General features: G+C 39.2%; 1 protein-coding gene and 3 long non-coding RNA genes across 9 annotated transcripts; 3 read left to right on the top strand and 1 right to left on the bottom strand.

Annotated features, from left to right (window-relative positions):
* Positions 1-13,697: 13,697 nt before the first annotated feature.
* On the top strand, positions 13,698-19,400 carry LOC109548515 (uncharacterized). Its single transcript, XR_012327238.1, has 3 exons — positions 13,698-14,217; positions 14,346-14,517; positions 16,359-19,400. It is a non-coding gene; the product is annotated as an uncharacterized lncRNA (long non-coding RNA).
* Positions 19,401-21,518: 2,118 nt separating this feature from the next.
* Positions 21,519-45,809, top strand: LOC109548514 (uncharacterized). Of its 5 annotated transcripts, none has more exons than XR_002174599.3 (4): positions 21,519-21,820; positions 22,208-27,028; positions 28,294-28,559; positions 38,011-45,809. It is a non-coding gene; the product is annotated as an uncharacterized lncRNA (long non-coding RNA). The 5 variants fall into 5 exon arrangements; XR_012327237.1 differs by having other exon boundaries at positions 36,624-45,809; XR_012327236.1 differs by lacking the exon at positions 38,011-45,809 and having other exon boundaries at positions 22,208-25,228; positions 26,702-27,028; positions 28,294-31,375.
* Positions 45,810-47,592: 1,783 nt separating this feature from the next.
* LOC141276903 (uncharacterized) lies at positions 47,593-54,372 on the top strand. Of its 2 annotated transcripts, none has more exons than XR_012327235.1 (2): positions 47,593-47,801; positions 53,707-54,372. It is a non-coding gene; the product is annotated as an uncharacterized lncRNA (long non-coding RNA). The 2 variants fall into 2 exon arrangements; XR_012327234.1 differs by lacking the exon at positions 47,593-47,801 and adding an exon at positions 48,984-49,684.
* FABP5 (fatty acid binding protein 5) lies at positions 52,906-57,510 on the bottom strand. Its single transcript, XM_033843262.2, has 4 exons — positions 57,352-57,510; positions 54,804-54,976; positions 54,320-54,421; positions 52,906-53,154 (listed from the first exon to the last, which is right to left on the bottom strand). The coding sequence occupies exons 1-4, from the start codon at positions 57,428-57,430 to the stop codon at positions 53,101-53,103; spliced, it is 408 nt and encodes a 135-aa protein (XP_033699153.1). The 5' UTR covers positions 57,431-57,510; the 3' UTR covers positions 52,906-53,100.
* Positions 57,511-72,089: the final 14,579 nt, after the last annotated feature.

Raw genomic sequence — 72,089 nt, 5'->3', positions numbered from 1 at the left:
CGTATACTTTAAACTTTTTTTCTTTTCAAATTAGACTTGTGGAAAAGATATTATATTCATATAATTCCAAAACCAAAAGAGTAAAAAAGAACAAAACAGGAAAAGAATTGCTTCCACAGCTGCCTCAATTCGTGTTCTTATCTCCTAGGAATGTGTACGAGTAACTATTTCCACATAGCCCTGTGTTGTCAAGTTTCTGGATATTTGCCCTTCTAAAAGAGGTGAAAAACAATAATCATGGCTGCTCTGGTTACCTATTGGCTGTATTTCAAAAACCATGCTAAGTCAGCCCTTAATGGTTTAAAACAAGATAATCATTTAATTTAATCACAAATCTTCAATTTCAGCAGAACATAGTGAGGACAGCTCATCTCTGCTCCATGCAGTGTTAGCTAGGACTGCTCAACTGAAGCTGGAGGCAAGCTGGTACTGGCTGTTGGTTCCTGTCCACATGGGCATCTCTACTGGAGGCTTGTGCTTCCTCACAGTATGGTGATTGGGTTCTAAGAGAAAGAGACAGTACGTCCAGTGTCTAGAAGCTCTGGCCCAGAAACTGGCACTGAAACACCTCTGCTGTATTCTGTTTGTCAGAACATTACAGACCCCAGATATAAGGGAAAGTGACACCACCTGATGGGAGGAATGCCAAATAATTCTGGGGCCATGTTTTGAGACCACAAGTATGTTAATGTTTGAATTAGTATTTCTTTATTATGAGTGCAGATGAACAGCTTTTTATAAATCTAGAGTTTGTTTATATTGCCTTTGCTTTACTGTCTATTCATATCCTTTTATTATTTTTTCCCTATTTGTTTAGTAGACATTTTCTTATTTATTTCAAAGACAGTTTTATATAAGGAAGGTGAGTCTTTCCTTTGTGATATGAGTCACAGATAATTTTCCCACTTTTTCACTTGTCTTTTTAATTTGCTTATAATATTTTTACCACATGAGTTAGTTTTTTTAATATAGTTGAATTTTACAGTCTTTTGTTTTATAGCTTATAGATTTGAGTCTATAATTTAAAAAACTTCCTCCTTTATAGGAGTTTACTTGTATTTTTATATTATATTTTTATTGTTTTATTTTTTACATTTAAAACATTGATTCATTCAGAGTTATTTATCAGGATATATGCATGAGGTATGTTCATTTTTCAAAATGAACTTGAGAATCACCTCTACTAGATATTATCCCTCGATCTAAAAACAAAAAAGAACAGGGCTTCCCTGGTGGCGCAGTGGTTGAGAGTCTGCCTGCCGATGCAGGGGACACGGGTTCGTGCCCTGGTCCGGGAAGATCCCACATGTCGCGGAGCAGCTGGGCCCGTGAGCCATGGCCGCTGAGCCTGCGCGTCCGGAGCCTGTGCTCCGCAACGGGAGAGGCCACAACAGTGAGAGGCCCGCGTACCACAAAAAAAACCCCAACAAACAAACAAACAAAGAACAATAACCAAATCAACGGTAAACAGCTGGCATTTTTATTGGGATCATGTTAAATTAACAAATTGACTTAGAGAGAATTGACGTTTATACAATGAATGTGCCTATCAAAGAACATGGTACATTTTCTCATTTCTTCAAGTATTATTTTGTGCCTTCAGAAGTGTTCAAAACTGTTTTCTCGTATAGGTTTTTCATATTAGTTTTAAATGTTTCCTTATTTATTATATTTATTGATACTACAAATGGAATTTGTTCTTCTATGTCCTATTGCCATATGCATAAAGCCCATTGATTTACCATTATTAAATTTGTACATCATTATATTAATAAATTTCTTTATTGTTTGAAGTAATTTTAGTTTAATTATCTTGCAGTTTTTAAGAATGAAATAATATTTTCAGTTACGATCATTTTAACTTTTCCTGTTAACTTCTGAAACTCTAATATCTTTTTCTTTTCCTAAATGCATTTGTTAATATCTTAGTCCAATTTAAATTGACATGTGACAGTAGACATTGTTTAATGTTTTCTGGATATCAACAGAATATTTCTCAATTGTTCCCATAAAACATGCTGGCTCAGTGTTTTGTTTTTGTTTTAGCATTGCTGATGATGGTCATATACATTTTCTTCTTGGTTCTATAATATGACGATACAGGTCATAATATTAACTTAACTTACATTTCTAGAATAAAGTCACTTGGTAATGATCTACTATTTTTTAAGGAACTACTGAGGTTTTCTTTTATTGAAGAATAGTTGATTTACAATATTACATTAGTTTCAAGTATACAACATAGTGATTCAATATTTATATAGATTACACTCTAAAGTTATCAGAAAATAATGGGTATATTTCCCTGTGCTGCCCAATTTTTCCTTGTTGCTTATTTATTTTATGCATAATACTTTGTATATCTTAATAATATACCCCAATCTTGACCCTCCTCCCTTCCCTCTCCCCACTGGTAACCACTGGTTTGTTCTCTACATCTGTAAGTCTGTTTCTGTTTTGTTATATACATTCATTTGTTTTATTTTTAAGATTCCACATATAAGTGATAACAGATTATTTGTCTTTCTTTGCCTGTCTTGTTTCACTAAGCATTCTACCCTCTAGATCCATCCATGTTGTTGCAAATGGCATTATTTCATTCATTTTTATGGCTGAGTAATATTTCATTGTATATATAAAGAGAGCATATCTTTATTCATCTGCTAATGGACACTTAGGTTGCTTCCACATCTTGGTTATTGTACATAATGCTGCTAAGAACATTGGAGTCCATGTATATTTTAGAATTACTGGTTTCATTTTCTTCAGCTATATCCCCAGAAGTGAAATTGCTGGTAGTTCTATTTTTAGTGTTTTGTGGAACCACCTTACTGTTTTCCATAGTGGCTGCACTAATTTACATTCCCACCAACAGTGTACAAGTGTTCCCTTTTCTCCACATCCTTGCCAACATTTGTTATTTGTAGACATTCACACATTCTGGCAGGTGTGAAGTGATATCTCATTGTGGTTTTGATTTGCAGTTCTCTGATCATTAGTGATATTGAGCATTTTTTCATGTGCTTGTTGGTCATCAGTACATCTTCTTTGGAAAAATTTCTATTCAGGTCTTCTGTCCGTTTTTAAATTGAGTTGTTTGGTTTTTTTGGTATTGAGTTATATGAGCTGTTTATATATTTTGGATATTAATCTCTTATTGGTCATATCGTTTGCAAATATTTTCTCCCATTCAGTATGTTGTCTTTACATTTTGTCAATGGTTTCCTTTGCTTTTCAAAGCTTTTAAGTTTAATGAGGTCCCAACCAAAAAAAGTATTGCCATGATTTATGTCAAAGACTGTTCTGCCTCTGTTCTCTTCTAAGAGTTTTATGGTTTCCAGTCCTACATTTAGATCTTTAATACATTTTGAGTTTATTTTTGTATATGATGTGAGAAAATATTCTAATCTCATTATTTTACATGTAGCTGTCCAGTTTTCCCAGCACCACTTATTGAAGAGACTATCTTTTCTCCATTGTATATTCTTGTCACTTTTGCCACATATTAATTAAACATAAGTGTGTGGCTGTATTTCTGAGTTCTCCATTCTGTTGCATTAATCTATGTGTCTGTTTCTGTTCCAGTATTATGCTGTTTTAATTTTTGTAGCTTTGTGGTATAGTCTGAAGTCAGGGAGCATGATACCTCCAGCTTTGTTCTTTCTTCTCAAGATTGCCTCGGCAATTTGGGGTCTTTTATGGTTGCATATAAATTTTAGGGTTATTTGTTCTAGTTCTGTGAAAAATGTCATATTTAATAGGGGTTGCAAACAATCTGTAGATCCTTTGGGCAGAATTTTAACAATACTAATTCTTCCAATCCAAGAACAAAGGATATCTTAGTTTGCATCACAGGGGATCTCTCATTGAGACACACGAGCTCAATAGTTGCAGAGCACAGGCTTAGTTCCTCCGCGGCATGTGGGATCTTAGTTCCCCAACCAGGGACCGAACCTGCACCCTCTGCATTGGAGGGTGGATTCTTTACCATTGGACCACCAGTGGAGTCCCTATCTTTCAATTTTTAAATCACCTTCAGTTTCCTTCATCAGTGCTTTATGATTTTCAGAATATTGATTTTTCACCTCCTTGGGTAAAATTTTTGCTAGGTATTTTATTCTATTTGATGTGATTTTAAACAGGATTGTTTTCTTGCTTTCTCTTTCTGATATTTTATTGTTAGTGTAAAGAAATGCAACAGATTTCTATGTATTAATCTTATATCACAAAACTTGGCTGAATTCATTTATTAGTCCTAATAGTTTTGGGTGGAGATTTTAGGGTTTTCTATGTATTGTATTATATCATACAATATACTTCCTTCCAATTTTACTTCTTCCTTTTCCATTTGGATGCCTTTTATTTATTTTTCTTGTCTGATTGCTGTGCCTAGGCTTCACCTCTGCTCAATGGCCATCACACCATATCCAGGGTGAGAGTGGGTCCCGAGTTGCTGGAGTAGAAGCCCTGACTGTTGGGTTTGAGCTGGCTCTGTTCCCTTTAAGTGTGTGCTCTCCCCTCTCCCAGAACTGGCATCTTCAACCCAGAGGGGAGTAGTGCTGGAGCAAGAGGGGCTGGTGCAAGTGCTCAGCATGGATCTGGGCATGGACAGTGGCTGCCCTGGTCACATTCAGTGACCTGGATGGCTTCTGATGTGCTGCTGCCTGTTTAAGCACTAGTAGTGACTGTTCCCCGCCCTGCTCAGATGCTACTCCAGGTCTGAGTTGCCTTTATCCCTCACAGCTGAGCTCTCCCCTCAGCCACTGCCACTCTTGTCCTGGTCATATTGTAGAGCTGTGTCATGAAACAGGCGGGGCCAGAGAAGATGCTTAGCTCAGGCAGGCGCATTCTCCAGAGAGGCTGCGGGAAACCTGCAGTTTCAATCTGCCCCCCTACCCTGTTAAAGGAATAAGCAAGCATGTGCGTGCTTCTCATGAGTGGGGTACAGGCTTCCCTCAGCCCGTCTGTTAGTCACTGCCCCTCTAACAAAGCAAGGGGACTTGTCTTACCTGTGTCTGAGCCCAGGGCGGTGGTGCCCAGTATGTGGCTTGAACTGCTCACTTCCCAGGGAGAATCTCCACCCAAGCAATGTTCCTCTTCTTCTGAGTCCCCTCCCAGGGGCACAGTTCACAACCTGATTCCTTCTCCTCCCTTTCTACCCGATTCCATGTGTTCCTTTGTTATAGCCCTGGTTGTACAGGAATCTTTCTTCCAGTCTCTGGTTAGTTTTTGTTCCACGGGTAGATGTATGATTGATACATTCATGGGAGGAGGTGAGTTCTACATCTTTCTACTCGGCCATCTTGGTCTCCTCTCAGGAACTACTTAGTTTTATTTGCTAATATTTTATTTTGGATTTTGAACTTTATTAATAAATGAGATTGGTTTATAGATTTCCTTGTTTGTGATCTTTGTCATTCCTCTGGTATAAATGTTTTACTTGCTTTATTAAATGCACTTAGAGACTTTCCCCCTTCTCTATGATCTGAAACAATTTAAATAACATTGGAATTATATGTTCTCTAAAGATTTTATAGAATTCTCCCAGGAAAACGTTTGAAGAAACAAAAGCAACTTTTGGACTACTTTATTTATTTTTTGGAAATCTATCTGCCTAGATTTTTTTTTTCTAATCTTTTGGTTAAGTTTTGGTAAGTTATATTTTTCAAAATATTCTTTATGTTATTCAGGTTTTCAAAGTTATTTGCATAGAATTAAACAAACAAACAAATGAAAACCCCCAAACCTCATGATTTTTTAAATTTCCCCCTTTTCTGTGCATCTACCTTACCATTGTGGTCTGAAAGTTTTATAAGCTCATTTCCATGAACTGAAAGATTAAATTATTTTTATTTCCAGTTTTTGAAAGAAAAAATTCCAGTAAAATGTTAAGCTTCTGGACTTTATTTAATTCTTGCCACAAGAATCTATCTATCTATCTGCATGATAGATTTATTCAGATGACAATTCTATCCTCTTATGAATATTAAAGTCTACTTTAACTGGATTTAAATGAAATTCTTTCCTAGAAGGACATCTTGGTGATGATGTACTGAGTATTTTAACCGTTCAAAAATGGTCACAAGCTCTTTACAATCCCTCCAGAGAGTGCATAAGAAGACATAACTCATTCTATAAACAATACTTTGACAGTATGAAAATGGCCCTTATGCATTGAAGAATTAGTTCAATTAATACCAGTCTTCAATTAAGTACGAAATTTTACTTTAAAATCCAGCTAGTGTTCGCTTTTGATTGTTTATTCCATAACAGTTGCTGTCTTTTAAATGAATTCAGCAAGCTGCCAGCCTGTTCCTCACGTTGATTTTTTCAAGCATTTGATATGTTGCCAGAGCATGTTCTGCCATTACAAAATCATTCAGTAACAGGTTTTCAACAACCAGTTTCTAAGAAGGGAGAAAGAAGGGAAGGGAGAAAAAGAAAGACGGAGAGAGAGAATGACAAACCAAGGACAAATCCTATGAAATCCCTTCTGTTCCCATTTTTTTATTGTTTCTTGCCTTATTTTGCCATCCCAGTAACATTTGTTAAGAATGTGATAATACATTAAAGGCTACTATATCTTAATATCACCTCAATAACAACTTTTCATAAATTCTTCAATTTTAACTTATGACTCTTAAGGAAGGATAGATGTCCACAGCAGCAAAATTGACAGAGATGCCCTTTAAAAGAACCAGGAACTACATCTTCAGTGCACTGGTCACGTCAGCTCTTTTCTGAGCACAATTATCAGGGATACAAAGCAATGACAGGAATTGTTACTGACTTTCTCAGTGAACTTTTCAGGCTGAAGGTCATTCTATGGAAGATGCAGAAATGATGGAAAGTTGGCAATTATTTTAGCTTCACGGTTAGATTATCTGTGGTCTTGTTTAAATTGATCATAGTTATTGTTTTCTTCATTAGGCAATCAAAGCAAGAAAGAAAATGTTCCTTAACCAATAGAAGCAGATAAAATATTTTCCAAACCTTCTTTTGGAAGAATATACTGAAAAGAAGAAGCTAATTTACAAATAAATGGGACTAAATACAACTTGTAATTGTTAGCTGATAGATGCCCTGGCTTCGGCCCTGATGGGCAGGTTGGTGGGTTTCTTCATTAGATTTCACCAAGAAAAACTTATATCTTGCCTACTGTGAAGAGATGAGAGTGTAGGAAATAAATGATGAAAAAAAAAACAATTTTCTTTTTTTTTCTTTTAAATGTTAGTAGTTAGATAATTACACTTAAATATTGACTGGCTCTTTTACATGCACAAAAAGGACAGTATCATACTTAAATGTCAATCTCATCCTCTGAACTATATCTTTTTATGAATAATTCTTTCCCCTCATTTTTAGAAGTTTAGGAATTTGCTCCCAAATTTATATTACTAAGGGTTTTACATTAATTAATGATTTATATTATTTTTAATCATTTGTATTCCTGTGAGAATCTGACAAAATCTTGTCAGATTTTACAGGTGACTATTATTCAATAATGAAAAAAATAGAAATGATATCCTCAAGAGGTTTATAATTAATTTCAGTTGTGTTTTCAGCTCAGTTCCCTACATCTCAGTAACCTCATCGACAAAATAAAAAGATTTGGATGAATAATTTTGAGGGATAATTCTGTTCCTAAAATATCCTTCTTATATTTCTATAGTTTAAATAGACTGTTTTTTTCTTCTTTAACTTGGTAACCCACTTTAATTGGCACCCGAAGCAAGATTTTCTTTCAATGTTTATGATGTTTCACTATCAACTTTTTCTGTAATTATATTCCCACATTTTATTTTACTTTTTTAAATTGTGATATAATTGACATATAAGTTTATATCAGTTGCAGGTATACAACATAATGATTTGATGTATGTGTTTATTGAAAAATGATCACCACAATAGGGTTAGCTAACATCCATTGGCACACAGTTATAATTTTGTTTTCCTGTGATAAAAACTTTTAAGATCTACTCTCTTAGCAACTTTCAAATACAAAATGCCTATTATTACCTGTAGTCCCAGATTTTAAAGGACACTATCTATTCCCATCTCTTTGGCCATAGAGGATAGTTCCTTTTGATGATCCGTAAGTTGGCAAACCACTGATGAATTTTGATCATTTATGCAAAGTGTGTCTCTCTCTCCATTGAGGTAAAGTTCATTTACTCACATCTGACATTTGTCACAGAAGAGACATCCGTGCTTCAGAAGGTCCAGAGAGCATCCAAAGTGTTCATAGTGATGTGGAGATGGCTGTCACGCAAACAGACAACGACGTTTAGGAATCAGTCTGGAAAGATGATTTGCTGAGTAGCTAAATTTGATAATTTGTTAAAAATTAAAAAACGAAAGTCAATAATCACAGGAAGAGGGCACAAGAGATAAGTATAACCATTCAGTGATAATAGTGTGATACTGAGAGGAAACATTTTCACTGTTACTCCATGAAGTGCACCCTTATCTAGTTTTCATTTCCATGGCTGGAGCTCCCAGGGATCAAGCCAGTTACAGTAGAAGTCGAAGCCAACACTGAAACTCAAAAAAGTAAACGTAGGGACACTAAAAGGAAGAATTACAATACCCAACCTAGACTAGTACTTTACTTGCAAAATGTGGCAAGTATTGTAGTCTGTCCCCCTGTATGTGTTGTCCCTGTCTTTCATGGTAATTGAAACAAATTACCAAAATGGAAACCTACATTTTCTTTCTGTTGGGCTAATGGTTTTGGGCATTAAAACTGGGTTTCCCAGCCTTCCTTGCCGTTTGGTGTGGTCATGTGATTATGTTCTTAGATGAGATGGGAGTGGAAGTTGGCTCTGGCAGCTTCTCTAATCCTCCTTATGAATAAGCTCGGGCACACCTGCCGCTGCTTGTCTCTTCCTCCTTCCTACTGCCTGGGACACAGCTGTGATGGCTGTACCATGAAGATACAGGCACACACGATGGAAGTAGCCTGGTGAGCGGGCAAAGGCTGGGTCACCGTGGATTAGTGCTGCCATATCAACCCTGCATTGTACACCTCTGGACTTTACATGAAAGGTATAAAATTTTATCTTGTTTAAGCCATTGGTATTCTGGGACTCTACAACATGTAGTGAAACCCAATCTCAACAAATATGTATGGCAAGTCAAAATATAATGAAATTTTGGGAATTCCCTGGCTGTTCAGTGGTTAGGATTCCACGCTTTCACTGCACAGGGCACAGGTTCGATCCCTGGTTGGGGAGCTAAGATCCCACAAGCCACACGGCGCAGCCAGAAAGAGAAAGAGAAAAGAAAAAAGTATACATACGATGAAATTTTGTAAAAGATTTATGGGTGTGACAGATCAAACATGGGCTCTGAAAGTATGAGAAAGAGTTCTAGTATGTTCCTTATGTGCAGGTTGAGAGCCAGAATCTCAGGTGTCATCCCATAAACCATCCCTGTGGTCTTAATTGGGGCCTAATCCTATTCTGGTTGATCATAGATCTGATTTACAGTATTAATTCCTATTAACTTCTGGGGGTTTTATGCAGAACATCCTAATAGCTAAGACTAATGCCCCAAAATATTTGTAGGTCATTCTAATCAAGTCTTCTCCATACTTAGCTGAGAACATGTCTCTTTTCCAGGTGATCCTATATGTATAAAACATCTGTGAAAGACTGCTTCTCCTGGGTATGGGGGTAAAAATTTGACTCATGTGTTTGATTGATTAAACCATTTTAACTCAGCGTTGCACTGACTGAATGAATGTTAGCAGTAGATGTTCTACTGTAGTCTCAGGGATAAATATTCAGAAGGTAATGGAATTTTCCACCACTTCTGTATCAGTTAGGATCTATCCAGCTCTTACTGTTGCCATTGTTCTGCATTTCCTAAATGTATCAGAGACCTCTATCATTTATATTGATTTCCTTTGTTCACCTGAGGAATTTTGACAGAAACAAAAATAGTCTACAAACATTTAAAAACTCTCTTCCTCGAAATCCCCTATTGTTATCTCTCAGGTTGGCAGAAAAAGGAAAGCTTCCTTGAATATTTCAGGATATCCTTTCTTCTCCTAGTTTCTTGTTCTTGCACATGGAAGGCAGTTTCCTAGCTTAGTGTTTGTTATGTGTACAAATCCCACTTTGTTCACTGACATCAGTGAATCAAAACAGTTTTTTATTTCTTCTTTTAAGTAACACCATCTCCCATCTCGCCTTGCAGTCACTAACTGTAGTATTTTCTTTTTCATTTTAATCTCACACACTAATGACATTGTCCATTTCTACTTTCAGTAATTTACTTGCCTTACTTGGCACTAATTTATTATCTTGCTTCACTCTGTACCATTGTCGGTGGGAATGTAAAATGGGGCAGCCACTGGGGAAAACAATGTGGTAGTTAGTTCCTCAGGAATTTAAATATAGAGTACAATATGACCCAACAATTCTACTGCTTAGTATTACCCAAGAGAAATGAAAACATATGTCCACATAAACTTGTATATGAACATTTATAACAGCATTATTCATGATCGCCAAAAAATGGAAACAAGTGAAATTTCCATCAACTGATGAATGGATAAACAAATGGGGTATATTCACACACTGGAATATTATTCAGCCATAGGAAGGAATGAAGTCCTGATACAGGCTATAGCCTGTATCATAGACGAAAACAGAAAACATCATGTTAAGTAAAAGAAGCCAGAAGCAAAAAGTCATATATTGTGATTCTATATTTATGAAATTTTCAGAAAAGGCAAATCAATAGACACAGTAAGTGGATTAGTGGTTGCCAGGGGCTTGGGAAGGGAGGAGAAAGGGGACTAATGGGAAGAGGGTTTCTTTTGAGGATTGTGATAATTTTCTGTTATACAACTTTGTGAGGGTTGTACAATATTTAATATATGAATTGTACAATATTTAATATATGAATATATAAAAAAAACACTGATTTGTAAATTTTAAAAAATAAACTAAAAAATCGTATATAAAAACTTGTCATCTCACTAACTAGAAACATTCATTCTGAAAAGGGTATGAGATGAGGCATTAGAAGGGAAAAATAATCTGACAGATATTGTATCATGTCATCTCGAGCAGAAGGAGAAGGAGAAAGTGGAGGGCTGTGGTGGTATGATGAATTGGGAGATTGGGATTGATATATATACACAATATGTATAAAATAGATAGCTAATAAGGACCTGCTATATAACTAAATAAATAAGAAGGAAAAGGAAATCTTCCCAGGTCCCTTTCCCTTCATTCTCTAGCTCTGTTCTTCCTGAAGCTGCAGCAGGAGAGGGGAAGCAGCATTGAGGCAAGAGTGACAGAGCACATAGCAATCACCAGTTACACCCAGACCCGTCACTGGGGTAGAAAAATTCAGGATAATCACTCCAGGCTGGTCAGTGACAGTTACAGAAAGTGACAGGAAAGGGAAGAGGGGTTATTTTCTGGCTGGTATTAATAAAGAACTAAGACTCATACAACATTTCAGCCCATAAACATCTCATCCCAATCTACCCAAACAAAAGCTTGCTAGATGCCAGTCAAAAGCATCCCATATGCATCCCTCTTGGTCTGTGGACCTTGACAGCTGGATCCCTTGAACCAGATTTGAGCACATGCCCTTCAGTTCTACGCTTTGAGGTTACAAGACAAGAGACCTCACTTTCCTCCCAGCCATGCAGGGTTGACTGACATCATTCCAGAGAATAATCAGTTCCAGGCTGCTCTTAGGAGCCACAGCCCATCCCTTTGTATCTATCAGACCTAACGGCCTTAGAGGGGAAGAATGGAGAACTGTGCTGAGGCGCTGGGACCAGCAGGCAGCTGACTATGCTGAATGTGGAGCTTCAGCCATGACCTGGAGAGGCCAGTCTCTAACCCCCTGCAAGCTAGATGCCCAGACCTGACCTATCAGCTGTGTCACCTCTACTGCCGCTCCCACACCCTCAGCAATTAATGGGCTGGAAACCTTCCCAGTCCACCTGCAGTTTGCCCCAGATGCTACAATCTGTGGAACTGCTGGACTCTTTCTACTTAGACAGTGAAACAGGAGCAACCTCTTTCTTCATCTCAATCTTTATAGATCTAGGGCAGAGATGGATCATTTCCATCTTGCATTTCACAGCTTGGGAACTATATTAGGCAACCTGGCCACTGAGACAAGAAGTTTTGATTCTTCCTCCCCAGGTCAATTTATATTATTAACTTCTTTGAACCCCAAATCCCTTCTCTGTAAAATTATAATAATAATACCTTATTTGAAAAGTTGTTTGTATTCAGTGAAGACAATTACGGCAGAGTACCAAGCCCAGGCGCTGGTTCACTGTCTATTGACGATAAATGTTGCCATTATTATTGATGTTCTTGTTTGTATTTTTAACTACAGAGTCCTGGATAGGGAGGCAGGCCAATTCACTAAAAATCAATTCTTGAACTAATTACTTTGCAGAATGACAAAAATTTACAAACTGTAGTTTTAAGTAGTTTTAATAAAAATATTTTTTATTACATGTAATCAAATATATTCTTCTGCATATTGGCTAAATTGAGCTTGATTAGCTACCTGATAAAATAATCCTAATAGAATGCTAAAATGGTGGCAAATAATAAATTTACTGGATGTACCAATATGAACCACTTTTTCCATCCAAATTTTGGCATTCAGCATGTGACTTTTGATTTTTTCAGATATTTTGTCATGAAATGATTCTTTCCAAAATGTAAGCACACTTAGAATCATTTTACCAATTCCCCGAATGGCATGTCAGCCTTAAATTACATTTTTAGCAAGTGATTTTTAGTTTAATTTACATTGTAAAACACAGAAAATTAAATTTTAATTAAAATTCATTTAGAATTAGAATTAAATTGAATTTTCATTAAATGAAATTTAAAATGGAAGAGCATCAGAAATAAATCAGAATTAGCCAAGAGTCCTATCAGAGATAAAATGCTGATATTTTGGTTTCTATCAAGAATTTCAGAAACAGAAAGATAAGTAACAGTTTGCAGAAAGTTTCAACTTAAAAACAGAAAACTGCTCAAATCAACAGAAAGGTAGTAAGGATATTTTGCAGGGAACACTTTAATGGATTGGGCAATTTGTTCCTCAAATTAATTTGATATTTAGTCATGATCTATGTAAAGTTGTAAGGAAAGCTAAGGAATCTTAGCTTTAAAAATTAAAGCTAAGTTAAAGTTAAAAATCCAAAAAGACATTAAATTTAGATGCTAGAGTGTTAACAAACTGAAAGTGATGTTTAAAATTTTGAAACAAAAATCGATACAAACTGAAAAGTTTCTACTTGAATTGGTAAATATTAACTGTGATCAGAAAAATGTATTTAATCATCATGACTATATTTGGACATTTTTCTAAAAGTTGTTAAGCCATTTCTTTAAAGCTATTAATTCTCAGCATATTCATCTTGGACCTCTGTAAGGGAAGGAAAATAAGCGATTTTAAATGCTCTAGATTCTGCTTCCTTCTGCATGACTTGGAGAGAGAGGTGCTGCAGCCTCATCCCAGGTGAGCATTGCGGGGGAGTCCTGGTAAAGGAACAAGACTGTCCGGACCCAGCTGGACCATAGGAAGTTCTACCCACTCCTCCCCAGCCACCCGAATAGAATACCTCTTTTTGTCCCATGTCCCTGCCACATCATCTCTAGGGTCTGACTCAGGAATTCCACCTCTACTTGCAGGAAGTAGAAGCCCAACTGAAGGAAGGAACCACGGGGCTGAGCATTGTTGAGCCATCACTGCCGGGGTCCCCAGTGGGAAATGAAGAAAGAATTAAGTTACCAAATGATTAAACTGACAAAGAACCAAACTTATGGATTTAAAATAAAATAAAATGAAACACAAAATGGTTTTACCAGCTTGAAAAGCAATAGCTTAACAACTTTTAGGAAAATGTCCAAATATAGTTACTAGTGATTAAACATTCATCTCTGAACATGGTGCAGTATCCTTCCTGGCCAAAATCTGTGTGGCAAGAGGCCTGGCCCACAGGGTTTACTCACATGAATGAAAGGCAGAAGCTGAAACACACAAATCAGAATCACAGAATCCCGTCCAATGGAGCATATGGAGGAGGTGTGGACAGAAGAAGCCGAGGATGTAAGCAGGTGAAAGGCAATGACTGGAAGTCAAGATGAGATGCTAAACAAGACCAGAGAAACAGGATGAAATTGGAGCTTGCCTGCCTGAATTCCAGGGACTGAGGTGATGAGCTAATACCACTGTGGTTTGGGTTTGTTGCTGGGGATTTGGTTGGTTTAAAGACAGGAGAGTAGAATTCACAGGCTCCTTTCTGTGGCCCAGCAGTGAGATTTTACCCTTCATTCATTCAGGCATCTTCCAGGCAGCCCTCCTCGGATTTCACTTGTCCTTGATTGAGCGCCCCTGGTACTTACCGAGAGGAGGAACGGCAGAAGCATGCGCTTCAGATCTGGAATCAGAACGGCCTGGGACTCTCCAAAGCCACTGTCTGTGAGACTGCAAAATTTACCTAACTTCCCGATGGTAGGCATCTGCAATACAGAGATAATGATACCAACTTCATAGAGTTGCTGAGAATACATGAGATCAAATATGCAAAGCGCCAAGAACAGTGCTTGATGAATAGTAGGTGCTTAATAATAGTGGTAGTAACCCCCTTGCCTATAAAAATCCCCCCCGAGATGACTTTCCTTCTTACTCTTGATGTATCTGGCCTCATCACACTTCTTTCAAGAAACCTATCTCTTCAAAGTAAGAAGTGAAACCCTGGGGTTGAGTTACACACGGTTGTACGTGATTGAATGCTTGTGGTTTGCTGCTTATCTGAGGCATTTGTCCTTCCAGACTTCCCCACCACCTTTCTTACTGGCACACAGATAAGATTAAACTTGTTATATTCAGTAGAAAAAAAAATCCCTTACTTATTATAACTTCGTAAAAACTGGGTCATGGGTATTTTTCATAGTTGCTCCCATTTTACTGACATTTTATGATGTATAATAACTAACAATAGCAAACGCTTATAGTGGCAGCATGTTAAAAAAAAAAAAAAAAAAAAGCTGCCACGTGCCCAGGCAGCCAATTCTGCTAAGGCAATTGCGTTTCTGAAACATACAGTGCCAACGATCAGATCTTTTGGTGAAACCATTATGAATTTAGTAGCTAGTCTCATAGGAGTTTCTAAAGAATTACTCTCTGAAAATTTTCTGGAATTATTTCCCCTGTGTCTTTTCAGCCTTTTAATTAACACTGAGTTATGATCTCTAACCTAGAAATAGGGGACTCCTTGAGAAAGCTCATTGGTCCTTACTGCATCTTTATAGTATTTCCCAGGGTGGTATCAGTATCCCAGTCCCTGACCTGCCCAAGGCAAGTTGTGTTGAGTAATGTGTCGCAAAGGCTGTGGTCATGAGACTTCTCTGTAAGGGTTTATATACACTGTGCAAGAGACTTTCCAATATTTAGCACTTCCATGGAGTGAGTCTAGAAGCTATTAAAATTACTGGGGATATCAACTGAAAAAAAATGCATAATCTAAAAGTTGAGAATTATGTTTTATTCGGTGGATTTTCTGAGGACTTAAGCCCAGAAGACAGCCTCTCAGAGGGCTCTAAGGGACTGTTCCAAAGAGGGAAGGGAGGAGCCAGGATATACAGGAGTTTTTACAACAAAAACCAGGTAGTTGGAACATCAGATGATTACTGTTAATTAAAGAAAAACCAGACATCTCAAGTTAATGAATTTAGAGCTTTTCTACGTACAGGAAGATGCAAGAGTCTGGGCTCATTGAAATCATTCCTTTGGCACCTCAACTATCTAGGGCCAGTATCTGGCTCTTTCCCATCCTGAATGCCCTCAGGGTGCACTGTTGAGGCAGTGGTTGACGACTTGGTGGCTGGCAGCCTGTTTGTCTCCACCCTGAGTTTCTTCAGAGCTCGCCGTTGGAGCGGTTATAGTGGCTGATGGCTTGCTGGCTGCAACATCCTTTGTTTCCTGATATGGCAAGTGACATTTTTCATCCACAGGAACATCTGCTTAGAGAATGAAGGAATCAGAATTCTTAGTCTTTCAGAATACTGAGAACATAGAAATGGTTGTGTTTGAGATGCCATGAGTAAACTGTTAAGGGAGAAGCATTTTCCTGGGACAGAATGAAAAAGAAAAGTCAAGAGAGATAGATAGACACAGAGACACAGAGAAAGAGAGAGAGACAGGCAGACAGACAGACACAGAGAGAAACAGAGAGAGCTTTCCCACCAGTGAGTAAGAAGTTAGAGGAGGGCTAGGAAGCAGGGCAGAGAGGACGGCAGCACGGGACCAATGTTTTCCCATTCTTACTTCATTGTCCTGTTTCTCTGTCGCAGCACTTCTTCGTGTTATTTGCTGCGTCATCTTCTGTGGAGTAACGTGGTTCTTCAACCTGAACACGAACTCATGAAGAGAGAAAGGAGCAGTGGAAGAGCCGCTCTCCCAACTGCTCAAAGCACTCCTTTTCCAGAGTAAAGGGAGCGTCATTTTCCAAATATTCATTTTTTGAGATTATTTCTATTTAACTGGTTTCCAGAACAGATTTGAAATAGTTGGTTATCGTGTGATGGTCTAAATACCATTCTCCCAAGGGAAAATGCAGGTACATTCAGGTTAACTTTGCTTATACAGTAAAGGCAATCATTCCAATAGTTCAAGTTCAGAGATATGAGATGATAGTAACTGGAGTCTTTTTTCCTTTCCTCTTTTCTTTCTTTCTTTTTTTTTTTTTTTGAATCCAGATGTAGAGTTAATAATCTATTGCATAATTCAACAGCACATATTGAATATTAATTATATTCTACAGGTATTTAACACTTCTTATCTAATAACCCCGAAATGCTTGCTTTTAGCTATCACAACATATATTTTCTGTTAGCCTACTAGATTACAGAGGCATTTCCAATTCAAAGGTGTAAAGATGACAACTCATAAGAAACAATGTTAGGTCCCACTCTATCTCTTTGTTGTTACGAGGAAACTTCCTGCTTCAGACTGGCAGAAAGTCACCAAGAGGGCCAGGAGTAGAGGAAGAAACCGTGGTTTCAGTTTCTGAACGAACTCTTATCCGTAATGCCCTCCCCAATCAGTGAAGCTCTGGGGTCCCCCATCCCTCTGCATATACAAATTCTTTGGCACACTTCCTGAGAAACAAACCGATCGCTAAGGAAGATTTAGACCCTGACACCCACAGAAAGCAGGGGCTGTTTTATCACATGCCGCACAGGACTAAGGGTATCTCCTGCCGTCATATCTGCATACCTTGAAATTGAATTTTAAAAGGTCAGAATCTAGGTATATAAACATTTAAAAATATTATCCCCTAACTTATTTGTTTAGCTTCTAACACGTGTTAATCTCCTTCTGTTTTATCTGTAGTTGTGGGAGGTCTATGCCCAGAGCCTACAGAGAGCCTTTGTCAGGGCGGCTCTGCACTGTCAGCAGAGGGGGCGGGGCTCTGCCTGGGCCCTGGCTGGGCTGGCAGCGCTGGGGTGCAGTCAGCACTGGCTCTTTTCCCGATCAGGCCACTTCTCAGCCTTGCTATTGGCCCAGAGACCAACTTTCTGCTGCCATGGGACAAGCCCGTGTCCTGCTGGCTGGTGGATACCTGATGTCGTTTCCATTTGCCATCCAATTCAGTCATCATCACACTACTTTTACAATCTGGACACCTCAGCACATTCCTGGAAAAAATGAATAAATGTAAAAGATCATAAAGGATTTATTTGTATAGCTCTCAAGCCCATCAAAAAAAAAAAAAAAAAGAAAGAAAGAAAGAAAAGAAAAAAAAACCTGCTAAAAGCCATAGTATTTGTACTCAGTCAGGGAGAACGAGAGTTAAAGAGCAAATCACTTCCCTTTAGGAGTATTTGCTGTGTTCCAAGATAATTAAGAAAGCAGCCAGACCTCTTGGAAGCTGATGCTTTCTGAAATAGAGAATTTCCAAATGCAAAGTGTTCCTGATGGCAAGATTAATTTCTTCTTGTGCCCCTGTGCATTCTTGATGTGGCATATATCCTGGGAAAGGCATAGGGCAAACTCAGAAGCTGAAGCTTGCCAAAGGATACGTCAGTATATCCTGCCTTACCCTTTCCCATTCTCTCCAGACTTCAGAAAGAAAAGAATGCAGCTTTTTTTTCATCCATTACCGGCCTTACAGAAGAATACTAGTTTATTTGGGACAATCATGTTGTCCCCCCTTTAAATCCATAGACGTCTAATCCAGTGCAGACGCAGGGTAGAGACAAATTCATCTCTCAGTGCTGAATGTCTTTCTGAAATAACCCAGAGGAGTGCTAACCTGGGCCCAAAGAAAAAAATAATCTGTTATATAATAAAGTGATTATATCTAAAGAGTGTTATTCCAATATAATATTTGTACGCTACCTCAAATCCTATTTGCTCTGACTGTGGAGGGGATTCAGGACGGAGAGAAACAGGATCCTGGCCCTAGTAAGGTGCATACTGCTAAAGGACTGATTCCAAAGAGCCCAGACTTGCATCTTCCCATATAAGAAAAGTGCTAAATTCATGAACTTGCAATGTCTGTTTTTTCTTTAATTAACAGTCATCTTTTGATGTTCCAACTATCTGGTTTCTGTTGCAAACATTCCTCTATATGCTGGCTCTTCCTTTACCCCTTCAGAGCAGTCCCTCAGAGCTATCAGAGAGGCTGTCCTCTGGGCATAAGACCTCAGAAAGTCTGCTGAATAAAACATAGTTCTCAACTTTTGGGTTGTCCTTTTTTATTCAGCCGACATGACTCTCTAGACAGCTGTCAGCTGGTCAGCTTCAGGCACTGGGCCCAGACCTCTGGATCCCCCTCTAAGAGGTCAATTCCTGCCATCTTATCTGAGTTTCTGGGTGTGGCGGGAGGAGAAGAGCGGCCGTGCAGTCCTGTGTCCACCGAAACCTTCACAGGTGATGACCTGATACACCCCTTCCTCCTTTCCTGTCCCCCACCTTCTCCCCTCTTCCTCCTTCTCTAACCCTTCCCCTCCCTGGCAGCTTCCCTAAAAGATATTACTCAGCCATATAAAGAAACGAAATTGAGCTATTTGTAATGAGGTGGATGGACCTAGAGTCTGTCATACAGAGTGAAGTAAGTCAGAAAGAGAAAGACAAATACCGTATGCTAACACATATATATGGAATTTAAGAAAAAAAATTGTCATGAAGAACCTAGGGGTAAGACGGGAATAAAGACACAGACCTACTAGAGAATGGACTTGAGGATATGGGGAGGGGGAAGGGTAAGCTGTGACAAAGCGAGAGAGTGGCATGGACATATATACACTACCAAACATAAGGTAGATAGCTAGTGGGAAGCAGCCGCATAGCACAGGGAGATCAGCTCGGTGCTTTGTGACCACCTGGAGGGGTGGGATAGGGAGGGTGGGAGGGAGGGAGACACAAGAAGGAAGAGATATGGGAACATATGTATATGTATAACTGATTCACTTTGTTATAAAGCAGAAACTAACACACCATTGTAAAGCAATTATACTCCAATAAAGATGTTAAAAAAAAAAAGATATGCAGAACAGTTGACTGCAATGTTGCTGTTACTACCCCGCAAGTATTTTAGATGAGTTCTAGTTATGAATAAAAAAGGTAATGGCTGGTGCTGAAAGGCAAATTGGGGGATAATTGTAATTTTAGTCAGCAGTACTGTGTGGTGGTGACATCTGGACTTTACAATCAGCCTGAGTCTAAATTCTCCCCTCACTATTACTCGACTTTCATGGAAACTTCCACAGCCTCAGCTTCCTCATGTGCAAAATGAGAATAATTCAAGAATTAAATGAGATAACATATGTAAAGATCTCATTATGTTTCTGGCACATAATATCTGTTTAATAAATGTTAGCTATTATTGTTAATTCCAAACCTATAACACCTTCTTACCAGTGATGTCATATTTAGAGGCCAAAAAATTATTAACAGCAGCAAAATCCCCAACAAGTTTTGGAAAATTGAGATTGAAATGGAAGAAATAAAACCTCTAAATGCAATAAATGTGTTATGGAGTATATGACAAAGCCAATACTTTTCTATGAAAGGATTTTTATACTTTGTAGTAAACTTGAAACTAGGAACTTAGTAGAATTAGTAAAGGTCAGACCTCTGGACAAAATATCTGCTTCCCTGGGCATTGTCTTGAGTCTAGTAAAATTACTGACCTTCTCCCAAACCGAGCTGTTCCTGTATATGAAACAGTGTTGGACATGGTTTTTGGTCTCCAGAAAAAGATACTACAAACTACAAAGTATTACTCTTGATTAATAACAAGCATCCCCTCTGTTGAATTGTGTCCCCCTAAAAGATATGTTTAAACCCTAACCCCCAGTACCTCAGAATGTGACCTTGTTTGGAAATAATGTCTTTACAAAGATAGATTAAAATAAGGTAATTAGGGTGGGCCTTAATCCGATAAAACTTGTATACTTATATAAAGAGGAAATTTGGATAAAGAGACAGGCACACAGAGAGAATGCCACTTGAACGTGAAGGCAGAGATCCAGGTGATGCGTCTACAAGCCAAGGAAAGCCAGAGATTGCCAGTAAACCGGCAGAAGCTGGGACAGAAAGAAGCAAGTAACAGATTCGCCCTCTGAGCCCTCAGAAGGAACCAACTCTGCCAAAAACCTTGATCTTGACTTTCTAGCCTCCAGAACTGTGAGAAAAGAAATTTCAGCTGCTTAAACCACTTAGTTCGTAGTACTTTGTCATAGCAGCCCTAGAACACTAATACGTAAATACAATGATCACAATCAGGACTATATTAAAATTCCACAGATCATATTGAAAATTATATTGAAGAATCACAGCTCCCCAGGCCTAACAAACAAATACATACCCTTAAAATTCCTCTTGTTTTCCTAAACTATTGCAGCTGCTACACTGGCAGCAGCCTCAACCTTTCTTGTTGCCACTGCATTATTGATTGCTATTTCATATTCTCTCAGGCACCCATTAGCTCTTCTGTTGTGATTGTTTTCTGTTTGTTTTTCACCCCGTTATGTCTTTAAAATGATTGGCATGCAGCCTTATTTTGTATTTCAATATTTAAGACTGAGAGTCAACTCAGTCTGGAAAGCAAATGGGGGGCTCAGCTTAAAGCAACACACTTAACTCCAAGCACCCATGAGGGCTGTAAAATCTCCCAGAAGCACTGGGTTCATTGTGTCTGTGGAGTTAGGTTAATTATAACCTAGTGTTCTACCTACACCATCCCTCAGACTTCCTTTCACCTTGATCATGATTTTAGCTTCTAACATGACTCATCTATCTGGTCTTTTCTCCAGTAAGAAGATGAGTATTACAGAAGACTTTTGCCATTCTTCGGCTCTCCAGCATCCAACAACTCACTCCAATCAACAACCTAATACAGGAGTCCCCAACCCCCAGGCTACAGACTGTTACCAGGTGAGCCAGCAAAGCTTCATCTGTATTTACAGCCGCTCCCCATCGCTCTCATTACTGCCTGAGCTCCACCTCCTGTCAGATCAGTGGCGGCATTAGATTCTCATAGGAGCTTGAATCCTGCTGTGAACTGCGCATACGAGGGATATATGTTGCGTGCTCCTTATGAGAATCTAATGCATGATGATCTGAAGTGGAGCTGAGGCAGTGATGCTAGCACTGGGGAGCGGCTGCAAATACAGATTATCATTAGCGGAGAGGTTTGACTGCACAGAGACCATGATAAATCAACTGCTTGCAGACTCATATCAAAACCCAATCTGTGGGTGTCAAGTGAAAACAAGCTCAGGGCTCCCACTGATTCTGCATTATGGTGAGTTGTATAATTATTTCATTATATATTACAATGCAATAATAATAAAGTGCATAATAAATGTAATGCGCTTGAATCATCCCCAAACCATCAACCGTCCCCCCTTACCCTGGTCTGTGGAAAAACTATCTTCCATGAAACCAGTCCCTGGTGCCAAAAAGGTTGGGGATTGCTGCCCTAATATCTCATTAGGGGAAGTCCCCAAAAAATACCCCTTTTGGGAAATTCCCCAACTATGACTGCCTCCACCCAGGAATGAAGGGACTCAAATCCTTCCTGGCCCCTTTGTGTAGTCAAGGAGTGGGCATAAAACCAAAACTCAGTCCATCAGGCCTCCTTCCTGGAACTTTGAATTCTGAGCAAGGAACAAATCCTTTTGGCTTTCAGAGTCATCCCAACTGCAACACAAAGACCAGATGGTTTCTGCATTATAGTTCCTGCTGCCAAGCCTGAGGAGCTGCCTGGAACTGCCAGTTTTCCAAGACGGGTGCTCCAGACTCTTGTTAATACTTGTGCACCTGATATGCTTCTGATATATGTATTCTGGCTTTCTTTTTCCACTTCTTTTTCTTTTTCCTTCCCTTCCTCCCTCCCTTCCTTCCTTCCTCTCTGTCTCTCCCTTCCTTCCTTCCAACCTTCCTTCCTTCCTTTCTCTCTCTCTCTCTCTCTCTCTTTCTTTTCAACCACATTTGGTCTCAGTGGCTTACAACCAAGACTCTTGACAGATTCAAGGCCTAATGAACAGAAACTACCAGACTATGGTGCAGCTTCATCTCATATAAGTGGTAAGATATGAGGAAAATCTTATACCCAGTCTGAGCCTGTTTGCTCATGTGGAATGTGAGTCTGATATCTGCCTTCCTAAACTCTGAGCTTATCGTGCAATCCAAAAAAGCTCTTTGTCACTGTTAAGCAATGGAATAATGATAATGATGATGATGATGATAATGATACTAAAGATACTTTATTAGAGTTTCATAAGGTAAATATGCAGGAAAAAGAAATACATAGTTGTGAGGTGGAAGGTGGAATACTTAAAGCACTTTAAAAAATTACATAATAAATTTCTTTCTGAGTGTTAGAATAAAACATTTGAAATTCACACTACATTTCAATGAACCAAAAAAGAGAGTCATTCCTTAAAGAATGCATTTAATACTATGTAAATAATGCTGCTCTTCATTTATTTTTCTTATAAATATGGATTTCTTTGTTTCAGATTTTCTTAAGGGGAATTCTATCTGAATGTGTTACAGCTAAATTCATGAGTCCACCCATATCAGATTGCATTTCATATCCCCAAATGCAATGCCTGTTAGATCTTTTGTTTATACCTTAACTGTTGGCTATCTTTTTTCAATAAACATTTTTATTGAATTATACATTCAGAAGGGTATACAAATCATAAAGGTACAGTTTATTGAACTATCACAAAGGGCACACACCCATGTAAGTGACAGCTAGGTCAAAACCTGAATACTCCTAGAACCTGAGAAAATACCCTCATGCCCCTCCGAGGCCATACTTTAGCTGCCTGAATTGCCCTTAATTTTAACACCAGAGAACAATTTTTCCTGTTTCTGGATTTTATTTAAGTGGAATTATAAACTATGTATCATTTTGTATAAGGCTTCTATAGATCAACAATATATTTATGAGATTCATTCAGGTTTTGAGAGTAGCAGTGGTTTTCCTTCATTACTGTGTGTTATTCTATTGTATAAATCTACCACAATTGGTTTATTCATTCAACTCTTTGAAATGTTTCCAGTTACAAATGATATTGTTTTCAACATTCTATTTTATCTTTTGGTGTACATATGTATTTCTTTTCAATATTTACCTGGGGATGTAATTGCTGGGTCATAGAATATGAAGATGTTTAACTCTTATAGATAAAAAATAGTCTTCCCAAAGAGGTTCTGCAGTGTTCTGCATCCTTGTCAACACTTGGCATTATCAGTTATTTTAAATTCTAGTTATTCTAGTGGGGTTTAGTGTTATCTCCTTGTAGTTTTAATTTTCATTCCCTTGATTCTAAGCACACAACAAAGAAAAACTACATTATCTTTTATTATTTACACTGAGGGATATGCAGGGAGACAAACTGTACCCAAAGTGAGCTCAAAACTTTACAGCCTTGCCCTCGAAACAAATACATGTACCTGAATCTGCATGTGTGTAGGAGAGCAAGTGTATAACTGAGGAGTTCTTCAAATAGGCTTCCATGCAGAATTAAATGTTTATGAAAAGATAAATAAGTAATAAACACAAGCTAATGTGAAACTTACATATATTATTAAAATTCAACTTAAGCACAACAATTATTTAGAATCTAGACCAACAAAAGATTTTTTTTCAGGGGGTGGGTTATTTTATCATAAGGTTTGTTAAAATTGCTGGTCCCTGATGATATTCAAAAGCACACCACCTAGATGATTTTATTATCATTTTTAAACTCTCTACAGACAACTCATCCCTTTATTGCCTGCACTCAGAGTGGACCACTCTCACTGCCCCATCCTTGGTTGCCACTAAGGGATTTTATGCCTTTATATGTTGAATCATCCTTGCATTCCAGGAATAATTCCCAACTGATCATGGAGTATACTCTTTAAATTTTTTTTCTGATGTCCTAAATGATTTCGGCCCCATCCCAATTTACATCACCTACTTTGAATGGGTTTCTGTGCCTTAAAACTCAAAGAGCCTGGTGCATAGTGGATGCTAAACAAAACATTACCTTTGGACCTAAATTTATGGGTTTCTATGTTGACTTGGAGTGGAAACTCTTTCTTGGAGGCTAGTGGGAGTCAAAACATCATACTAATATTAGCATCTTTTCTTCTAGGGAGTTAGAGAATCAAAAATAACTAAAAAATAAAAGAGCACTTTTGTGGGAAGTTAAGGAAGGGACTTGACCCTTGGCATCATTAGCTCACTGGAGCTTGCACTCATCTCTTTATTGTCAGTGAGTTTACTGGTTGGCAAATGGACATGGTAAGGACAGCACCAACTTTCAACTAGATACAGACAGGAAGAATCAGAAGTAGGAATATAGTTTATTGACATGTCATTATTTCTTTAGATACCATGATCATTTAGAGACATGGTTTATGACATCTGTTTACAGTTTACAAAGGCATTAAGAACCAAGTGACAGTGCAGTAAGATTGCATGAGACAATACTCCTGTTTTCCCCCTGACTTTATTTCTGTGTTGTATCAGTTATATGACAGTTATTTAACCTCTTTACTGTGACATACAATGGTAGGGTGTGCTATGCTGTATTAACATAATTATGCTCCTTTATTGACTATAAAAAAAGAATTTTTCAGAAGTCCTGGGCACTGTAAACAGCAGCTTCTTCAAGCTAATGCACAGGAGTGTCAGCACAGAACTGCAGAGGTTAGTTAATGGAGGCTGAAATTCTGCACTATTAATAAAGCATGGTATTTAAGAATTGAAGTGAATTATCTATGAGGTTTAGGCATGGAGCTCTAGGAAATAAATATTTTATATAATTACAACGTAAGATTAACTGTCTAAATATTATTCACTGCCTTACAATTTTTAGCACTTTATCCCTCAATAATTAATATTATTTACTAAATATCTATTACTATCATTAAGAGGTAAAAGACTATATGTAATAATAAGTATTATGAAATCATTATTTATACATATCAAACATGGGGCTGAGGAGGACCTGGGAAGGGAAATCTGGGCAGGGGCCAAGGGCCGCCTGGAATTTATAACTTTATTATTATATTTAAAATAGTAACTATTCAAATTTCCTGTACACTATTCATTGCATGATAATATATAACATTTATTGCTATATAATGACTAGTATTTCATTTATTAGTATTTTGTATTAGTAGTACTAGCAATTAGTAACCATTTACTAAATAATAAATATATAGAAAATGATTTTAATTATATGCGAAGCCTCTCCCATCTCTCCCCCCACTTCACCCCAGGCTACGATTCCTAGAAGAACTGGGCAGTAATTATCACATTTTCGTGCTTCTCTGAATGATCTACAATTTGTGACACTTGAGCCATGTCTGGAAGGATGAATGGGGTTAGTTAGGAAAGGGGAGATCGAAGGTCTTTCCAGGGAAGGGTCAGCAGGTACAAAGACATAGAGACGTCTGGCTAGTTGGAATGGCTGGGGGCTGGCTGTCACCCTTCACAGTCTCACATCCCTAGTGCAATTTCCAAGTGTCCTCTCTCTTCAGCAAGATAGTCAAACTTCTTTAACAGAGGCTGACTTCTAAAAGAGCAAAAGTGAGATTTGCCAGGTCTCTCAAGGGCTAGACCAGAATTTGCAGTCATTTTTGCCACATTCTGCTGGTCAGTGCAAGTGACAAGGTCAGCATAGGTCCAAGGGGAAGAGAATTAGCCCTTACTTGTTGATGAGAGGACAGACATATGTCTGTAACCATGAGAAGAACTGGATACTATTATATGACACAGGATTGTTCCTTGAAATTTGGAAATGAGAACATCCCAGATTAGCCACACCCCTTCTACTTTTAAATTTCACTATGTTTTGGACTACCTTACTCAAAAATTGCATTTCTTTTATTACATGAAGGAGAAAAAAGAAGGAAAAGAAAAAAGAAATCCTTGTACAGGAAATCCGCTTTTGAAGTTCCCCAAACTAATTAAGAACACACTCAAGTCTCATTTATTTTATATTATCCATAAAATAATCAAAAGTTAACAGGCATTTACCTATGCCTGTTAGAGCATTAATTTCACTAGTAAAATCATCTAAAGTATCAAATTCTAGACATCTGTTTAAACTAATAATCTTGAAGAAACTTTGTCTAAAGCAGAGTTGTGGCTCACTAGATGAAATATTTTTATTAGATTTGAAATTAGATGGAGTTCATTTGTAGAAAACAGACACCACTTCAGGCACTTAAGAAGAAAGGGATTTCATACAGTGAATTTGGTGCATACAAACTAACTGGAAATGTTGGAGGTACAAAACCCAGGATGCTGTAGATCAACACCACAGAACACGCCCAGCAAAGGACTGCTAATTGTCATCACCAGGAAGCTGGCAAGTCAGGAAGCTGCAGTCTCAAGTGGACCATCATCTTAGTCATCATATAAGGAAAGAGTATTTCCTACAATTGTTGATCGGGATGAGAGGATGGAAAGCCACCACTTAAATGTTGACCTCTGGACCATGTACGCATAATGATTTATATAAGGGCAAAAACAAATCAAAAATAAGAAAAAAACTTTAATTCTTTGTACTGAAATAAAATGAAGCATTTCTCCCTCTCCCTTTTCTTAGAACATTCACTTTAGAAAACTTATAATTCCTGTTTCTTTGAAATATTTGTAATCCTTTTTAAAAACTAAATATGCCTCTTGCCAATTTTATAACCCAGGAATGTTTCCTCAACCTAGAAACCAACTCTGAAATGTTAGCATCAAGGAAGAGAACGCCCCTATCTCTCAGTTTTTATGGGAGGGTAGAAGCTGGCTCCTGCCTCTAAGTTGCAAACCTACCTCCTGTCATAATGATATAAGAAATTTATTTTTCCTTTGGGTAAAGGCAATGAGCACAGGTGGTTACCCTAATTACCAAGTGAATTTAGGACCAACCATGTGTGATAAATTGTGCTGTCCTGTGCTGTTTATGTTGAGAAGCCGGATGGAATGGGTTGTGTCTGCTCAGCTGCACAAAAGGGTGAGATTCCTTTCTCTCCTTGCAGTCTCCTACCAGGTTACCTGTAATTCACATCACATTCTGGTTCAGGCTTGTTCAATAACAACATTTTTTTCTTTTCTATTTTTGTGGGGAGGATTTCTCGGTTAGCAGGGGACCTTGTTTTTATATTTCCCCAACACTGCATGCCACGGCCTCTGTGCCTCTGTTCCTGTTTATTTTTTTTCACTTATTCAAGTCTTGCATGAGTGTATTTGATAGGCAAAACCTAAATCATACCCAGAACCCTAATCTTGGGTGAGCCTGGGAAGTGTCGTTTTTAGCTTTCCAGTCCCTACAATGTATGTTTCATCAAAAGAGTGAATTTCTAAATTTCTAGACAAGTAGTGAATAAGGCATCATAAAAATCATGTAGTCTAGATGAGTTTAATTCTCTGCTTTAAATCCTGGAGGAACTCTAGTATTTGAATTTTTCTAACCACGAGCTGCAACTAATACACACCTCAGCACATGCCAGGTGTCAGTGAGAATTAATGATCAGTTCTGAGCATCTTCCCGGCCAACAGGCCTGAGCTAATCATTCTACTTTTCAGCTATCATGACAACTGTGCAAGTTGGCTATAATTACCTGGATTTTGCTCATTAGGAGACTGAGGTTCAAACAGTTTACATGTCCTGTCCCAAACTATACAACTAGAAGGGGAAAATTCAGCGTTTAAATTTAGGTGGTTTGATCCATTCCCCTACTTGTCTCATGATTTTCCCTTTTTACTTTCAGGTTCCTAGATCAACCCAGTGGGGTTTCTCCTGCCATATCACACACAGTCTCAATGCTACTACTAGAGTTAAGAAAATGCTTTCAAGATAAAGAAGTAGAGGTTTTTCTAGATGTGGCTTAACTCCGGAACGTGGTTTGCAGTACCACCAGCTGCCCCTGCCCTTCTGGCCAGCCTGTGCCCAACGGCTTCTGTGGATGGACAGCTAGAGGGGGAGGCAAAGCAGCTTCCCAGCGGGGCTCTGCCTTTCACCACAGGACCGTACTGGGTAGGTTACTTGACTTTTCTAAGCCTCGACTTCCAAATCTGTAAAACAGATAAAAACTCAGGCTGCCTCACGGGTTTGTGAGGACTGAATGAGAAAACAGATGCAAAGCACCTGCCCCATAGAAATCACCGAATGAAGGTCAGATTTCAAATGATGATGAAACTTAACACTTCACGAAGCAATGCATTCTCATTTGAGACAGCCTGAGTTACTGACAAATGGTTTCTTATATAGAGCAGAATTTTGCCTCTAGTACATTTTATTCATTGGTCTTAAGTATTCCCTCTGGGAAAAAAGCAAATTAGGCATCACACTCTTCCACATGACAACCCTTTAAATAGTTGAAGGTACATTTCCCCCGTTCACCCATACGAAACTTGTGTCTGCCAACTTCCCCACCCAACCCACACTCAAGTTTTTATATACAAACTACTCTTTAGCCAGTTCTCCTCAAGTTTATTCTTGGAAATATTTTTAAACTGTTGGTATTTACATTTATATTCCATTTTATTTCACAACAGCTTTGACTATCATCTTAGCCCCTCAAGAGTTTTTTTTTTATTGAAATATAATTGATTTGCAATGTTTCCGGTGTACAGCAGAGTGATTCAATTATACATATATATATGTATATATACATATTCTTTTTCAGATTCTTTTCTTTATAGGTTATTACAAGATATTGAATATAGTCCCCTGTGCTATACAGTAGGTCCTTGTTGTTTAGCTAGTTTATATATGGTAGTGTGTATCTGTTAATCCCAAATTCTTAATTTATCCCTCCCCCAAGAGCTTTTTAATCTGGATTTCATTATTCTCTGTATGAGCAAGTTCTCTGGATTAGCTAGGATTAGGTTTGCCTATGAATTACATGACACTAAGATATACATACAGACACTTAGGTTGTTTCCATACCTTGGCTGTTGTGAATAATGCTGCAGCGATCATGGGAGTACAGATATCTCTCTAGATAATGGTTTTGTGTCCTTTGTATGTCAGAAGTGGGATTGCTGGGTCATACAGTAGTTCTATTATTGATTTTTTTGAAGAACCTCCATACTGTTTTTCATAGTGGCTACAGCAATTTGCATTCCCACCAACAGTGCCCAAGGGCTCCCTTTTCTCCACACCCCCGCCAGCATGTTTTATCTCTTTTTCAAAATAGCCATTCTAACAGGTGTTAGGTTATATCTCACTGTGCTTTTTATTTTCATCCCCCTGATTAGTGATGTTGAGCACCTTTTCATGTACCTATTGGTTATTTGTATGTCTTCCTTGGAAAAATATTTATTCAAATCCTTTGTTCTGACTGCTCCACCCACCAGCCTTTCCCTCTCTCTCCATATCTTCTGGCCTCTCTATTCCCTGAGACACAACAGTATTGAAATTAGGCCAGTTAATAATCATACAATGGCCTCTAAGTGTTCAAGTGAAAGGAAGAGTCACACGTCTCTCACTTTAAATCAAAAATTATAAATGATTAATGTGAGGGAGGAAGGCATGGTGAAATTCAAGATAGACTGAAAGCTAGGACTCTTGCACCCAACAGTTAGCCAAGTTGGGAATGCAAAGGAAAAGTTCCTGAAAGAAATCGAAATTGCCACTCCAGTGAACACATGAATAATAAAAAAAAACTGTAACAGCCTTATTGCTGATATGGAGAAAGTTTTAGTGATTTGGATAGATCAAACCAACCACAATATCCCCTTAAGCCAAAAGCCCAATACAGACAAAGGCTCTAATTCTCTTCAATTCCATGAAGTCTGAGAGAGATGAAGGCACTGCAGAAGAAAGGTTTGAAGCGAGCAGAGGTTGGTTATGAGGTTTAAGGAAAGAAACCATCTCCATAACATAAAAGTGCAAAGTGAAGCAGCAAGTGCTGATATACAAGCTGCAGCAAGTTATCCAGAAGATCTGGCTATAGATGATTAATGAAGGTGGTTACACGAAACAACAGACTTTCAGTGTATATGAAACCACCCTATATTGGAAGAAGATGCCACCTAGACTTTCATATCTAGAGAGGAGACGTCAATGCCTGACTTCAAATCTTCAAAGGACAGGCTGACTCTCTTGTTAGGGGCCGAAGCAATTGGTGATTTTGTGGTGAAGCCGATGTTCACTTACCATTCCAAAAATCCTAGGGCCCTTCAGAATTATGCTCAGTCTGCTCTTCCTGTGCTCTATAACTGGAACAACAAAGCCTGGACTTCAGCTAAAACAGCAGAAGCTGAACTGCTCCCATACTCCTTATTTGCTGCATACACTTCTCCAATGTGTTGAAGCCCTTCTTCTAATCTAGTTTATATCCCAAGTTTGTAGCCACCTTGACAATAAAATTCTTCCACTTACTCTAGGACTTTTTGAAATAAGATTATAATGTCCCAAGTCATGTAGGGACTGGGTCCACAAATGCCCTATATATATCTCACTTTTTAGCAGTAGCCACGGTGATTGGTTCAGTGGGTGAACATGTGAGCTAAGTTGTCCAGTCTGTCTGTGGAATTTTTATATAGCAAAATGGGGAAAAAATGTATTCTTACTTTGCTCTAGAATCACAAAATTTGGAGACTCTAAGCCGGGAATTGGCTACCTTCCCACACCCCCACCCTGTATATGAATCCATCTCTCTGCAATAGAAGAGGATAAAATCAATAAGCAGGAAAAACAGAGACAAAAGACAACCATGATGGCATTGTGTGTCCAGGTCCTATATCTGAAGCTCCCCAGTTTGCCCGATCCCTGCAGCTCTTCCTTGGCTTCTCTGAACAACCCCCTGGATGACTTCATTAAAACAACCTTGGTGCTTAATCTTTCTTAAGTTGGAGTTTATGTCATTGCAAACATAAGAATATTAACTGTAGCAGAGATAGCTAACTCTTATGCCCCAAATGTATGCATTTCCTTCCTGGAGTTCCTACCAGGAACTGCAACCCAGTCAGGCAACACACTTTCCAACCTCAATACACCTAGTTGGGGCCATGTGACTTGTTCTTAGTAATGGAAACAAGCGTGTATTAATTCCAGATCAAGATTGTTAAGAAGTGGTTATATCTTCTTCACTCTTTTTTTTTCTTCCACTAGCTGAATACAGATAAGCACAGTGTCAGATGGTGAACCTATAAGACAGAACGAGGCTGAAATCCTAAATCACTAGTTGGAGGAAAGTTTCCCACTAATCTCTTTGGGAGTTGATGTGATTGACAAGTAAACTTCTATCATACATATTTGAAAAATTATATATTTTGAGGATTGTGTGATACAGCAACTACTCCTATCCCAAGTAATTCACTAACTATTGAAGTCCTTAATCTCAAGTTTTTCATGGCAATTAAAATTTTCTTTGAGCTTAGGAATGAACATGAAAGATATCCTAGAAGAGGTATCACTTGAACCAAATCTGGAAATATGAGAAGAATTCAATTGTGTGATAAAGGAAGGGAATGGCATTCCAGTGGAAGAGAAGAACATATGCAAAAAAGGACAGCAAGAAAAATCATGGAATATTTGGAGACTAGTAATCCATTTATTATTAATAAAGAAAGAAGAAGAGTAATGGGATATCAGTTGAAGTAGCAGGGGGGAACCAGATCATAATATGTCTTGGACCAAAACAAATTCTATGAAACTCTGGGTTCCCACAACCACAATCATTATATCACCCTTGATGACAGAAAGAGCAAGTAATTCTTTATAGAAATTTTTTTGTAGGATTCATGGCATGTATATCAAGAGAAGAAATTGATACTCTGCACATAACTAATGGAGTTAGAGTTTGGGCTAATTTCTGGATTGAACTTGAACTTGAAGGTAGTTAATGGTCTTTGCAGTAGCTTGGGATAAAACTGCTTAGTAAGAGTTCTTTGTATGGGATGGTGACAAAATAATCTAAATGAATTCTCTCTTGCAGGATATAGAAATAAAAAATACTCACAGGGAAAGCAAATCACTTAAGCAATGGCTGTATCCAGAAATATTGTTAACAATTCTCTGTGAGGTTTATGGAATAAGCCAGTTATGGAAGTATCAGGACCCAAGGCCAACTGATAACAAGAAAGTGAGACAGTAGCCAGGTTACCTTGCTTTATCTTGCTTTCTTGTGCTAATCCCACATAACCAGTGGTGATCTGGGTGTACCACTTCCATGCCACCTTAGAAACGACTGCACTCAACCTATTATGCCACACTAACGAGTTCGTATTCTATGTTGAATGTGAAATTTACTCCTACAATAAGGTAACAGCCATAATGTCAACTCCCAGGAAATACAACAATTGTATTTTTAGTCCAGGCTTATTTGACCTCTAGTAATCAATCATGGACTCTGACATGGAAAAATTTTACATTAAGTGAAAGAAAATAAATGGGTTAGAGGAAATCAACTGAAACAACTGTTTTATAACACGCAGGAAAGTAATATTTTAAAATAGTCCATCTGTTGACAGGATATTGATACTTGGAAATTTCTGTGTATAAACTTAGCAGGGTTTTGGCCTTTCGTGTTGCAACTATGACCCTTACTGGCCAGAAAGTAGCCATGGAGGCAAGGGAATACTGTTTAGATACTGACGATAAATGAGATAAAAATCCAATAGAAGGATTGCACATTGCAAGAAACAGAGTAGTTGATTTAGGATTGTATGTCATTTGGGCAATCGATTTCTCAACCTGTTTTTCACAAGATGTTATTTGGTATTTTACAATTAACGTTTCTGACCAATGATGCTTGGAAAATGTTAGTTTCAATAGATTTGAGCAAGTTGCTTAACTGAAGGATTTTTCAGAGCCTGTAATACGCTAAGCAGCATTTTTAATGTCTAAGAAAGGATTTCAAGCATACAACCTATTTCTCTAACTTATTTGACCTTACAACATTTTTTGGTAAAACATCTTAAACAATGCTCAGAATTACTAGTTTAACTAGTTCCATGCACTGTCATTGTGGCCAAAGAATTAATTTTTAATTCAGTCTTTTAAAATTTGTATAAGAGACTTTAGGTAAAGTAATTGTTTAGTATTGTAATTAGGGAAAATTCTTACCCAAAAGAAATTCTGCGCCTGGACTTACCATGGAAAGCTCAGTCAGAATAAACAAAAGGGCCATATTTACCAGAGGGATATGGAGTGTCCTCTCCATGGGAACGGAGTGAACACCAAGGACATGGACCCTTCAGGTCTTTTGATCATACAAGGACAGCGCTTCTCATCTCAAGTAATAAAGTACCTTACACAAATAAAATTCATTATTTTATGGTACAGCTACTTAAAATGCAATATTTTCACTGCTTTTATAGTCAAATGACTAAGCCTATCTTGGTGAGAACAACAGTAGTATTCTTTTTTTACTTAGAATACCAAAAGATTATCTTTTCATTAAATATGGTCATCTTCCTTAAAAAATTCTTTGAAAGATATGTATAGGTCTGGTTGACTTGCAATACAAAGAAAAGTTAAATGGAACAGTTATTCCATCTGTCTGAATTAAAATGAAATCTGCAAATTCTGTAAAATGAGAGCATTAAAATTTGTTTCCTGTCATTGTGCCAACAACTAACAGGCTACTTCTGTTTTTAACATTAAATCTCCACAGAGGAAGCTTACTGAGCTGAGATTTTTGTTATAATATTGAACACAGTCTAAGGAATACTTTGGTTTATTGTTTTTTTCAAAATTCCAAGGCAGATACATGAATCTATCCTAAGAACAGTAGAACTACACAGAAGACCTAGGATGCCTGGGAGTCAGAAGACATGCGTCCAATGTGTAGTTCTGCTAACATCTTTCGACAATGAGCAAACTACTGCAGGTATCATTTCCCCAACACAAAATGAAAAGGTTAGAATTGATCAACCTAGATTTAAAAAGCCATGACTTGAAAATAATCTTCTAATGTATCAGCCCCTTCAGCTGAAACTCAAATAAGTAGAATGATAGTGGGTTCCAGTGTCTCATGAGTATCACTATTGCAAAGTAATGCAAAGATTTCCAAAGGCTATTTCAATGTGCTCTTGTGAAGCCCATTCCTAAAAGGAGGTGCCTATTGATTTCATACAGTGAGTCTAAGGAAACTCTGGAGGTCAAGTAAGGAAGGGGGTCTGGAAGGAACAAGTTCTGCAGAGTTCAAAGCTACACAGGTTTGCCCCTTTGACAAACCATTTATACACCACAAGATTTCCATTTCATTTTTCCTTGATTTTGTGACTTTTCCTGAACCTTCTAATCTGAATTTGAATCACATGTAAATTGGAACTAATATGTGAGCCCAAATCATATAAGATTGCATATGGAAAGTCATATATTCAGGGGCTCATTTTAAGAGAAAGTTTATTTTTATATCTTTGAGTCATTTGTGTGAATACTTATGACACCTAGTGGTCAAAAACTGGGAAATGAGATATTTAAGGAAGAGGAAGTGGGAATGGCCTGAAAGAGGAAAATCTATAGGTAAAGGAAGAACAGCTTTTTAGCAAAACATTTGTCCATAAAGGTGTCTGATTCTGGAATCCTTTATATAAGAAGAATCAACTTAAAGAAAACAGAAAATGCAAAGGGTCACATGATCCTTAAAAATAAAAAGAGTCTAAAGAATCTGGAACTCTGCCATCTTCAGAGAATGAAGAAGAATTTCATCCACTTGTATTCTTCCAATCTAGCAGTTTGAAAAACAATCATTCAAGAACTTCTGCGATACAGGGATGCACACTGGTCTTTAGGACAGTGAACTGACAGGTCAGCATCTTTTCATTTTGTATCAGAACATCTTTTTATTTCCCGTGTGTTGATGCAGTCTTTAAAAAATGTTTCCAATAAAAGAAAACTCTAAATTATTCATGATGTCTACTTTGCAAAATTTTCAAAGAGAAGAGATGTAAAACATGGAATTCCTATTCAATAGAAACAGTAGCTTACCTTCTCTCTTAAAAAAGTGAGAATCAGAAAGATAATGATAATCAGAAGAGAGGAGATGCACAGAGTTTGAATGAGTTTGAAAAAATAATTCACTGGGGTGGGGGGCAGGCAGGAATGAGCACAAGGGGTTACAGGGAAAGCGTCATTAATAATATTTCTAGAAATTGTTACAAGTGATCACTCCTCTTGGTTCCTCTCTCAACTTTTTAGCATTTCCAAATGAGATCCACCCTAGGAACTTTATCACAGAAGGCCTATCAGCTCTACTATCCCCTTTCCTTCATATATTGAATATATTCCATACTTTAAAACAAACCATAACCAATTGCTTAGACTTCTCCTATCTGAAGTATATTCCAAAATATTAGTTGCTCTTATAAAATTTATTTTACAGGCTGTAGGGATACTGTTGAATGATGTCATGTAAGTCCCCCCCTTTTGAAAGCAAAGCCCTAAACATTCTGGTATATATGCCTTGCCTAAGAAGGATGATCCCATTAATATATCAATCTAGTTATTAATTTCCATGTTTAATTTAGTTTGAAATTTCTCAAGAATTATTTGTTAATTTGGATTACCTATACTACTGCTTCCCTTCTATTATTATAAATAGCCAAGAACTGGGAGTCTCTGGAGTTCTTTCCAGACACTGAGAATTGTCTGAGAATTGAATTGGTTCAGTAGATAAATATTTCCTATAATTTTGAAGCCAAAAGAGTTCAAATTGGAGTTAGCTGCTTAGTATAGAGAAGGAAAGAAAGGAAGAAATAGAGAGAGAGGAAGGAAAGAAGGAAGGAAGGAATGAACGAACGAACGAAGGAAGAAAATAACTTCTTAGAATCCAAATGCCTAGTAAACATGTTTTCATAAACTGAGGGAAACCAAAATACTCTATGCATTGAAGTTTCTCTTGAGATCTTTCTTAGAGCCCTGTCTGGAAGTCAAGTGAATGGGACCTTGCAGAGGCTCTACCATTAAGCCTCTGTGTATCCTTGGACAAGTCACACAAACATTCTGTACCTTCCTCTCTTCATCTTACAATATGGAGATATTTTGCTAGATGATATCTAACTAAGGTCCCTTCCGCTTCAGAATTGATTTTTTAAATAGTTTATTGTATTTACTTTTTCTTATCTTATTTTCTCTGCTGATTAGGCCCCTCAAGTTTCCAGTTCAATACCCTTTGAGATTGGAACCAAGAAGAGGAAAACAGAGCTAATATCTGTTTTTTCACTGTTATGAGAAATGAGAAAATAGAAAAATATACTGGAAGATTATCTTGGGAAAGAAAGAATTACTGTTTTAAAGCAAAATAAATAAATCATGAACATAATTTTGGCAGTGACATATAATGTTATTTTTTTGTGTTAAGTTCAATAATTACGACATTTTAAAATACTATTGGTTTGAAAGTTAGGAATTGGTAATTAGTGTTTTGAAGGTAGGAAGGGAGTAGGCTTAAAAAATTTAACGGTTCAAAAAGCTAGAAATTGCTTTTAACAATTCTACATCTTTCCAGAGAGATTCAAATATGTGATATGGGGTTGTATTCTCCTAAGTTTCCTTCCAGCCCTGAAAATCTGAGAGTCTATGTTTGTTTCTCCTGGATTTTTCTACCAAATGGCCTTTCCAAGTACCTCCGGGCTTAGAGTTATTTAATTTCATGACTCCTATTTGCTGAAGGAAACCAGAATGTCATCCCAAAGTATGCCTCTTTGACATAAAAATTATTTTGAGCTGAAGGCAATTAAGAAGCAGTAAATGCAGATAAAGTTACCTTCTTTTCTGCCTAAACACAGGAAATAAATTCTCCTTTCACTGGAGACAGACTCTTAGCCCAAAGAAGGCACCAGAAGAATCTGCAAAACAAGCTTGTTAAACTAACTCTTATCTTCCAAGTTACTTCTTCACCGTTTACCACCCTTAGCCCAAACCCCTTTTTGTTTTTTTTTGTTTTTTTTTAACCAGTGAATTGTACACTTTATTTTTTATTTATTTTTTTAATTTTTATTTATTTATTTTGGCTGCGTTGGGTCTTCGTTGCTGTGCCGGCTTTCTCTAGTTGCAGCGAGCAGGGTCTACTCTTCATTGTGGTGCGTGGCTTTCTCATTGCAGTGGCTTCTCTTGTTGCAGAGCACAGGCTCTAGCCGTGCAGGCTTCAGTAGTTGCAGTGCCTGTGCTCACTAGTTGCGGTGTGGGCTCTGGGACGCATGGGCTTCAGTAGTTGTGGCTTGCAGGCTCAGTAGTTGTGGCACACGGGCTTAGTTGCTCCACTTTATGTGGGATCTTCCCGGACCAGGGATCGAACCTCTGTCCCCCGCATTGGCAGACGGATTCTTAACCACTGTGCCAGCAGGGAAATACCCCAAACCCCTTTTTCTTGTCAATTCTTTGCAAATTTATTGTTTCTTTGCCTAAAAGATACAAATGCTTCCTGCTCCAATCACTTCTTCCAGCCTTCATTCTCCTGTGCAAGCTCCATGTACATGTAAAAATTCAATACAATTTGTATGCTTTTCTCCTGTTCATCTGTCTCTGTCAGTTTAATTTTCAGACCCAGCCAAGGACCCTAAGAAGGACGAGAAAAACTTTTTCCTGCCCTACGATACCAGCCCACGAGAATAGGAAAGTCCATCAGTGGACTGATGAAGACAGGAAAGTGAGAAGATTTAGGAATAAAGATCATTTTCACTGTTTTTACCATCTTTTACCTTGTGAGGAAATGATGAAATGTAGGTAGCCTAGAAAGAGTAAGAAATAAGAAGCAGGATTGTAGGCACACTAGTACTACCAGGCAATGCCTGGAAAAATATCAGCGTCTTATTTGTTTGTTTTTAGAAGAAACTGTATTTTTTGCACTCTAGCCCCTCCCCAAAGGAATGAGTTTGTTCAAGAAACTCATTCACGTGGTGTCAAGTACTATTTGTAAGGGGGTGATGCGGCTTGTATATTTATAGTAGCTCTTCTAAGGAAGTGCTGAAGAAAATCCTGTGGCTGAGGAGAGTGTTAGATCGTTTCAGTTCCTGTGATATTTATTTAATATAAACCAAAGTGTGAGAGCACACATACCAGGCACACAACTCAGAGAATACTTGCACCCTGCCCCAGTGGACATTTGTTGTAAGATAAAAAGCCAGGGGCTTTCCTGGTGGCGCAGTGGTTGAGAATCCGCCTGCCGATGCAGGGGACATGGGTTCGTGCCCCGGTCTGGGAGGATCCCACATGCCGCCGAGCAGCTGGGCCCGTGAGCCATGGCCGCTGAGCCTGCGTGTCCGGAGCCTGTGCTCCACAACAGGAGAGGCCACAACAGTGAGAGGCCCGCGTACTGCAAAAGAAAAAAAGCCAAAGCTATAGGGCCTACTCGGCTAGTATTCCTTTTCCAAGTAATAAATTTATCATAGAACTAGATTTTTTAAATCTACCAGAAGAGTTTTGAAAGGCAGCGAAAAGATTAATTGTGGAAAGGGAAAAACCCAGGATACAGAGGAATTAAAGAACCTGTATTTTCCCTTTTAAACTAAATTCTTATTACATTAGCCTGCTTTTGCTGAGGCTTATTTCAGGGTCTAGTTCAGTACGCTTGACTAGCAGAGAATTACGGAGTTTAAAGAAATCTACACCATGTATATTACTTATGTTTTATACTGTACTATATGAATTCTGTTCAAAATGATTCTGTGTTTGTTTAGAGGGCATCTTTGTTTCCATGTCAGTCTATTATTCTATAAATCTACTGAGGGCAGGGGACATTTCTAACCCCACAGCTGCCTCCAAAAATATCAGTCTATAACAAGAATTTCATGCATGCCACCTCGTCATTCCATTTTCTCCATCATTTTAGCAGCCAGCAAGAACTTCCCTATTCAATGATCTACGTGCCCTTGTCAATCTTCTGTAACCCCCAAACCCAGCATATATCTCAACTCTGAGCAAATTGGGCTCTATGTCTTCCTTCCCTGTAATGAATCTTCCCTTCTGTTACATATTAACATACCAAACTTCCAGGAGCCTACCTCTCATCTGTTCTTCCTTCTCTAAGGCTGCCTTTCTAGAAAGGAATGCTACTGACTTATAGGCCTTTCTGCTTATCCCAGAAACAGTCTTTTTAAAATACATTCTTGCCTTTGTGCATGTGAGCAGTAGGCACTCCGCTGTCAAGTAATTCCTTTTAGAAAACGCACTGACTCCCAGGTGACATTAAGTACAATGCCATGAATTCTCACTCCTATGGCAAATGATAACCATATTTGTATCGGTAAATGGTTATTAGTTTTCTTGGGGAGTTATTATAAAGGATTACATGCAAAATGTATTCATATCCACTCAAAAAATTCCAGCATACTTATTGGAGGGCAGAATAATTTTAAATGTCAGAGAACATAGATAGCATCCATTGAACTTCCTCTACCTTATTATCAAGTAAACTACATCTCTCCTCAATTCTATTAGGAGCATTTATCATTTCAATCTGTTGATCTGCATTTTGGTACTTCGACTCTGGAGTCTCTTTAAATTAAATAAAGCAAGATAGCCCGGACTTTGGTTATCTATAAAAGCAAAAGACTGAAAACAATCCACGTGACTAATAAGCCTTTGTAAAGAACTGTGTAATTATTAAAAAGAACAAGGCAATTCCAGAGGGGCTGATAAGACCTTTCTCCAAGATTGGCTGTTAAACTAATAAAGAAAAGTACAGAGATGCATATATAATTGTACCTGCATTTACAGAGAATATTGCTAGAAAGATAAATAAGAAACAGGCTACCATGATAGCCTCTAAATGGGAGACCTGAGTGGCTGGGCACAGGGGTGTAGGGAGACATTGTTTACTCTGTTGAAACAGAGTCCCCCTAAAACCAAGTTCCCCTGCTGAGTTTATGATTACTCTCTCTATCCAAACCTTTATTCCCCTTCTTGTCCCTTCTGACCTCAATCCTGTGCTAATTGAACACTAATCAACCAGAGTCAGATGACTAAAATTGCTGTTGTTGATAACATGTTACTGTACTAAAATTGCTATTATAGAAATCGTTATTAACATACAAACCAGGTTGTTTCTCCGGAGCAAGAGGAGCTAGCCATGGACCACCTGGCCAGAGAATCGTAAACCAGAGACGTCCTGACTTCCAAACCTCCAATTAAGAAATGTCACAAAACGATGATTAACCCCAGCTTCTTTGTTCTTCCCCTTTAAAACACTCCCAACTCTATGATCAAGTTGGAGTGGATCTGAGGCTTGTCTCCCACTCCCTTGCTTGGTGCCCTGCAATGAACACTTACTTTGCTACAAACCCACTGTCAAAGTTTGGCTCTCTGCCCAAAAGCCCTTGCTTGGTTACAATATTACCTTTTGAATTTTGTAATATGTGCATTGAATTTATTTACAGATTTTAAATGATTTATTAATTAAAAAACTCATAGGTACCGGAATTAGACTTTGGCTAGTGTTCTGATACAGTTGCCAAATAAAATATAGGACACCCGGTTAAATTTGAAATTCAGGTAAACAGTGTTTAAAATTAAAGACAAGTATGTCCCAAATATTGCATGGGACATACTCATACTAAAAAAATTGCTGTTTATTCGAAATTCAAATCTAACTGGGTATCTTGTGTTTTTATCTGCTCAGTATGGCAACCCTAGGTCCTGATCCCACCATTTATTTTGTTTGTGACCCTGGAGAGTGAGTTAGGTCAGATTCCTCGAAGCAGAAGAAAGGAGAGGATGAGACCTCAGCTCATCCTGGTTCCGTGGGGGTAGTCAGAGGGCAAGTTCAGCTTCAGAGCAAGGGCTTTTGTTCCCCACAACTGCACCGGCATCCCTGTGGGGAAAGGAGGGCATCTCCAGCCCTCCTCACTTGAAAGTAAAATGTCTCCAGTAGGGCTTCCCTGGTGGCGCAGTGGTTGAGAGTCCGCCTGCCGATGCAGGGGACACGGGTTCGTGCCCCGGTCCGGGAAGATCCCACACGCCGTGGAGCAGCTGCGCCTGTGAGCCATGGCCGCTGAGCCTGCGCGTCCGGAGCCTGTTGCTCCACAACGGGAGAGGCCACAGCAGGGAGAGGCCCGCGTACTACAAAAAAAAAAAAAAAATGTCTCCAGTAGTCCGAAGAGGACAGTCTGCCCGTGAAGAGCCACAGCTGTGGCTGCTGGAAGTACACCAAAGCTGGGGGAGAAAGAAGGAACTATAGAAGCAGATCCAAAGGAAAAAGAAGAAGTAGGTGACTGGAAGTGATGATGATCAGGGCCACTCCTATTCCTGCCTCTGTTTCTGGGACCTCTATACTCCTCCTATTGGGTACCCAGTGGTATGTAATGGCTGTTACTCTGTGGTACACAACACACCCTGAAGGACCACACCTCATCTTTGCTTTGCCTTCAAAGGACTGTTCCATGCTCTGTCAGGCTAGCATCTTCCAAGTGAGGTGCTTCATGGTAGGACGAGTGGATCCCATGTCATGTACACTTTGTCACACCTTATTTACTATAAAGTGGGTCCCTTAATCCAAGGCAATGCTGTTTCAGCAGATCAGACACTCGGTGGGCCCTGAGATAGTGGTGTTAGCTGATACACTACAGCGAGAACAGAAACCCTATATCTGGAATGTGTGTGTGTGTCAGATCGGGATGGACTGAGCCACAGATCCTGCTGAGGAAGAGCTAGGAACTCCTTGCTGCATACACGTACTGAAACATTGCAGAGAGGTCTGACTACCTATTACTGCCTATCAGAGTGCCCCAAATCATGGTTCAAGCAACAATCACTAACAACAATCATTATCTCTCATGGTTTCCATGGGTCGGGAATTCCCCAGGGCTCAGCAGGGCTGTTCCGAGTTCTCCAGAAGCAGAAGCAGACCCTGAGGCAAGACTTTTTGAGCAAGCAACTTGCTAAAGGAAGTCGGGAGAGATCTGGAAGGCAAGGAAGAAGGGGAAGCAGGAAGAGGAGGAAACCAAGGCAGGGTGTGGTCTCGTCAGTTCTGTAGAAGGCTGGCTCCACCTGGTCCACTGTACACCTCTGGAGTGTCCATTACATCTCAGAGTTGTCCTAACCTGATGCGAGGGGCCTGAGCATTCTCATTCCACACCTGTCAGTCATTGGTCCTTTACTACCCTGGACAGCAGGGGGTAAACCCCCAGGCATGCCTGGCTCTACTGATGCAGATCCAGTGTCCCCTTTAGATTGCTTTTAAAACTCTTTCTTGATTTGTAAAAAGGAAATAATATTCATATCTATCTTATTTTTTAGGACTAAGTGAAATTATGCCTACAAATTTCTTACTTTAGTATCTGGTACTATGCAAGAACAGAATTGAAACTCATTATTTGGAGCAGGAATTATCCAAAAGATACAATTGCTCCCTTAATTATCAAAAGCAAATGTGAGTATCGGGAACTTCTGAATGGATTCCAAGAGTATCACATTAAAGGATTTTTAGGGGCACCAGTTGTAGATTCTAGCCCCTCACTACCCTCTTACAAGAACTTATTCTAGATTCTCTGAGTTAGCCTACACGCCAAGATACTTTGTGCTGGCTTATGGGGTTTCTTGCTGTTTCTCTTAAGTTGTTGTTAGTAATATTTTACTATATTGGTATAAAATTAACATTCAAACTTATTTAGCTATATTTAAGAAAATAGGCTTTCTATTTTAAAATACATAAATATTGTCATGTTGAATACATTTCTAGACATTCAAAACACTACCTGATGTATAGAAAATCCTTCAAAAAAGAAAGTGTTGAATAAATGAATTACTGAATGTTAGTCATAATAATTGGGGAAAGTGGGGGAAATTACAGATCTATAATCTCTAATCCACAAATCCAAAAGGCTCTGAAAAATGATTTTTTTCATAATTTAGCTGGTGGCAAAACCTAATTGGACCTGAACTCATTTGACAGCAAAGCCTGAAGCAAACCGACAGAAGGCCATGTCAAAAAAATATATAGTCTTTATTTATCCCATTTTGTGTTAATATTTAAATGTTCCACTGCAGATATATTAATGTGTTTGATTACAGGGTACTGTCCCCAGGTGTCTATGGGAGACATATAATACATGGGTAAATATATGGATATCATATACACACTATATTAACTTTCTAAAATGCAAATCAAATTCTGAATCAGAGATATATCTGGCCCAAGGGACTGGGATATGAGTGTCTACATTTTACTATGACTTTACCTCGTGCCACTTGCACTCGCTATTCCTTCTGCTAGAAATACTCTTTCCATTCCTTTCCTGCCTGGATCCTTTTCTTCCTTCGGGTTTTGACTTAAATTTCTCCTCCCCAGAGACACGTTATTGGTTCACGCTGTTATTCTCCATCAAGCACCCTGTTTAGTCTTTCACAGCAATTTTGTCAATCTATAATTATTACCTTAGTGTTCTGTTTATTATCTATGTCTCCCTCCAGACTCTAAACTTCATGAAGTCAGGGACTTTTCACCTTTATTCAATTTTGTATTTTGTCCAGCTCTTAGCACAATGCCTGGCACATTGTAGGGGCTCAATGTACATTTGCTGAATTGAATGAATGAATCAGTCAAACAATTAGTCCATTCAGACATGCTAACATTGGAATGGGACTCAAAGACCTCATCTGCTAATTAAGCAAAGCTAATACAATGAAGAAGAACTGACTTGTATGTGAATTTGTTCTTGGTACAAAGAAAATATTTCTCTTAGGTCCAAAAAGAATGACTGCAGGTATACAAATCTATGTATAGTGAAATAAGAGACATGATAGAGAAGATGTGATTCTCTACTTGTCAAATACTCTGATGACACTTTAATAAAATTACCTCCTGGACATAACTGCCTTCATTAACATTGTGTTGCCTCTTTCTAATCTGGTGCCTTATTTCTTATTTTAATATGTGTATTTGTGCCCGTGATACGTGGACTTGAAACAACACCATTTTCCCATCAACTGCCCAAACAAACAGAATTGACAGATTTAAACTTTCTGGGATCCTAGAATTACCACCTATTTCCAGAGTAAAGAATTTAAGTTCTCATCAGAACTCATCATTAATCACTTCAACATGAAATCAGAAGGTTTTGAGATTATCTCATCTGTGTCATGATTTCTCCAAGGTTTCTGGGTGTGGTACACACCTTGTAGGAGGATGCGTCGTATAGGTCAAGCTCCAGAACTAGCCATTTTCCAAAAGTCTGCTTGTTCCAGAAAGAGTGGCATTTTTTTTCTTCCTGTGCTTCTGCCCTGTGCAGCCAAGAGAGGAAGCTAAGTTTAGTGGTTAGTGCAATAGCCTGAGTTAGCAACCTTCATTTCTATATTTGGTTATGTGATTTGCTGAAAACCTTTTTCAAACCAACTCTGTCTAAATTATGAAAAAAGTCTTTATTCTCTTATATGTAACTTTTCTGAACTTCTGTGTAAACACTATTTTCACTGCTACTGTTCTGAAACCCTGAAACATATTCCTGGGATTTTTTTCTCATGTATTTCTGTTAGTAATGGTCTGGTTGGAGAATTCAATAAACCAACAAAATAACCAAGCAAAAAACAAACTAAACTGAATACTAGGGTCTCGGTGGCATGCCCCATAATTTTCACACAACCTAGAGCCATCCACTCAGATGAGAATGAGAATGGAGGCCCTTGGAATTATGCCCAAGTGAACATCATGGCCTTGTGTAAAGCCCAGCAAATGAGAAAGAGCAAAACTGCCCATCATAAATAACTTTAACTTTTCAAAAAGGATGACTTTAGAACCAACAATTCCCTCGCTCTAGATCTTTAATTGTATAAAGGAAAAGATGTGCTCCTTGCTAAAACAGTTAAATTGCATCTTGGGGGCAAAATATTTTGTAGGGTAGAAGTTTCCTTAATCACGTGCTACAGCACTCTACCACTTTGTGAGGTTAGCTTTGTTTGCAGCCTGGCAACTACTTGGCCTGTGTTTTAAGGAAGGCTGAGTAAATGCTGTGGGGACCTATCTAAAGGGTAAATGCTATTGTAAACGTTTTTTAATGATTGTATTACTTTAATGTATATGAATGTTCATTGAACCATTGTTCATAACTGAAACTTTCAAAAACTTAAACATTTATCAATAGAAAATTGATAAAATAAAAAATTGAGTTGAAGTAAAGTTAAATACTGTGAGGTTTAAAAAATGTGAATCTATATTTGTTTGAGTTAAAAAAAAAAAAGTAAGCCAACAGAATACTGTGTTTTATGATCCCAAACATTATAAAATGTTTGGGATCTATATGCACATAAATTTATAAAGAATTATTTCAATGCCTCATAACCAAATACTAATATTGATTTTCTACGGAAGTGAGGCTTCCAGGACTATTTATTTTCTTATTTGTACTTTTCTGCAGTATCTTCTAATATACTATTTATTTATCATTAAAAATACAGAGCAATTTGCATTAGGTTTTTGCATTTTTCTTATTACAGATATATAAGCAAGTAAATAAGAAATTAAACATCACCCCAATCCCAGGAGATAACCACTGTTAACATTTTTGTATATTTTCCTACATGTATGCACATAATGTTACACAAATGGGATGTGTACATAATTTTAAAATGTTTTATTTTATATTAGACTATAGTTGATTAACAATGTTGTGTTAGTTTCAGGTGTACAGCAAAGTGATTCAGTTATACATATACATATATCTATTCTTTTTCAAACTCTTTCCTGTTTAGGTTATTACAGAATATTGAGCAGAGTTCCCTGTGCTATACAGTAAGTCTGTGTTGGTTATCTATTTTAAAAATAGTAGTATGTATATGTCAATCCTAAACTCCCCTACATAATATTTTATAGTCAGGATTTTTTTTCACCTTAGAGCATATTATGAGGCTTCTTCCAAGTTTTTGTTAGTCTTTTTACTTTTTTAAATGTCTGTTAGTGTTTTATTGTATGGACACATCATGATTATTTAATCAGCCCTCCATTTCTAGAAAGTTATGTGCCTTCCAATTTTCTGCCGATATAAATAGCACTTTGATGAACATCCTTGTAACAAAATTTTCAACCATTAGGAACTCTTTTTCTAAGACAATGGAAGATGAAATCAGCCTGTCTACCATCAGACAAAGGTCAATTGTTCTCTTTGTTGCCAAAAGTACAGCTCAGCCTCTCAGCCACTTCTTCTGGATCCACAAATAAATACTTCAGGGCAAAACCAGCCCTATTAGCTGAACTTGTATCTCTGGATTCCCAGATCTACGCCAAGTAATTTCTCAGTATTTTATTAGCTCTTTGTCACTTTAAGGAAATTTAAATATATATATATAATATAATATATATATAATATATAATAATATAATATATATTATATATAATATATATAATATATAATATATATATATAATATAATAATATATATATATATTCCAGTATTTTCAGTTGTTTTTAGTAAGAAGAATTTCCAAATATCAAGTTTTCCATTACTGAGAGTGAAGCTAGGGTATTTTTTAAAGTGCTCTGGCATTTCCTACTTGAGACCCTCCATGGTTTCCCTTGACCTTCAGACAAACCCAAATCCCTAACTAGAAGTACCAGGTCCCACAGGCTCTGCTTCCTACTCAGATATCAGACTGCATCTTGTCCCTCATTGCTTCTCTGTCCATCAGCTTCTGTCACTCTGCCCCCTGTCCGCTCCACAAAGGGTTTTTGCAGTTGCCCTCCTCTGCCTGGAACACTATGCCGCCAGACGTTACTTGCCTACCTTCTGCTCCTGATTCAGTTTTGGGTTCAAACAATACCTCCCCTGAGAAGCATTCCTGGCCATCCCATATAAAGTGTCTTCAACCCTACTCACTCTTTCTCATACTACTTGGTTTCATTTTTTTTTCTTGCTGCATTTATCACTCTATGCCACTTGGTTTAACTGTGTGTATTCTATCTTTTCTCACCAGGATGTCAGTTCCATGAAAAGGACCCTGGCCCTGCTCTATCTGGTTCCTCATATCATGCGTCACAAGCACTTTTAAAAAGTGCTCTGTGAAAAGTATTATTATTTCCTTTTCATACATTTTCAAAGCGTGCAGTGTGGGAGGAGGAGCCTGTGAGGAGATGGACTTGTTCCTAAGTAAATGTCCACGTATAATCTGGTGACAAGAGCCTGACAGACCAGAGGTCATAAGACAAGTTATTTTCCAGTTGCTGTGGGACCAGTGATGTGTCATCCCACCCTGCCTTTCACAATATTTCAAAACATGTGTCACTCAGCTTTTTAAACCACTTCACCATCTTCATCAGTTCTTCCTACTAACCCACATCACATGTGACCCACCAAACAGCAGTGAATTCTAAGAGGGCAACAAGAAAAAAGAAGAACAGTGAGTACAGGGAAACCAGGGGAAATCTATAATTATTCTCATAAACTAAAAAGTGAATTTTACTTTGCTAATAGGTTCATCTGTACCATTTTAATAGAGACACAGATGTAGAGAACAAACGTATAAACACCAAGGGTGGAGAGGAGGGGCTGGGATGAAGTGGGAGATTGGGATTGACATATATACACTACTATGTCTAAAATAGATAACTAATGAGAACCTGTTGTATAGCACAGGGAACTCTACTCAGTGCTCTGTGGTGACCTAAATGGGAAGGAAATCCAAAAAAGAAGGAATATATGTATACATATAGGTGATTCACTTCTCTGTAAGCAATTATACCCCAATTTTAAAAAAATAGAAAAAAGTGAATTTTAAGTACAACATTAATAATCATTAATTAATAAGCAGAAAGAATTGAGTAAGAGCCTCAGCTGAGCTAGCAAAACTAAAATCTAGGTGCTAAAAACATGGCTCTCCATCATTTTATGGTCCTAGCATAATTTCAAATACCAGAGTTTTGAGAAAACTGTTGACGAGATTAAGACTCAAGAAACCGCTAAATTAGCAATAAATGAAACATAATTATACTAGCACAGAGCAAAGCCACATATTGCCTAGAAAGACCTCACAGGTGTGATGCGCCAATAACCCTGCATCCTTAGGCACTCATTCTGCTTGAAGAGAACAGTCAATGCCCTCGCAGCACTCAAGGACATGATCTGAAAGTGAAGTCATCTCTTGCCTGTACATTTTTCTTTGGTGAGAACTTGACTTATGTTAAACCATTTGACTTGTGGTAGATTGTATCTAATCTGGACCACGCTCCACAAACAACTCAGGTCAAGTTCTGTTTGACAGACATTGCCTGTTGGCAGAATACTCAGCTGCAGTAAAATAAGTTTTAAATGGTGCTCACAATCGGGCAGCCTAGTTCTTGGTGAGGCAGAGTGTTACAGCATGCCAGTTCAGAAACTAGACTGAGTTCCTTACTTCCTATTTCAAACATTCATATTCTACAGTCATCAAGTACACTACCTCTGGGCTAAGTAAATGACCTAATTAAGTTGAATGATTTGTACAAAGGTAAGAAATATGGTTTAAAAAAATAACATAAATTGAAGCAAAATCATAAAGGATCTTAAATAATATTAAAATATGTTAAATAGCCACAGAAGAGCCATTAATTTATTAATGAATTTATTCATTTAACAGATATTTATTGAGCATCTTCTATGTGCTAGGTTGTTTCCTAGGTGAGTGATAGAGAACACGATAAAAACAAAGCCCCTTCTTCATGGAGCTTACTTTCCAGGGAGAGAGACAGATAATAACAACAACAAAAAATTTTTTTTAACTGAAAAACTAAGTAAACATATAGTTAGGCAGTACTAGTGATAAGGGCAAGGGCAGCATAGGGAAATACAGAGTATGCGGGAGGGGTGGTAGCAAATATACACTCTGGGGATGACTCACTGCTAGGTGACATTTGAGAAGAGACTTCCTTTAAGGAAGTGAGAAAGCAGAGAAAGCCTGGGCAGCAGATTTCATAAGATAGATTGTTCCAGGCAGCGGCAACAATAGGTGCAAAGGCCCTGAGGCAGGAGCATAGCTGTGTCAACAATGGTCTACTGGAAGGGAATATTTGCTAAGAGAGTGAAAGGAGAAAACAACCAGAAGCGGCAAGATCACATAAGACCTCTGCAAATATTTTGGCTTCTACTCTGAATGAAATGAGAAGCCAGTGGAGGATTCTCACCAGAGGAGTGACATATTTAAACGTGTATTTTAAAATGATAGCTCTGGAAGAATAAAAATGCAAACAGGGAGATCAAGGGAGAGAGAACAGTGGAGTCTGAATCACGGTGGTATCTGTGGAAGAGGTAAGAAGTACTTGAATTCTAGATACTTTCTGAAAGTAAAGCTGAAATCATTTGCTAGTGGATTAGCTATAGCATGGGAAAGAAAGAAAGGAATTAAAGATGACTCCAAAGCATTTAGCTAGAGAACTAGAAAATTAACATTCCCATGGATTGAGATGAACAAATACCACAAGAGGAGTAGGTTTGGAATCAAAATAAGAAGCCTGATTTTGGAAAACATGAGGTTACCATCCTGTGCTGTCCAAATCAGCAGTTACTGACCATATGTGGGTATTTAAATTTACATTTTAATTAATGAAAATTAAATAAAATTTAAAATTCAATTCCTCAGTTGCACTCGCCGTGTTTAAAGTGCTTCCATACCCACCTAGACGGGGTTAGTGCCGATGTATTGAATAGTGCAGATGATACATTGCATTTCCATCACTGCAGAAAGTTCTGTTGGGCAGTACTGGAGAGACATTAAGCCTTTACTATGTGCTGGGCCCTATGCGAAGTGCTACAAGTCAGGCAATGTTGTATCTTTTTTTTTTTTTTAACATCTTTATTGGGGTATAATTGCTTTACAATGGTTAGTTTCTGCTTTATAACAAAGTGAGTCAGTTATACATATACATATGTTCCCATACCTCTTCCCTCTTGCATCTCCCTCCCTCCCACCCTCCCTATCCCACCCCTCCAGGCGGTCACAAAGCACCAGGTTGATCTCCCTGTGCTATGCGGCTGCTTCCCACTAGCTATCAACCTTACATTTGGTAGTGTATATATGTCCATGCCTCTCTCTCGCTTTGTCACAGCTCACCCTTCCCCCTCCCCATATCCTCAAGTCTGTTCTCTAGTAGGTCTGTGTCTTTTACAAAGGGTATAACTAGAGTTCAGAGGAGTTAAGTAACCCTGCCCTAAGTCACACAATTCTTAAAAGGGTAGAGAGCCAGAATTGGATTCCAGTATTGTCTGCTTCCAAAGCCCCAACACTTAAATCATCACACTAAATTTTAGAGAGATTAAACCAGTTTGAAATTAAACGTGACATCTATAGGGAAATGTCCAATAAGTTATCGGCAATAAAGTGTTGAAGCATAGAGAAGAAAACAGGAGATCTGATAGACCTGGGTAAAACTCAGGGAGTGAAACTCCCAACACATGCAGTGTGTTGTAGAACTAAACAGAATACATTCCAACATACTACCAGTTAAGAGAAAATAAAAATATTCAATGAAGGCACTAGTTTATACCTTTTGATAAGGGGTGAACTGATGTTAAAGGATTGCTTAGCAGAAAGAAGGGCTTGATTGACACTAGATAAGATGAAGCTGAGCTGCATTTGTTCTTGTTCTACCCAGTGGTTCTCAACTAGGTATGCTACCATACCCTTAGAAGACATCTGGAAATGCATAGGGTGTTTGGGGTAGACTGATGGGTGCCATGGGCATTTTGTGGCAATGATCTTAGGACACCGACTTGCCACAGCTCAGCACAATGAAGAAAAGTTCTCTCACCCAAAATGTCAACAACTCCCCCCATGGAAGAAACATGGGCCTACCCTTCCTCTAGTAATACTCCACTGTCCATAAACTGAAGCAATACAGACATTAGAACATGGTGTGGTTGCACAGGTTTTAGTCAGATGAACTTGTGCTCCAATCTGTTCTGACTCGTACTAGCTGTATGGCTCGGTATCATTACCTAGACCCTGAGACTTAGTTTCCTCATCTAAGTAATGCAGAAAACAATTGTTAATACACATCATTTAGGGTGGTTCTGAGAATTATAAAACTCTTAAAAGTACTTGGCCCAGTGTTCGGTTCAGGGAGTCATATAAATGGACACTATTATTAGAAGTGGAAAAGAGGGATGAAAGAGGAACTCTAGTATGGAGATGAAAATAAACAAATGAAATTCAAATAGAAAAGGAAGTCTAGACCAGCACTGTCCAACTAAAAATATGGACCCCCCCCCCTCAAAAAAAAGGCCAGCACATGTAATTTTTAAATATTCCCTAGCCACATTAAAAAAGACAAGCAACAGGTAAAATTAATTTGATTAATATACAATATTTAGGTAACCAACTGTATCCAAAAATATGATTTCAACATGTAATCAATATAAAAAAAAATCAGAGGTGTTTTCCTTTTTTTTTTTTTTTTTGGTATAAAGTTCTTTAAATCTTATGTGTATTTTACTTACCCAGTGCTCATCAGCCACCTGGGGCTACAGCTATATATTGGACAACACAGAGCTAGGGTATCAGTGAGTCCAACTCTTTCATTGACTGCTAGCTCTCAGTAATTAAAGATTCTTGCCAGCTAATATTTTAGTGCCTAGAGAGTAGTTTCAGAAAAGTCTCAGTTATTACATTTAGGTACTTTAAACTCAGGATCTTTATACCACTGAGAAGAGGCAGTGCTGTAGAATGATTGACCAGTCATGAGTGGACTCCATGAGTTGTAGGTTCCCACTCCAACTCTCCTGCTTCCTATGTCCTTGAACAAGTTAGGTAGTCAAAAACCTATTTTCTTATTTGCAGCACATAGATGATGTTACTAGCTCCCCTAAGTATTGCTCTGAGGATCATGTACATAGTTTTAGCCCAGTGCCTATAGGAATTTCTCCAAATGTGAATTGCAGATAGTTGTTATTTGGCTTGAGAAATTGGACAGGAGTCACTAGAATTCTAGTTATTCTTTATATATACACACAAGTATTTCATTCAGAGCTCAATTACTTTTACGGCTTTTGTTAATGAGCACACTATGTACTTTCAAAGATGAGTGTTTCTTGTCAAGTGCAATGACTTGTCCTTGTGTTCAGATATACCTTAACCTCTGGAAGACTGCCTGGCACATGGTAGGTCCTCAGAAAGTTTATTAAATGAATTTCTGGCTCAGAATTCCTGAGTAATAGTTATAAGCACACTATTAACAGTATGATTTAACCTTTATTCTAATATTTAAATTATAAAGTTTATTTATGTAGCTATTTTTCAACGAGAACAGTCTCTGTCACAAATTTAAGATTCTTGAGTTGATACAAAGTTCAAATAGCATAGGGCAAGATTAATGATTGGTAGTTTATTTGCCACAGAAGTAGTTCTACATATAAATTACTAAAATATAATCTCAATATGGTAACCTCAAGGCTACCCCAGAATTTATTCCATTCATAAATGTTAAAACTCATCACTAAATTCCTATAAAGCTTAAAAAAACATGCAAAACTGGTATAGCACAAACAGATTTATTTACTAACCAAAGAGATGATCCTAATTAAACCAACACTTTGAAATAGTTAAAGTAAAATGTTTGTGATAAAGATAACTGAACACAGTAATGAAAAAAAAAGAAGTATGGAGATTTGCTCATTGAACTGAGCTTGTTCATCCTCTCAGCTTCCTATCCAAAATGATGATGAAAGTTTTACTCTACTTTTTCATAGACCCGAGTACAGGTGACATTGTTCATGACACATACCTAGGAGAAAGAGTGATATTAGAAGAGTCAGGTTAGTCTTACATCACAGGGCAATGGTGATAGTTAAATGCTAGGACCACAATCCTACAAAACGTTGTAATCTACTTCATAGACGAAGAAAATGCACTTTAGGATTCCTGGGTTTGAAAAGCTAGAACCTGTTATTTTGCTTATGACATGCATATGCTTAACTGAAAACTAAATACTGATTTGCAATATCTAAACTATTCATTCAGTCTCAGCAAACACTATTCCTCATATTAAAGAAGCAGAAAAACGTATGCCTAAGAATATATAGACATTTTTTTACAAATTGAAGGTTTGTGGCAACCCTGCATTGAACAAGTCTATTGGCGCCATTTTTCCAACATCATTTGCTCACTTCCTGTCTCTGTGTCACATGTTAGTAATTCTCACAATATTTCAAACTTTTTCATTATTATTATATTGGTTTTGGTGATCAGTGATTAGTGATCTTTGGTATTACTATTGTAATTTGGGGGCAGTTATTAGCAATAAAGTTTTTTTGTTTGTTTTTCTTTTTTTTTGCAGTACACGGGCCTCTCACTGTTGTGGCCGCTCCCGTTGCGGAGCACAGGCTCCAGACGCATAGGCTCACGGGCCCAGCCGCTCCACGGCATGTGGGATCCTCCCAGACCAGGGCACGAACCCGTGTCCCCTGCATCGGCAGGCGGGCTCTCAACCACTGCGCCACCAGGGAAGCCCTAAAGTATTTTTTTAATTGAGGTATGTATATTGTTTTTTCAGACATAAGGCTATTGCACACTTAACATAATAGTATAAACATAACTTATATGCACTGGGAAACCAAAAAATTCACATGACTCACTTTATTGTGATACTCAGTTTATTGCGGTGGTCTGGAATCCAACCTGCAATATCTCTGAAGTGTGCCTGAACTGTAAATGTAGCAGCAGAGCATGGACTAAACCCAGCTCCTGCTACATCCTCCAGTACATCATCTCACTTCTCTATCTCTACAAAGGGCTTTCTTAGTTATTAGTGTTTTGTATTTACCTTGTTACTCTGCAGTTTTTTCCTTTCCAAACCTAGTTCTCCTGCTCATGATCAGTGATACAGAACACCTATGTAAACTACGAGTCAAACAAGAAGCGCAATAAAATAGAAGATGTCAGACACTTACCACCACTAATTTTCCGTCTTCCACTTTTCTTGTTATTATGCTTTCCTTTCCATCCCATTCCTGACGTTGAACCAATGCGCCATCTGTAAAGTTGCAGACAGTCTGCCAAAATAAAGCATACTTTTTAATCTTCCAAAGTACAATAAAAGAGAGTTTCTGTGACTCATAACCTCCTTAACCAACATTTTTTCATCTTTTCCCTTCCGAGTCTACTTCATTAGCCCATACTGATTTCATTCGTAACACAGTTTACGCTTTTCAATCTAGATGCACATAAGAGATACGCACTCTTTCTCGTGTCCCTTCAACTATTTTTACAAAATAGACTATGTTGTGAAGCTGGTACTTTCACTAATTTGTCACAACTCAATTCATAAAACAACTTGTGACTTTTTCATTAAGTTCTTGCCTGGAAGCAGTAAGACTGTTATTAATAGAATCTATCATTCTAGAAGCTTCTGTGATATTATAAGTTAGGACTGACCTGAGTTTTTCTGCCATCAGCTGTAGTCTCTTCAAACTTCTCTCCCAGGATGCAGGAAAACTGTGTTGTTTTCAAAGTGGTCTCAGTTTTTATGGTGAGGTTTTTGCCGTCGGAAGTGATGATACAGTCCGGTTTAGCTATTGCACCCATTTTTCGCAGAGCTAGCCCCACTCCTGTAGAATGTTATATCGTGTTAAACAACAGGAAGACCAAAGTTATAGTTTACATAATAAAAGCAGCAATTCAATTGTAATCACTATGCTGTGCATATTTTCACCTATTCACTTATCAATAACCACCGTGAACACATATCCAGTGCTCACCATGTGTTCATACTTGACATATATTATTCACGGCAGCCTTATGACAACCTTGTGGAAGGTGGATACACTGTCTCCATTTTACAGATGAGAAGGTGAGGCACTGATGTAATTCACTCAAGCTCATTCAGCTAGGGAGGGAGGGGGCTGCGAACCAACAATGCAGGCAGGCCGTGGGCCTCCAAATAGCTCAGCCACCACGCTCTGCTGGCTTTCAGAAAGTTAGGGAAGATATCCAAACTTCTACAATTTCCTCAATTCTGCCAACCATTGTATTCTATGACTCCAGCACACAGTCTGGCACATAAAAGGTCCCTGATAAATATTTGATTAGCAGACTATACAAAATCAACATTGATCCTGAGATACGCCAATTACACAAAGTTTTAAGAGTTAACTGCACAATCATAACGCTAGCAAACAGGAAAAATCTTACCCTCAAACAGAGTAACTATTTCAGAGCTGTGTAACTCAATTACTGTATTGATATATTTAATTTATAATCTGTGTATGTCCCCTTAATGTTAACATTTAGTAGGAAACTTAGTTCTAGGCGAAATCTCGGTTTCACAGATGAGGAGATTACAACCTAGACAGAGGAACTGACTTGATGACGAACACTCAGCCAGGCTTGGAATGTCCCCGTGAAGACTTCTCTTTTGCCAGCTCAAGGCTGGTGCCTTGTTTTGTTAGAGTCATTAGATATTCTCACTTTGGACAAATAAAAGGCTCTGCTTTTCCTACACCTTGACTGCTCTCTAATGAATTGAGCCTTGACAACCTTCATGACTCCAGAACTCTGGAAACCAGCCATCTGATAAACACATTCGCTTTCAGTGGGCAGAGAAACAGCCTTCTCCGGTCCTCACACATGTGAACAAACACAAATGTGTTTCTTTGATTTGAGAACGTTAGGTGGCTTTACTCACAGGCTCGTAAAGACACTCAAGAGTCACCACAGAACCAGCCTTAAGCAGCCGCTGTCTTGCATAAAGGTTAGTGAAGGTGTGTTTCTGAAGTACCTCAGGGCCTAGGTCTTTGTAGCGACTTGTGCACCAGAAAGCAGTCATGTCAACATTTGTGGGAGGGCGACTTCTAAAGCGTCCCCCAGTCCCAGCAGTTGTCTCAGATAGGATCTTTGCCATGCTTCACCATCCCACTTCCTAGGGGCCTGTGACAAAGGTTCATCTCTGTTTGCCAATCTACCCAGTGTTTCAACCAGCATGCAATCGTTGTCACCGGCTCAGGAAAAAGACAGGAGAAAATTCAGCACTATTTTGAGTGACAACTTGAATCTTCCTACAGAGACTCATCCTTCCTTGGAAGGCTTTTAATAAGTCAAGTGCCTTCTGCAAAGCCACAGCCATTTTGGATGTGGTAGGAAAGCAGCCGCAGGAGGGACCGGCAGTTTCTGATCGCGGTTTCCCAACAAAGCCTCTCTGCCCTCCACCCTCTAGATGCAGAGGCCAGGGCCGCGGCGCACTGCCTCCCCATCCCCGGGCACAGTCAACCTCACTGCGCTCCTCCCACAGGCCACCCGCCAACAGTACAGCGCCGCCAGTGCCACGCCTCCGAGCGCCGCTCTGGGGCGCGGAGACGAGGATGCCCCGATGCTCCCCGGTGAGCCGTGCCAACCCAAAGGGCCCGGCGCACCCGGAGAGGGCGGGTGGGGGACCTGCGGATAAGGGAGATGCAGCCGAGAGCGGAATGGAAGCTGAAGCAGTAGCCCGGTTCAGACCCTCTAAAGGATTTCTGCTAGAAACCGCGTCCCCGTGGAGAAGAGGGAGGGGACCCCGCGCGCCATCTAGGAACAAAGATGCGGCAGGGTGGGCAAGGCGAGTGGGTGCGGCCACGACGGAGTGAGTGCGAGTGGGAGGACGGGGTCAGGATTAGGGAGGACGAGTAGTGGAGGAAAAAAAATAGGTAAAGTTAAGAGGGCTGCCTGGAGGGGTCGAAAGAAGTGAAGTTGGGGGTGGGAGGGGGGGTGAGCGCGCTAAAGGCAGGGAGCAAGTGCGGTGGCGCCCAGGGGAAAGCAGCAGAGAGCGGGGCAGACCGAGAGGCCCACGCTCTCCCCGCCGCTCGCCCGTGACGGAGGTGGAAGAGGATAACGGGGTCGGCGATAGGCAGCCAAGCATGCCCAGCCTCTGAGCCCAGCACGCCGAAGGGGACCTAGGGACAGATAGACATACACGTGCCACGTTGCAGCGCCGCATGCTGGGGAACCTCACCTACTTCCTTCATGTATTCGTCAAAGCCTTTGCTCTCTACTAAGCACCATCTTCCTACCAGCTGCTGAATGGTGGCCATGGTGGGCGCGGGCGGGCGAGCGTGCAGAGAAAGCGAAGGAGGGTCGGGCGCCGGGAACCTGGCGTGCGGACGCCAGGCCACCGCGGCTGCTTTATAAAGGCGGAGCGCGCGCAGGGCGGCGCCCGGCGGCCAATGAGAGGAGCGCCTCGCCCGCCCGGCACCCCGCCTCCGGGCCTCGCTCCGGGGGTCCAGACAGGCAAACCCGCTCCACCTGCCCCGGCCGCGAAGACTCCTCCGGCGCCTCCTGCAAGCAGGGACTCGCCCGGCGCGCCCCACACCACACCGGACGCCAGCCCATGCACGTTCCCGCGCCTCCTTACGCCCAGGAAGCCAGAGGGGCTACCGGCGGACCCGGCCCACAGATCCCACGTCAAGCTGCCGCCCCTCTTCCATTCAAAACACCCCCAAAGAATCGATTAGCCTTCGCTCCGCTCCAATGGCAGGAATTGATTGATCGGTAGTTTGATTGATCGATTGATAAACTTCTTTGCCTCACTAGTCACTGCTCGCAGACGGGGCAAACCCTCATCCCACACCCTCCTGAGACAACCCGTTCTCCCCACCCTCAGGCCACTCCCGGACCAAATGGGGCCTCAGGATGGGTGTATACCTGTGTTGAGTTAGACCATTTTATCAGAAAGTGCTGGGTGGATGGAGATGTCCCAAGAAGTTGGTTTTCCAAACTCAGATTCTGTAGCAGGTATCAGCTTAAGTGACTGCCACTGCTATTAAATGTTCTCATTCAAGTATGTTTTATATTTTCAGTTTCCCCTCAGGCTCCCAAGTCTTTAGATTCCAGTGCTTCTCCTCTTCACCTTTAATCATAATAATTCCCTGGGTTTGTATGTAGAACGTCATACTTTTCAAAGTGTGCTTGTCGCAGTATCTTACTTGGTGCTCCTGGGTTTCTGTGGGAGTGAGCTGGGATGAGGTGAGGAAGTTGCCACACAGAGAGGGTAGCCAACTTGGTGGAGATAAAGTCCATTTACTGAGTGTCTCCTTGCTGAATGCTGTACTTCCTGGCTCCTTTATATCCATTAACTGATCTCCGCTAGATTTTTGCTGAAGAATATTATCCCAACTTTCTGAAAGAGAGATATGGCAGGGAAAGTTTGCAGAGTGGCAGAACCAGAATGCCTGTCCAGATCCTTCTCACTCTAGACCTTGTGAAATAGGTCCACACCTGGCTCACTCTCCTCAAGGGATTAAGAGTAGAGGCTACAGTCCCCTGAACTATTCCAAGACACTAGCTCTTGTACCTTCCCTAACAAACTGAAACCTCAGCTTGGTTTGTCATCTCCCCGCGTGACTCAGGACATTTACTCCCTTGCACTGTAGCCCTTTCAAGTTCCTGCCCTAATTTTAGGGTCATCCCAGTTTTCCTTGTGGTACCATTTTAATAGTGAGCGACTCAGGCCATGCAGTTGTGCCACTAAGGGCCGGTAGGTCACACACCTGAGGCTCTACTGCTCAGCAAACATTCACATTCTGAGGGCACCTGAGCGCGTCATTTGCTCAGCAAAGCAAGTGCTGGCTTCCAGACGCTTAGCGCGGCCCGCTGCCCCTCCTCCTGGAGAAGCAGTTCCTACGTGTTTGGACTTGCCTTCTTAATGTGCTAGTTCGGCAGGTTTCGTCCATTTTTGTATAGAATATGGTAATAATAGCCAGGACTCAGTGCCAGAATACTAATTTTTAGATTATCATAGTCAACCATGCTATAGAAATATCAGAAGGAAATTGGCACTATAGTACTAAATACTCAGGTACTTAAGTTGTTTTTATACCAGAGGCATTACCCAAAACTTAACTTTTAAGCACACTCTTTGATGTGATGAGTGTGTAGATGAAAAATGTCCCCGCCACATCAGTAAACAAAGGATGCTGCAACCATCAAGGCCTCAGCCACAGCAGCGCCCTGACTGTGCGCCGGAGGGGATTCAGGATGGAAAAAAGCAAAATACTGGCCCTAGATAGTTGAGGCCCGTATCAAAGGTGTGGTCCCAGACCCTTGCATCTTCCCATATATAGAAAAGCGTTAACTTTGTTAACTTGAGATGTCTGGTTTTCTTTAATTAACAGTAGTCTTCTGGTGCTCTATCTGGTTTTTGTTGTAAAAATTCCTCTATATGCTGACTCCTTCATTCCCTCTTTGGAGCAGTCCCTCAGAGCTATTGGAGAGGCTGTCTTCCAGGCTTAAGTCCTCAGAAACTCCACCAAATAAAACGTAATTCTCAACATTTAGGTTGTGCATTTTTTTCAGTTGACAAGTGGAAACAATCCTTTCGTGGTTAAAACACATCAACAAACATAAGAGATATAGGCCAAAATGCCTGTTACTGTCTCTCATGGAACAAAGAGGAAGGGCATTGTGATTGCTCTGCTACTGTGGGCAACACACTTAATCCCTTGTTGTCTGATGCCTCTCATCCCTATTACAAATACAGAGAGAGATTGAAGTCAATTATTTCTAAGGGACCTCAAGCCCAAAATTCAGATTCCCTTCCTTTCTTATGAATACTAGTAACAGGGCTTCCCTGGTGGCGCAGTGGTTGAGAGTCCGCCTGCCGATGCAGGGGACACGGGTTCGTGCCCCGGTCCGGGAAGATCCTACGTGCCGCGGAGCGGCTGGGCCCGTGAGCCATGGCCGCTGGGCCTGCGTGTCCGGAGCCTGTGCTCCGCAATGGGAGAGGCCACAACAATGAGAGGCCCGCATACCGCAAAAAAAAAAAAAAAAAAAGAAGAATACTAGTAATGGATTACAAGCTCTGAAAAACATTGAATACTTTCTTAACCTGCTAATTAAAGTCCTGTTCTAGACTACTTAACTTGAACCCAGTATAAGTGCAAAAACCAAATCTGTTGTGAAAACAAATCTGATTAAAGTCTTGTATGACTTTACGGGACTGTGGACAAAAAATATCGCCTGCTATTTCAGTAAACAGAGGATGTTGCTGTGGCCATAAAGCCGCCCCCGATGTGTGCTCCGAAGGGATTCAGGATGGAGGGAAAACAGCATCTTGGCCCTAAGTAGTTAAGGTGCATAGCAAAAGAATAATTTCAAGGAGCCCAGACTCTTGCATCTTCCCATACAAAGAAAAGCACTAAAATCATTAACTCGAGATGTCTGTTTTTTTGTGTTTAGCAGTAATATTTTGATACTCAACTACATGGTTTTTTTTTTTTTTTTTTTTTACTGACACAAAGTCCTCTATATCCTGGCTCTTCCCTTACCTCTTTGGAGCAGTCCCTCAGAGCTATCTGAGAGGCTGTATCCCAGGCATAAGTCCTCAGAAAGTCCACTGAATAAAACATAATTCTCAGTTTTTAGGTTGTGCATTTTTTTCAGTCAACAGGATGGTTGAGTATCTCTTCATTGGAAAAAGGGAGGAGAATTATCACTTGATTGAGATTAATTACATTACAATACAAGGAACAAGGGACAACAGTTTTATCCTAGCCTATCCTTACAAACAGAAGGAACTGTGCCGGTCATTAGTTTTAGTGGCAGCACAGTGACAGTATAGGTGTCACATCATGTGTTCCTTCATGCTGGAGGATAATAATACATTATTCTTGTAGATGAAAATGGTTGAAGAATCCTGAATTACTAGCGACTCTTCCCCCAGTGGCTCTAGTAGACTACTAGTTATAAGACAGATGCAATTTTCTTTAATATCTCTAAACCTCAGTTTTCTCATCTATGGAATTAAGGAGGTAAGGATTAGATTAATTAATTTTTTAGAATCCTTTCAGTTTATGAAGTACTCCTGCAGTAGTTGATAGCCCTGAGAAATACACTCAAAATTACTCTATTTCCACCTAGTGGTAAAACGGAGTATTTTTCGCAGGTTTTCTTTGATAAGTGTTAGTAGCTTGTCAGCTTCCACAATCGCTTCCAACATACTGTTGGTGTATATCGTGTAATTTTGCTTAAGACAAGTTCCCAGCTGCAGTTTGTATAGATGAATGTACATCCCATAAAGTTAGTTATAATGTATAATCATTTCCTAGGACAGCAAGCATTGGTGGCCTAGAAGCACACTGCTAGTAGAAAAAGAAAGAGCACTACATTAAATGAATCATTGCAGAGATTACACAAAGCAATCCGTGTTCAGACCATTGAGTCTTCTCTAAGTACATACCCAGATGAAGCCAAGAAGGAGGAGGAAAAGCAAAGTGATCACTATAAAGCATTACTTCTCAAATTTTAGTATGCAAATCACCAGGGGGTCTTGTTAAAAACACAGAAACTGGGCTTTCCCTGGTGGCGCAGTGGTTGAGAGTCCGCCTGCCGATGCAGGGGGCACGGGTTCGTGCCCCGGTCTGGGAAGATCCCACGTGCCGCGGAGCGGCTGGGCCCGTGAGCAAGGGCCGCTGAGCCTGCGCGTCGGAGACTGTGCTCCGCAACAGGAGAGGCCGCAACAGCGAGAGGCCCGCGTACCGCAAAAAAAAAAACTGGAAAAAAAACACAGAATCTGATTTAGTAGGTCTCTGGGCATAAGATCGTGCATTTCTAATGAACTCCCAGGTGATGCCAGTGTTTGGGTCTGTTCGCCTGCCCACTTCAATCTATACCCTTAAGTTATATCAAACTTAAAGGTATAAATTGAACAGCATGTAGTGAAATGTTTGCTTTATTTTCCCATGCGTTTTCCCCATGTTGTCTTGCCTCTTGTGTTCCTGAATTCCTCCTTTACAGCGATAGTTTCTCAGTTGAGTGACTCACTGTTAATAAGGAGAAACCAATCTGAGTTTCCAATGAACCACATTCTGTTCTCTAGGTTGGCTAAACGCCATGATTTCCTACAGGAACTGGGAGCTGAGTGGGTGTTATCACTGAGGGAAACCATGATCTTGGTTTGGCTCTATCTTAGAAGGTGGATAAAGAATATTTGTGTCACAAATCTCATGTCTTGTCATCCATCTTGTAGCTTCAAAATAATAGTTAATCCCTCAGGACAAAGGTGAGGTTCCTAATGGCCTTTCTGCCCTGATAGATTAGCAGAACTGAACACAGTGTTTTGGGCACAGTGCAAGATATGGTGCTTATGGGTCCCAGGTAGCCTGGGGACAGGTCTGACTGATGATCGTTGTCATGTTGTAATTATAAACGGTACTCTCACTCCAAGTATCTCAAATTGAATGATGTTGGATGAAGAGTTGTGAAATGTAATTCTCACCTATCCGGCAGTTCCAAAGCCTAAATTTCAAGTATGACATTATCATGGGACTCTAGTATCATCTAATGTAAAACCTGAAGGTTGCCTTACAGGAGGGAAGAAAGGCTGTGAGGCAGAGTCAGTCCTTCTCTATTCATCTGGCCTTACACAAATATGTCATGTGCGCACTGCTCCGCTTATCCACAAGTGAAAGGCAAGCACACAACAGACTCCTTTGATTCAAGTCAGCCTGCATTTTTAGACCACCTAACAATCATGTGGAATAGGCTGTAGTCCTTGTCTTCAAGGAGTCTGTCACCTAAGCTTACACCAGTTAAGGAACTGCATTCATATATTTTTTTAAATTTAATCAACATTTAGTAAATTTTTCAACACATTCTGAAAATTTTCAGGTATTAAATGTCTTTGAAAATATCGATAAATTCATTTGATAACATGAGGTGAATTTTCCAAGAATTACCACAGTCTTTTGCAGGGGGTGAGCTGTGTATATCGTCCATCCTAATTGCTTTCAATTGTATCTGGAAACTAGATTTTTGATTGTTTGTTTGTTGGTGTGTTAGTTTGAACAGGTCATCTCTTTGGCAGGAACAAGGTGGGTGTACCATCCTGTTTAAAACTAATGTGCCAAATGCCGCAAGGCAACCTGAGGTAACCTGTGCTCAGATTAGAAAGACCTTGTCTAATACTGGGTTACAGACTGTGAAGCAACGCACATCAATACCCAGCTCTCCCTTTGTTTTAGTGTTAGTGCATCACCAAGTGAACCATAAACAGACACTCGGCTGTCCCTAAGGTTGTCGCATGTGGGGAGATACACAACCTGCATAGTAAAATCTGCCAGTGTACGACTCACAACAGGGATTCTCCACCACCCTGGCCAGGCTGGGTAAGGACCAGAAGATCCTGCTGTGTTCCCCTTCTCGTGTCATCGACATCCTCTTTTGCGAGAAGAGACTCAGAAGCAAAGCTTAATGATTTTCCCACACAACCTCTGTTACCTCTGTCTTTCCATAGAAATTATAGGTGGATCCAAGGGGGGGGAATATGGCTCTGTTATGACAAGTTTTATTGCATTTGTTGCACAATATAAAATAGTATCACTTCTGCAGCTGTATTAGCAGCACATCATACAAAGTAATAAAAACTCTAATTAGTCAAGAAAGACAGATAAAGGTACCGTAACAAATCCTCTGAGAAGCTACAGACCCAAACCAGTCCAGCAACTGAAGCCTTAAACTTGTCTTTCAGCCTTAAACTGAAATAGATCTTGGAACTCCCTTCTCATCTACTATTCTAGAATAGGTCCAGCTTCTGGAAACAGGAAAGAATGTCACTTACCAGTGTCTCTTTGAACGTTACTTACTATATGAAAGTCACCTTATGCCACTTACCATACAAAAAAAAAAGTTTTTTTTCAAATTGAATATCTCTCCATTGTATTGTATTTTTGCATTTTGCTTGACATGATCACTTCTGAGATATATTTATAGAAACAGAAGTTGGGCTCCATTACAGAACAGAATATCATAACTGCCTAATATCTCGTTTGAAAGCAAGTGAGGATATAAGTCTGAATTGGAAACAAGATAAAAAGCGCTTCAGAATTCAACAAACCTTTTATTAATCACTTGCCAGTAGACATGAGTCTTGTGAAAAATGCAACAAGTTTCCTTTTGCTTTCATCTGTCCTAAGCAAGTGGCAGCAAATCCTCATTTCACAGAGCAAGGCTCCAGCTCTTTCGCACACTGACTTTCACAACCCCAAGCCTTAAGGCCTGGGTGCTCTGAGGGAATCGAACTAGTTCAAGTCAGTTATGCATATTCAGAAGTAAAACTTGATCTCTGGTGCCCACACCCACGTCATAGAATTTTTATTTGCATATTTTGGCAGTAATTTCTGGTCGGACCTGATCTCTGCCCAATTAGCTCTTATTAGTTGAGCAGACGTATTATAAGCAAATCCTTTAAAGTTATATACTTTCACTTCTGAATAGGGATGTGTGACTTGAATTCAGAACTAAAGGAGAATTTTATGTCCATGCCACTCTCTCACTTTGTCACAGCTTACCCATCCCCCTCCCCATATCCTCAAGTCCATTCTCTAGTAGGTCTGTGTCTTTATTCCCGTCTTACCCCTAGGGAATATATACACTACCAAATGTAGAATAGATAGCTAGTGGGAAGCAGCCGCATAGCACAGGGAGATCAGCTCGGTGCTTTGTGACCACCTAGAGGGGTAGGATAGGGAGGATGGGAGGGAGGGAGACACAAGAGGGAAGAGATATGGGGATATATGTATATGTATAACTGATTCACTTTGTTATAAAGCAGAAACTAACACACCATTGTAAAGCAATTATACTCCAATAAAGATGTTTAAAAAAAAATGAAGGTAGGAGAATTTTCTTTTTTTTTGTCTCATCCAAGCCAAAATATTATTTATCAAAATAAAACTAATGACCTATTATGGTTATTGAATTTCTAGAGCCAGTTTGCCAAAAGCAAGCAAAGTATTTGTGGTATTCACACCAAATCCCAACCAAAGTAGTGGTCAGAAAAGCCATTGTGATAGATCTTTATGAGCCCTCATTTATCAGAAATTTAATATAATTTATTATCTGAGAAGAAGCCAGATTTCCAGTTGCTCAGAGTAATCTATAGCATACAAGAGGCTGGGTGAATCGTAAAATAGTAACTATAGACCAAAGATTTAGGTTGTACATGGGTAATCATTAAATTCTTCCAAATAGCACTTTCACAGTATTGTGCATCCAGTTAGGCAGAAGTTAAGCTTGCTGTCAAGGTGACCCAGAAGAACCTTCTCCCATAGCACTTGCCTATTGTATCCTTCACTCTGTCCTAATAGGACCACTCTAGGTACCCAGGAGCAGCTTCTGATTCTCCTGTCTCTAGGACATTGTTCATCTCTGGAATGCACCCTTCCTATTCAATCTTTTTTAACAACTTTATAAAGGTATAATTGATATACAAAAAAAAAAGTCACATATTTAATGTATACTATTTGATGAGTTTGGACCTATGCATACACCCTTGAAAGCATCACCACAATCAAGGTAATAAACATATCCATTACCTCCAAAAAAAAAAAAAAAAGATTCCCTTAATACAAATAAATCCAGTCTCTTATTTAAATCCTTCTGGTGATAGAGACCTCGCTTCCCTACCGAGAAGCCCTTTGTGTGTTTAATTGGGAGAAAGCAATGATCACTATTGTGCTGAAGTCTGCTTTCAATAATTTCTAGCTATCGGTCTTAGTTTTACCCTCTGGAATAACATAAAATGTCTGCTCACTTATTCTCTCATGGTGGGCCTATGAGGCCTGTATGTATCTGATGATGATACTTCATCCACATAACAAAGCGAGAGAGAGGCATGGACATATATACACTACCAGACGTAAGGTAGATAGCTAGTGGGAAGCAGCCGCATAGCACAGGGAGATCAGCTCGGTGCTTTGTGACCGCCTGGAGGGGTGGGATAGGGAGGGTGGGAGGGAGGGAGACGCAAGAGGGAAGAGATATGGGAACATATGTATATGTATAACTGATTCACTTCGTTATAAAGCAGAAACTAACACACCATTGTAAAGCAATTATACCCCAGTAAAGATGTTAAAAAAAAAAAGAAAAAGAATAAAACAGAGTACTAAAATCTATTGAACTTGTAAAAAAAAAATCATAGGTCAATATCTCTGATAAAAAAAAAATTGCTTACAGATCCAAATATATTATACATAAAATACTTTGGAGAAAGAGACCTATAAATAAAATTCTATAAAATATACGTTATGTGTGTATGTGCGTGTATACCTGTGCATGTACATATATGTATATGTGTGTATGTGTATATATATTCTCTCTCTCTCTCTGTATATATATATACACACATAGAGAGAGAGGTATTAATTATAGCAAAAGGAAGAGTGAAAAAGAACAGTAATTCCAATTACATTTTTAATTTAGAGTAAGCTAGAGGCTAGGAAGGACCAAGTAATAATGACTCCAAAAACTTGTTTAACATGACTATTGCAAAACATTCAGAAGAAAAATCATTTCCACTCTACTCAGCATAATTAGAGTATTTCATAATCCAACTGCAGCTATTGTCTGAATGCCATTTTTCCAGAGTAAGCAATAACATAATCCCAAATTACAGGTTTACCAAGACTATCAAATATATTCAGTGATTCAGTATTAAAACACTTCATAGAGAGAAATATTAAGGTGAAAAATAAGAGAAGGGGATTAGCCTAAAATTATTTCTATCAATTCATATTTGGCCTATGAAAATAATAATTAACATGTGATGATTAGAGCAATACTCGTGTATGGATTTTAAATAGCTTTGGGAAATTTAACACTAAAATTAATTATGTGGTTGTTTGGCCTCCACCCTTATCCCTCAGGAAAACCATATATCATAATAACAATATGTGTCATAAACACACACACACAATTTGCTCACTATTTAAACTGTCACAGGGCCTTTTAGTTTCCTTAGAGAAGCTTTTTTTTTAAGTGTCATAATCGTTGTGGTCTCAATTCTCCTTTGCCTTCATTTCAATTGGATAAGCTTATCTCAGGAAGATCGTTTGAGAATTGAGTCAGAGCAACTTTTGTCTATTTCATAACCCTCTGCTACAACATTTTAAGATACGCCAGGCAAAAAAAAACACTGGCCTCACTCATAAAACAACAATTTTATTAGTTATCCACTCTAAAGTCACAATGGTATAGTTGAAAGAATAGTATCCTAAGATGTAGGAAACCCTAGTTCTCGACTTTTTATTCTGCTACTAAATAACTGTGTAAACTTAGATTTTTGTTTCCTCATCTGAAAAATGAGAACAGAGTAAATCAAAGTTTCAAGGATGTATAAATTTCACAGAGCTTTTCTTTAACAACCTAAAAAGAAAGATGCACTGACAAAAACAACAAAAAACCCTGTGTACTTTAATTATTTGTCATCTAATTTAAGGGTGCAATATAATGGTTGAAAATTAAAATATATGCCACTGACTCTTCAGATTCAGACTCCTGGGAAAATGTCATAATATGATCCTTACTATTTTTGTCCAGCCCCCTTCTGCCCAGCAAGATCTTGCTGAAGGGGGCATTATAAGCAGAGAGATGGAAGAGTCCCCTGAGTCAAGAAAATGGCAAGTGAGAAATTCTCAATAATTTGGGTGAGAGTGGGGGGCAGGTTCTCCAAAGAATCCATAGTAACATCTCATGAAAAAAAAAAAGTAGGCAGCTGTAAATATTCACTAAGAGCAAAACAAATTTCAAATGAACTTTATTATTCAGATGTAAATAAGTTGTAGCTCAAACCATTCCAGTCAAATAAGATTTTTTCTACCTTTTTTTTTTTTCTTCTTTTCCCCCCCGACTAGAGCAGCCAGAGGTAGCCTTGTGGAGTCAGGAAGACCGTTGAGGAGAGGTCTCCACCTTCCCCCACAGAGGTTCTCCAACCTGTGAAGAGGCTGAGGGAAAGCAGGAAATTGCTTGCTTCTTTTTTTTTTTTTAATGCGGTATGCGGGCCTCTTACTGTTGTGGCCTCTCCCGTTGCGGAGCACAGGCTCCGGACGCGCAGGCTCAGCGGCCATGGCTCACGGGCCCAGCCGCTCCGCGGCATGTGGGATCTTCCCGGACCGGGGCACGAACCCGTGTCTCCCGCATCGGCAGGCGGACTCTCAACCACTGCGCCACCAGGGAAGCCCCTGTTTGCTTCTTGCACAGTGAGAAGTTCCACTCTTTAAACCTGCCAGTTACACGTGTATTGACTTAACGTCTGTGAAATGTGCAAGTTACTCCAGGTTCCTCCTCCTCGCTTAACCCTACTCTCACTTTCCTTCTTTCTTTCCCATGTACTAGGGGATTTCTACCGTTTCTTGAAATAATTGCCAGGGTTGTGCCGAACGTATTATAGAAATCAATTAAGTCAACTGATGCCACTGAAAGCTAATGGTAAGAAGACAGTATCAGTAGATTTGAGCATGAAAGCCTCACTTTTAGGTTACTGGGTTTGCTGTTGTTTGTTGTTGTTGTTGTTTTCCATCACCAGACACTTGACAGCACCATCCTTCATATGACTCCATGTGCTGAAGAAAGGTAATTAAGAATATTGATCCTCTATTAGAAATTGGTGAATTAGAATTGACCATTCATGTAATTAGAAAAAAAAAAAAAGTGACAACCAAGAGGTTGAGAATGGATTCTGTGATCTAAGAAACTTCGGGTGCTAGAAATACCATGGAGATTAAGCCTCTGTTAATCTTCTGTTTATTAGGGATTACACTGTCTTTTCTTCTTTACCACTTAAGGTACGGGAGGCAGGGGGGAGAGGTTCTCTTTGAAGGCTACAAGTTTAACTTGCTTGTTCAGTTTCTCTTCACATCGGCAAGATGAAAAATTACGGATACGTACCTATTACTCATAAAAAAGTCATTCTCTTTTATTCTCCACACCATCTCCACACTCTCACTAAACTTTTCAGAGACAAGTTAAAGTAATAGATCCATTTCATTTTGCAAATGTACTTCTGGAATTGTCCCTGGCACCTAGGATTACCTAAGGTAAATGACCATCTCTCACAGCTTTTCTCTTAAGGAAGTAAAAAGCAGGTAGAGTCTATAAGAATTTCTGAAATAAGATTTATAAGAAACTTTCATAAAAGGGTTTGACCTACTTAAAAGAAATGCGTCAGAAGTTTTAGGCACCTGTTGTCAGTTCAATTAACCCTACCTTCTAGAGTGGTGCATTGCAGAAGTTCTGGCATGCTTAGAACTTCCATCCAAACACTATGATAACCATACAACAAATCAGGAAGACCTCAGCATTCATTCTTGCTGTGACCACAGCACAGCATCCGGGCTTAATGTGCTTCTACCTTCTGAATGGCTTACCGTGGCATTGTTCTTTTCAGACCAATGAATCAACAACAATACAAAGATGATTTTAAAGTGGTTACTCACACATGAGATCATCACACTGGGGCCCTGCCATAGGTTATTAAATTGTCTCAGTTTACAACATACTCTAGAAAACAGTTCCAGCTAGAGAGCTAACACTTGCAGCGAGGGAGTAGGTCACAATGAAGTCCAAGAAGACAGCTGAATCACCATGGGTGGAATCAATTAAATCTGCACTAGGGCAGAGGTGATGCTTCCTCTGAGCACCCAGCCTTATTAACAAGTATCAAAAATCAAGATGAAAAGGCAGGGTAGGAACCCTCACATGGCTGGTGAGATTGTACATTAGGACAACCAATTCAGGAATCTGTTTGGAATTATCCACTACAGCTGAACCTTTACACCAAGAGACATACAAAAATGCTCATGGTGGTGTTATTTGTAATAACCACCCCCCAAAATGGGAAGAACTCAAAGCTTCACAACAGTAGAATGAATTTTTTAGTGTGATATATTCATACAGTGGAATAGTATTCAACAGTGAATATGAAAGAACTATGGTTACTTGCAACCACTTGGATGAATTTCATAAACGTGTTGAGCGGAAGAATCCACACAGAGATTAAAAACGTGAATATTCTACTTATTAAAAATTCAAGGGAATTCTCTGGTGGTCCAGTGGTTAGGACTCTGCATTTTCACTGCTGGGCTCAGTCCCTGGTTAGGGAACCAAGGTCAGTTCAGTCCCTGGTCAGGGAACTAAGATCCTGCAAGCTGCTCCGCACGGCTAAAAAAAAAAAAAAAAAAAATTCAAAAATAGATAAAACTCATCTATGATGTTAGAAGCCAAGACAATGGTTTCTTTTCAGAAGGAGAGAAGGTGGAGCCATTGGGAAGGGAATGAGGGGGCTTCAGAGTGCTGGCAAAGTTTTCTATCTGGAAGATGATTACAAGGATGGTTTCATGTTGTGATATTTCACCAAGCTGTACACATAGGATCTGTGTGTTCCTCTCTTTCTCATGTTAGGCTTTAATTGGGAATATTTATTTTTAACAAGAAAATATAAGCATTAGTGAAAGAACTATGAAATATCTTAAGTGTCTCCGGAAAAAGTAAGTGGTTCAATGAAATTCTATGTCTATTACTAATCCTTGCTTATAAAAGATTCTTCTTATTATTTTAATAGTTAGAGGCTATCTAACTTTTTACTTTGTCAGTTTTAACCTGTCGGCTGAGTTCAGCAGTTAAGGAAGTGGATTTTGAGGGGACCACACAATAACTTGATTTTCCACTTCACAAGGTTACACTAACAACCACGAGGGTGATATGTGACTAAGAAATATCTGAGGGCTCCTTTTGGAGACTGTGTGACAGGGTGGAAAAGGGTGGAATTTGGAGCCAGAGGGGACAGAGTTTGAATTTTAGCTCTATTACATACGAGTTGTATGATTTTGACCAAGTCACTTACTTTCTCTGTTTCCTCATCTTTAAAGAAGGATCATGGGACTTCCCTGGTGGCGCAGCGGTTAAGAATCTGCCTGCCAGGGCAGGGGGCAAGGGTTCGAGTCCTGGTCCAGGAAGATCCCACATGCCACAGAGCAACTGAGTCTGCGAGCCACAACTACTGAGCCCGCACGCCAAAACTACTGAAGCCTGCACACCTAGATCCCGTGCTCCACAACAAGAGAAGCCACCGCAGTGAGAAGCCCGCGCACCGCAACAAAGAAGACCCAACGCAGCCAAAAATAGATAAATAAATTAATTTTAAAAAAAGAAGGATCATAATACCATTTAAATGAGGGCTATATTATGTATGTTTACTGTATGTGTAAATATAACATATATTATCCAGTGAATGGGAACTATCATTATGAATAGAATTACCTAACCTATTTGTCAACAAAGTAAATAAATGGAACCAATATAAAATGTAAGTTTTATTTTGTTCTCAAGGTTTTTACCTCGTGTTAAAAATGTTCCAAAAGCACAGTCCTAGGCCCCAGCAAACAACTGGTCTATTTCAAAATGTCTGAAGCTGGTACTCTCTGTAGTCTCAAATGCTTTCTTCAGAATCTAAGTAACCATTATGCCCCTGAGGCTTACTTGGTACTACAGTATAACTAGTACTACAGTGTAACTAATGTCTCCCAGATGAGGACTTCACACCCCTGCAATGACTTGCACTTGAACTTCTATCACGGAATGTGTCCAGGAAAAGGGTTAAGTGGAGAAGAGGGCAGGACATGAGCACTAGAGAGGCAAAAGACCATTACTATTAACCTAAGGAGGGACAGGGAAGAAAATATGTAATTCCTGCATATTGATCTAATCCGTTGAAAAGAATGTGTAGAATAGGATTTAGTGCATGGTGTGTTATAGTTAAGCTTGGACATCCACTGTACAACGAGCAATATACAGCCTAAGCATTAATATCTTAAAGTTTTAGTTTCATATCTATAAAACAAATATAATTAGAGCTTTAAAATTTTTCTTTGGAAAAAAAGAAATGGTTTAATTCTTTAATTGTGAAAAAATTATATTAGT

The sequence above is a fragment of the Tursiops truncatus genome, chromosome 17, assembly GCF_011762595.2.
Source record: "Tursiops truncatus isolate mTurTru1 chromosome 17, mTurTru1.mat.Y, whole genome shotgun sequence".
Lineage (NCBI taxonomy): Eukaryota > Metazoa > Chordata > Mammalia > Artiodactyla > Delphinidae > Tursiops > Tursiops truncatus.
The sequence above is the reverse complement of the archived record's forward strand: the minus strand, read 5'-3'. Positions and strand labels throughout refer to the sequence as shown.

What these genes read in the sequence shown, in the direction of transcription:
- FABP5 (XM_033843262.2), bottom strand. Translation starts at nt 57,430, where the DNA reads ATGGCCACCATTCAGCAGCTGGTAGGAAGATGGTGCTTAGTAGAGAGC. An exon ending in CGAATACATGAAGGAAGTAG is followed by an intron (nt 54,977 to 57,351) that starts GTGAGGTTCCCC and finishes AACATTCTACAG; the next exon opens with GAGTGGGGCTAGCTCTGCGA. An exon ending in CTGATGGCAGAAAAACTCAG is followed by an intron (nt 54,422 to 54,803) that starts GTCAGTCCTAAC and finishes TTATTTTGGCAG; the next exon opens with ACTGTCTGCAACTTTACAGA.